Below are 72,089 nucleotides of genomic sequence, written 5' to 3' on the forward strand. Positions count from 1 at the left end.
TTGAAACTTCTATGTGTGCTGCTGAATGCAGCAGACATAGAAGTTGCAAAACGTCATGTATTTTTTTATGAATGTTTATGTGCAGGAAGGGACACCTTCCTGTACATAAACAAACAAAGGCCTTTTGCTGTTTCCATGTATGCTGCACAACACAGCACACATAGAAACAGCAAAAACTAAGAGAAATTAAACATTTATCCTCGTTTCGCCAGGATAAGCCAGGTTTTCCCTGGTCCTAATTTTGATGCTGCCCCATATTTATGCCACCCTGGTAAAATGGGGCAGCATCAAAATCAATGGGTGTTGTGGAGGAACTCCCACAGCAACAGCCATTGCCCTCTCCTTTCACGCTAAGTATAGCGTGAAAGGGAGCCTTATTTACAAGGCACCGTTAAGCCGATTAACGTGTCTTAATGCTGCCTAGTAAATAAGGCAAAGTACGTATCACCACCACAACATCTTTAAAAGTGTCGTTGCTGTGGCGATAGGAGCTTGTAAGAATGCCCCTCAATTTGGTATAACCTGATATCTCCACCTGGTATCTCCTGTGACATTTTGAGGTACACCTTAATGGAGAACTGTTGTGCAAAATGTATTTTAACTTTACAACAATCAGACATACTTAAATTTAAAAAAATGCACATGTCTGACACCTCAACATTACATTACTAAAACTCCTTTTTTGCGCTGGTTATGTTAGACAACAAAGGCCTTCTTTTTGAGAGTCCTGCATCACATTTGCACCACATAAAGTGGTAAATGCGTGATGCAGGACTCTCATAAAGATATATTAAGCCACGCGGAGCCACCCCTTCCTGCACAAAAACAACCCTGCCTGCAATGAAGGCTCTCTTGCACAATAGTGCAATGGTGCCTACATTGGTGCTAGGCTGCCGAAACGGCGGCAGCGCTGGTAAAAAATACAGCTATGCACTCTATTGCTTAAATACAGTGCATTCCTGCCTGTTCATTTTGGCGTAGGACAGCGCAGGTGCCTTGCTGTGCTGCCCTACGCTAAAATGCCATAAATGAGGCCTCAAGTCTGTTCCTTTTGTGTGTTAAACTTTGCACACACAGCCATCAGTATTGAAATAAATAAATGCCTGTGGAATGCGATTGTTAGTGTTTTTTCATTTTGGTTTCACACTTATACATTCTTGTTATAGCACTCTCCTTGACAACCATTCTCTATTTCCAAATACCCACCTTTCGCAATACAAGAGCTTCAGTGAATGTAAATAAGATTCTGTCATATTACCAAAATGTTTGTCTTAATTGCAGTTGTACTGCAGGGGAGCATGGTGCAGCAGTAATCATGTGAATGTGCCAGTGCCCATGTACTGCTAATTAAAACACAATTTTCTGTGAAGGATATTAACAGAAATGTGCTTTCGAAGCAGTTGTGAAACTGCAGACGTCATCAATGGCTACACAATTTGATAAAATGTTTAATGTTTTAAATAACAATCACCAAAACAATTTCCGTCTATACCTCAGACAACCTCTAACTTCAGGAGTGTTGGGGGTGTGGAATAAGAAGGAAAATATATAGTACCCCCAAGTCCCTCCTGACTCATTCCATTCATTACAAAGTGGAGATAACCATCTCCCAACAGAAAAAAGAGCAGAGGAATGCTGAGGACTCTAACCCTACCCTCCCACTGGGAGTACATAAGAAGTACTTACCCAGCATTCCACCTGTTCTTTTTTCTGTCTGTCAGCAGAAGTAGGATGAGGTGCTGGTGCTGCTCCTGCTGGGCTTGAGTGGCTTTCTTCCTTGCAACTACCCATCCAGATGCCTGGCTGTTTGGTTGGGTGTCTGCTCTCCTGCCACCCAGCCTCCCAGGCTTGCTGGGAGGCTGGCCTGTTCTCAGCCAGCTCTTGTGTGCCAGCCGGCCCTTTGCGGCTGGTGCGCTGGTGTCCAGGTCTCATCCGGGTAGAGGGACGCTTCTTCCTGGGTCCTGGCCGGGTGGAAGAAGTGCTGCAGTCGCTGGTTTCTCTCTGGATGTCAGCCCACTCCCTGGCGGGGCTCCTGGTGGTGCACCTTGGGCTGGATGGGGGGCCTTGTTCGTGTCTCCAGGCCCCTCTGGGTGAGTACCGCATAGCTTTGTGTATTGTCCCTTTCTTTGCAGGGGATCTCGCCTCCTCTATGTGGGGTTCCTCTTGTGAAACAGTGACTGAGCAGTGTGCTGACCCATTAGACGCTGCACATTATCACCTGCACGAGCTATGTGGCAACACATCTCCCTTGCAGCTCTTTTACCTTTGTCACGAAGGCTGGCCAGCCTTCTAGGTTTCGTGTGGGGTAGCTGGTGAAGCCCGGGATTGCCCTGGGGCCTAATGCCTGTGCGGCATGCACTCTGCTCTGGGCTGCTATATGTCGCCTTTCTTGCTTCGACTGGCTGGTTGGCGCAGTGCTCTGTTGCTTGTCACTTACCTGCTGTGTGCTGCAGTCTTTTGTTTCTTTCCCAGCTCGTGCTTCTAGCTGTTGTGCTGTGCTGCATTTTGTGTTTTCCGTTCCCTTTTCCCATTTCAATGAGGATGTGGCATTAAAGGTGGAGCGATGGGCCTTTCTTTGCCTGTCCTCCTGCTCCTGTCTTCCCTGCGTGCCCCTGGGTTTTTGCTTCCGGTGTGGGTATCTGTCCGTCGGCGTGTCCACGCCATCTCCTCCCCTCTTGTTGGCGTGCGGTCCCGTGGTGTTTTGTCTTGATGCTATGGGGGCCTGCCCGCATTGCTGCTGTTTGCCCAGAGTCTGGTGCTGGGGTTCGGGTGGGGTCTTGTGCCTCTGGCTCCTTTGCTCCCTCCGGTTCCCGATCTGTTGTCTCTCTCCCGGCAGCTCTTTTTTTCTTTGACTTTGGCCTCTGTCTTGTTGTCGTCCGGACTGCTGTGCGGTCCATTGGTTCTGTGCCATGATCTCTGTCGGACTTCATGCCTTTTGCTTTGGCCTGTGCTCTGCTTTGGCTTCCCCCGGGTACGGGTTGGGTCACCGGGTCCTCCTGCCTGGGTAGGTTGCTTGGCTTTGGCCCTGGCTTCTTGGTTGCTTTTTGTACTCTGTTACGCTGATTGTGGCTAGTTTCTTGCCTTCTGCCATGGGGTTTTTTCCCTCAGCTCCTGCCTGCCGTTGGTGCTTGCTGGGCCTTGGAGTTTGTGTGCCTGTGCGGTCTGTTTAGCTTCCGCCCTGGCTTTTATTGCCTCTCTGGCTTGGCTGGTTTGGGGGTTTATTTTCCCTCCCCTTGGGGTTGGGTGTTTCGGGGTAGTGGGCGATGGCCCTGTCCTGCCCCTTCCGCCCCTGTGCGGGTTTCGGGTGGTTAGTCCCCGGCCTGTCTGTTGTTGGTCTGGCTTTCTGCTGGTCTCTTTGGGGGAGTCTCTGGCTTGTTCTTCTGCTGTTTCTGTTTGCCGTGGTATTGGTAGCCTTGGGGGTTGGCCTCGCCTGCCCCTGTTGCTCTGGCGTTTCGTGTCGGGCCCTGGTTCTGTTGGTGGCCTTTTTCCGTGTGGGGCGTTGGGCCTCCTGGGGTTCTGGTCTCCGACTCTTCCCCTGTACTTTTCGGTTTGGTTGGGGTCTGGCTATTTGGTCCTCCTGGTTGGTCTTTCGGAGGCTGGTTCTGTTGGGTTCTTGGGCCTGCTCCCTTCTGGTTCTGTGAGCCTTGTGGGGCGGCCTTCCAGGTGTTGTGAACCTGTTTCCCTGGCTTTCTTCTGTGTGCCTTGGCCTTTACTGGTTTGTGGCCTGTTCCTGGGCTTTTGCCTTGGCTCCCCCTCCCGGTCCGGGTGCTTGGTGCTTCTTGTATGGCGCTCTGGTGGTTGGTGCTGGCCGTTCTTTCCTGGGGCCTGGTCCTCCTCTGTGGGGTTTTGGGGACTCTGCCCTCTGGTATCTCTGTGGGCCGGGTCATTCTGGTTGGGGGGGCTGGTGCCTGGCCGGTGCTTTTGGTTTCTGCCTGTGCCCTGTTTGCTGGCCCTGGCATCCTTTGCATTCTCGGGTGTGGCTTACTGGTGGTGCTGGTCTTGCCGGCCTTATGTCCGGTGGGAGCTCTTGGCCGTGTCCTTTTAGGGCTTCATTTTCCTTGGTCCGCTGCAGTCTGGGGTGTTGGTTGCTTTGGCGCCTATTTTCGTTCTGGGGCTGTGCCTTTGGGGTCTCTTTGGGGGGCCTCTTTTTGGCCTTTGGTGTGTTCTACTCCACCCAGTGGGTTGGGGTTTCCCTTTGGTTTACCTGGGTGCTTTATTTCCAGTTTCTCTGGTGGCCTGCCTCCTTGCTGTCGCCTTCTATTTTTCTTGGTCTCGGTTTCCGGTCCTTGGTTGTGTCCCTGCTGGCCTGTTCTGGCATACTGGCTGGTTGGGACTATGGGGGGTTCTCCTTTGTTTGGCCTCCTCTCTGTCCTTTGGTTGTGGGCCACCTCTGTTTTTTTTCTTCATTTTGCCTGTTCTCCCCCTTCCTCATGGGGGAGAGGATCCTGGTGTCTGCTGGTCACCCTCTGCTGGTTGTCCTCTTCTTCTTCTTGGTCATCTCCCGTTTGTGTTGGTGGGTGCGTCACTGCTTTGGTGGGGTGTTTTCCTGTCTTGTTGCTCTGCCTGTTATTTCTTGCGGCCCTCCATGTGCTTCCCTTGGGTTGCTGCCTTTGGGGTGGTTTTAGGGGGGTGCCTGTGGGTTTTGGAAGGCCGGGTTTCTGTTTTGGTATTCTCCACTTTGTAATGAATGTGTTGAGGACAGAAGGGACCTGGGGGTAGTGATCTAATACTTACCGGTAATCTTCATTACTCCTGGTCCAGTTGTCTTCGTCCCATTCATGTGCCCCGCCCCACCCTTCCGGACGGCTGACCTTCCTGTTTGGGGCTTGGCAGTTCAGGCGGAATGCTGGGTAAGTACTGCTTATGTCGCTGAAGATGGAGGGGGCAGGGTTAGGGTCCCCAGCATTCCTCTGCTCTTTTTTTCTGTCTGGAGGTGGTTATCTCCAATTTGTAATGAATGAAACGAGGACAACGGGACCCGGAGTAATGAAGATTACCGGTAAGTAATAGAGCATTCAACTCTTACCATCAAACAGTTTGCATGCAGTTTACGTGGAGTGCCTACCCTGATTTGGCTCTGGAATGAAATTTACAACACATCTTCTTGAAAAGAAAGAGACCGATTACTCCTTTGAGACCACAGTACTATGGCTCATACTACAGTATTTTCAGTGAACTTGCCATTGAGTTTTACTGGCACCATACTTCACCTGCCTCTCAATATAGAAGCTTATTTACAGTAGGTACACTGTACCCAAGGTTACGAGCAGCTGTATACTGTAGACCCACTTTTAGGCTCACTTTAACATGCTAAGGCAAAATGCCCGTCTTATTTTTCCATCAGAAGTGTAGCCATTTTTTAGTGGACTCAAGTGCAAGAAAGAAAACAATTCCTTTGGCTGCTGTTTTCATTATCAATTACCGCAATAATCGGGGCTCAGTGGGTCCCTCATGCCTCTGGAACTGGTTGTCACTGCACCAATACAAGGCACACCCCTGGTAGCCACACCTCATAATAGGTTATAGCATATTGATCTACTGTCATACTAATATCTTGTTCATCTTTTCCTTAAAGTATTCTTATATAGCCTTCCAGTTTCGAATTGAAGCATGGGCCATGCCCCTTTGGCCTTACGCCAACTTCTTCACATATCAGTCGTGCACAAAAACCTCCCCCAGCTCAGAGCAGGGCTTGAAACATACTTGCGGAGTTACGGTCCCATTGTTTTTCTGGTTTCCTTTTTAAGGAAGAGTCTCCTTCCCAGTACATCAGTTCAGTGGCTTTCTCAAGTTCAAGCTTGTTGCATGCCAAGCTGTCAAGAACCTCAAATACTGCCTCACCCCACATTTCCATAACATATGTGCCCAACTTCCTGACCCCTAGCTGTGTCAGGGATAGTGCTGTAGATGTTCGCAGGACTTTTTTTTTGTTTGCAAATAAAGTAAGAGAGGGATAATGTGTGCCTACCGAGCATGTGCGGAAATGGAGCATGTTCATTCAGCTGCGTATTTATGTACAAGTAAAGGACAGGAAAGTGCTGTATTTATTTATTTTTTTAAATCTCTTTATTGAGCGAAATAAGCAATCCATTTTTGCATATAGAAAACTCAAATAGGCCTCCAACAGGCCCCATATGTAGTATTGTACAATAAACCAACAAGCGCGCAAAGGGTAGGTGAGCATATCGTATTACATTTTTCATTACGGTTTTCAATGGCATCATAAGCATAGCAATATATGAAATGAAAATAACAAAAATAAACTAAACGCAAGAGACAAATCAGAACTGTGAGTACGTGAGGACACAGGAGCAGAACAATTAGCACAATAACTTTGTTAAGTTCAAGATAATAATCAAGAGTATGCAAGCAGCACTACAAGCAGCTGCAGTTTAGGCCACAGTAGGTAGTACTAAAGGAGGAAGGTGGTACCAGCTGAATAATAGGCACAAATCAGGTCGATACCTTCAGCACACAAGTTATTCCCAATCACACCATTATCCGCCTCTGGGCGTGCGCTCTTAAGGTAGCATCTTAAAAAAAGACAGCGGAGCGGATGGGCACAGCACCCCCCCATAGACCACCCCAGCCCACACCTTCAGGCACAATGGAGCCAATCATCCGGGTTTGCGCTTCCTGAGTAAGTTTCGCGACATATGAGCGATATGGCCCCCATACGTCCAATGGTCGGGAAGCAGACGGAAGCTGTTCGGAATATTCCACACTATTAATGTTGCAATAGGCCAGGCTGCGGAGCCAAGCCTGTACAGTGGGGGGACGTCTAGCACACCAGAGCAACGCTATCTTCCTTTTTGCTAATAGAAAGCAAATGGCAGCCAATTTACTGAGTGGACGCCTGAAATTGACCACATAGCCAAGCAGCGCAATTTCCGGAGTGGGTACCAACGTCAGGCCCAGGATGTCACCCAGAGTCTTGTGCACCCGGAGCCAATATTCCTGTAAAAGCGGGCACGTCCAGGACAGGTGGGCGAAATCAGCCTGTGGGGCTCTGCATTTGGGGCAGGAGTGCGGTTTGTTAGCATCTATCTTATGAGCTAGTGCCGGAGTGTGATAAACCTGCCTCAAAAATGTAAAGTGTATAAGCTTATGTCTGTTGTTAATGGACACTTCTCTAGTGGCAGTGCAGCATGACGCCCATTGGTCATCAGTAATCTGAGTGCCTAGGTCGCCTTCCCATGCGGTCCGCACCGCTGTATCCGAGGAAGGAAGCGAGGCCAGGCAGAGTTTGTAGATTTTCGAGACCACATGCGATTCCGTCTGATTCTGAATGATGAATGTGAGCATGTCAGCGTTTTCAGGGGGAAGTGGGAATGTGCGAAACTCAGCACGAAGCATGGATCTAATCCTAGTCAGTGTGAAAGAGTCCATAAATGTTCGGTCCGTAAATCGCGGGTCTTCTGTTAAGGAAAAAACATGGCCATCCGGGAAGAGATCCCCCGATTGTGGTCAGTTTGAATTTGGATAACGTGCGTTGTACCACCGGTTCACCAGTGATCAGGAACCAGTGAGATTTAGGCAACGGAAGGGCAGGAGAATATAGCTTGTCAATTCGCAGCAGCCGTCGCAGCTTCTCCCAGGCCCAGCACGTGGTGGAAACGGTTTGTATGTCTTGAGGGTCCCGTGGAAGCCCTCTGGGAAGGATTGAATTAAGCACCACAGGCAGCGCCAGATCGGCCTCAGGTCGCAAATAAAGAATTCTGGCGTCTGGGTGAAACCAAGAGTAGGCATATGAGCACTGCGCAACTAAATAGTAAAGGAAAAAATCGGGCACTCCGAAGCCGCCTCTCTCATGAGGAAGCGTCAATGGCCACTCGGGGGTTCTTACTGCCCCATACCAGACGTAACAAGACGGATCGAAGTTGCGAAAAAAAAATCTTGGTAAGGGGGATAGGGATATTGTTAAATAAATACAAAAACCGAGGGAGTACGATCATTTTAATATTGGCAATCTGGCCGTCCATAGACAAGGGAAGTCGAAGCCAACTTTCCGTATTGTCTTCCAAGAAGTCCAGGGCACGGCCATAATTTAAGCGGACGATGGACACCGTGTCCAAATGGACATGGATTCCCAGATATTTCACGGAGTCCGTGTTCCATTCAAGAGGGAAGGAGCTCGTCCATTGCGAGGTGGAGGGGGTGAGCGGAAAAATAACAGATTCGTGCCAATTTATGCGAAGGCCTGAGAATTCGCCAAATCGGGATATCTCCAGCAATAAGGGTTCCAAATTGGTCCGAGGCGTCCGAACATATAAAATTGTGTCGTCCGCATATAAAGAGACAAGTAGAGGTCCAGTGCGAAACTGAAACCCACGGTGGATATGTTTCTCCTGAAAATGATGCACCAGAGGGTCCATCGCAAGGATGAACAGCAGGGGGGATAAGGGGCATCCCTGACCGGTGCCCCGTGAAAGAGTGAAGTTCGCAGAGATGGTGCCATTTAAACGGATCCGGGCGGTGGGTGCAGTATACAGTAGTTCAACCGTCGCCACAAACAGCTTCGGCATACCCATACGCCTCATAACTGATAGACAAAAGGGCCACTCCAAAGTGTCGAATGCTTTTTCGGCATCCAAGAACACCGCAGCAGCGGGGGTAGAAGGGTCGATTCTCTGCAAAACCGAGAACAGCATCCGCAGATTGAGGGAGGTGGACCTGTGTGGAACAAAGCCGGATTGGTCCGGTGAAATAATGGATTCCATCAGCAGTGACAGACGGATCGCGAGAACTTTAGCCAAAATCTTGTAGTCCAAATTTAATAAGGACAGGGGCCTATAAGAGCTGCATAAGGAGGCGTTGCGGTCCGGTTTGGGAAGGAGAACAATTACCGCCTCCCAGAGTGTGGGAGGGAGAACGCCAGACTCAATAGCCTCCGCGTAGACCTCGACCAGTTTTGGTACAAGTTCCTCTTTATACTCCTTATAGAAATCAGCAGAGTAGCCGTCAAGGCCCAGGGCCGAGGAGCCTCTCAATGAATCAATGGCCTCAACAATGCTATCTGGAGTAATGGGCATGGCTAAAAATCCCTGCATGTGTTTCTCGAGTTATACCATGGCAATCACATTCAAAGTGCTGTATTTAACACAAAACAATGTAATACTGCCTTTCCCTAGTAATGGTGCACAATGTGCTGACTAGCGCCAATCCAGGTATACTTGTGCCATGGTGCAAGGGTGCCTGCATTGTAAGCAGGATTATTTTTGTGTAGGAAGGAGCACCTTCTTGGACAAAAATAATCCCCTGAGGCTTTTTCCTCTTTCTGTGTTTTATGCAGAATCTAGCATACATAGAAAGAGAACAAAATGAGGGGAAATAAAGATATTTCTCCTCGTTACACCTCCCCTGGGAAGGCATAGCATTTTGGGGCATTTCCAGCTCTACCAGTAATGGTAAATCTATCTGTGTTGCATGAAAACACCCACTCTTCACCCACAGAATGCCCTCCCACCATAGAGTGACGCAATGCATCAATTTGCAAAGCATTACTTTGGATTTAGAAAGCCACTCCGGGACACACAAGGTGGACTTGCTTGGCTTGCTAAATCACATTTTAGGGTTGCGTCGCACATGCACCCCTTTGCGTGGTGCAAAAGCATTCCTTTTTGGCAAACAGTAAACATATACACATAAAAAAGAGAGATGTGAATACTACCTATCGATTCACAACCTGCTTATAGCCGACATGTTTCATTGCCTTGGTCTTTATCAGGCAATTTCGTCAGGGCAAAATATTTAGCTGCCACTGCCAGAGACACTGTGCTTTGAGTGCTGTAAATAAAAATACATATAAGCGTATAAGAGATTGCCTGATAAAGACCAAGGCAATGAAACATGTCGGCTATAAGCAGGTTGTGAATCGATAGGTAGTATTCACATCTCTCTTTTTTATGTGTATATGTTTACTGTTTGCAAAAAAGGAATGCGAGTAAAAGTTTTTTGTCCTGTTTGCACAGTAACTTTTTCGTTATATGTTGAACGTTGTTAGTCCTCGTCACATATAAGTTTGTGTTCACTGCACCATTCACTGTCTCCTTTCTTTTTTTGGGGTCTCGGACACGTTTACGTTGAAGCTAGGTAGCACCGATGATGAGAACAGGGCCATCCTGGTGAGTACCAACCAGAGGTCCCATTGGTGGTGCGCCCGTGAGGTGCTACCTAGCCATTCACACATTTTTTGTCGTCCTTTTTTGGTGAATGTGAGTTCTGTGTTGACTGTATTGTTTTGATCAGAGTTTGGCTGCCTTTTATTATGGCAATAGACTGGGACATCGTAACAATCTCTAGAGATAGAGGTGTCGCTGGGGTGATCATTTGACTATCCAGTGGTGTTCACAGACTTATAATTAAATTGCCTTAAGAACTAGTATACTACGTATGGAGCCAAAACCAGGCAAGTTGCCCGATACAGAGCTGCAAAAACTCTAAAAGGTCTAGTAGAGTATTTGCCATTTGATGTCAAGAAAAAGATTGAAACAGTAGGAGTAGATCGAGATTTAGAGGAAGAATTAGTAATTTTTGTAAATGGAGTGCCTACCATGAACAAGAAGATATGGCTGGAGCTAGTGGATGTTACCAAAGTTAGAAAAGCAGCTTTATATCTGGTACAAAGCAACGTTTACTATAAAAATGTGGTTAGGCTGCAAGATATCACACGTATGGAGGATCAGACATTTCCATTAACAGGTCATTTGGAGGTGAATCAGTCAGAAGAAAGTTATGAACATTATAGCATCCACCCTTTGCATTGTAAAGAGTTTTTTTTTTTATTGAGCGTAAAAAGACAGCAGACATATTAACCAAGACACATGAAGCAGACAAATTTATAAACTCTCCAATCACATATTAGAAATAGACCATAGGTAGAACAAATTTCATACTTCATTTGTACACAATAAATATGATACACAAGATATACAGGAAATGCAAGATAAAACCTATTGACTATTGAATCTCATTTTTAAAAATGTACACCAATAAAAGACACAAATTCATATCCTATATTACATGATGTGCAATACCAGCATTCTACCTCGCAGGTCAGTGATAACATGTGACGCCTGCCTTGCTGACTTATGTGAATTCAGTCTTTTCTCTGGGAAGTGATACTTGATAATAATCAATTTGATTTTGCACCCTAAGCTCTCTCCCGGGAACTACCCACTTTTTAACTGGCGCAAAACCATACCAAGGTTAATAACCGCTGATGCTAAATTTATACAAAAAATCACATAAATAGATTACATAATGTCATCTGTATGCGTGGTTGCAGCATAGCCCTCCCATGTCCTCTCAAATCTCCGCAATGCCCCTATCCCCTTCTCGTAGGCCTCTTCAAATGTGTAGGTTCTTTTCAGCTTAGGCAGCCACTGAGCCAATGTAGGGATTTTCTGTGATCTCCAGTTCTGTTATATTAAAGATCAGGCTACTACTATGGCTAGGAAAACGAAAGCTTTCCTAAAAAATGAGAGTTGGCCACTACATAGGAAAAGCCAAATGAAACCAACGATGCACATGGAAGGATATCTATTGACTGCCATTTACTAATAAGCCTAAACACCTCCTCCAGAACGTATTGATGTATTGGGCAAGTCAAAAATATAAGTGTCCAATCTCCATCCTCTGGGAAATTACTTCTAAAATAGTCATTCGGTCTTGTAGGAAACCATTTATGGAGTCTGGAGAGAGTGTAATAGGCCATCCATCTAAAAAGAAAAAACATTCTTTGGAAATTCGTCGCTCTCATAGCCCTGTGACCAAGCTCACTGACTCATAGCCACACCTGGCTATTAAACCAACAATTTGTTTCCTGAGCAATTTTTGGAAGAATTGTTTCAATTAGGTTCTTATTCGTCTCCTGGCGTAATAACCTATACCAGTTGCCAATACCAGTTTGATTTACCTCAAAGGCTGCTTTTAATTTAATTAATCTTTCTCTCCCACTGATTCCTCTATAATTGAGCAGGAGAAAGCATGTAATCTGCCTGAAGCTTAGCCAAAGATCGCGACTCTGAGATTCAAATTGTTTTGCAAAAACATCCCACAACATCAGATTAGCATCGTTGTAAAAGTCTCCTTGCTTACAAAAACCTAGCATATATTGTCCAGGTTTGCTCCACGGAATCCGATTGATGCTTATAAGGGTCCACCTCCAAACGTCACAAACCCCCTTGTACAAACACACAGAGGATTTGAGCCATTAGGTGAGGGATAAAAAGAACAAGGAAGGGAAAGGGTAGGGTCAGCAGGGAAGGGAAATACCTGAAACGACAAAACACATACTTAGAATTACTCCTATGAAAACAGGCTACTCTCATATGGCCTCACTAAAATAAAACCCAAGTACCTTATGGTATGAAAACAAACGGCCCTGGCGATGTGTCTCCTCAATCACCTCCTGTCACTTTATAACACCTAGCGGAATACAAACACAGGTCAGGAACAAGCACACTCTCGTGAACGCATAGGTCACAGAAAACACACCCCTGTACTTGGCATACCATGACAAAAGGCAAGAGAGTCGAATCACCGGATTCTGTTTATATACACAGCACCTTGCTGGAATAGCCAACGAAAGAAAGGTTCTCTGGGATTGAGGTATTAACCACAGTTTCCTTATTATCAGAAACGGCAGTGCGTGGGAAGCAAGAACCACTACATTCCGCTTTGTATCTTCATAAGGGCAAAGAACTGATTACTGCTCAATCCTCAGAAACAATAAGTGACAATATAACATCCACGGTTAGATCCACCAAGCTAGAAAGCCTCCCCGCTCTTCTTTCAGCCAGAAAAGCGAAGATGAGTGATAGACAGTACACGGTAGCGTGTAGATTCGACCTCCACCACGCTCCGCGAACTGAAATGCCACAATACAAGTCTTTTTCTCCAGGAAGAAAACAAAGGGCGAAAATCCCTCAATAAGAGAGAACGGTAACGTGTGGCTGTTAACCACCGCGCTCCGCTCTTGCAAATGGGATCAAGGTAAGGCGTAGCCGTAATCGCCCGCCTGATCTGCGAGCCAACTCCCCGTGGCCCCAATCCTACCTGGGACTCGGGTCACAAAGGGAATCCAACTTGAGTTCTGTGCCAGACAGCCGACTGACCGGCTGGACGCGTCTCCAACCAACACTCCGGGGGAAAAGCCGGAACTAAACGAATTACACGCAACAGGAAGCGTGTTTGCGATGCTCTAGTAGTCTCCCTCACCGGGGAGTCTGGGAGTTGTAGTCTTTACTCCCGTTCCGGTCTTCGTGTCATTGTCCTTGCGCATTGTGCACATATGTCTTCCGTAATGCAGGCGCAACCTGGGTAATTCCTGACATATATAGGGCTGAACCACCTTTTGAGAGAGCCTAAGGCCCCATAACTTGCAGTCGTAAAGAGAGGTGCATGCATGGCATGATGAATTAATATAGTTTTTATTAAACTGCTGTATGTGGCTTCAGAATGTATTCACACACTTGTATCTTGTCTTTTTTGGTAACTTTGCAGAGCACAGGAATGCTGGTTACTTAATTGCACTCTCTGACATAAGATCAAGTAAAAAACTTAGAAATAGAGGTCAGGAGCTGGGTTGCTAAACTCAGTAATTGTTATCCTCCAAGTCCTCGGAATCAGCAGGTTGATGTGACAAGGCCACCTCCTGATCTAACCGAATCCAGAAGGCTATTATAGCCTGGGTCCAGGAAGGATCAAGTGAGGGCAGAAGGAAAAAATAATAAACAGGAAGGAAAGGAAGGGAACAGCAGGGAGGGAGAACTGTAACGACAAAAGAGAAAATAATGATCGTATCATTTCTTGAAGGATCTAGACACAACAATACTCTAAGAACCAATGTACCCTATACCTGTAACGAAACTAAGAGTAGGCCCAGAAGATACTTCTCTTCCCCTACTATCTGGTCCGAGGCAAGGTTATGAAGCGTATATAAACTCCATCTGCAATACACAAGCATATGATTGCTTAGCGCGGATATGACCTTCCTGTCACTTATTTAAGAATATTACTATGTACATACCAGGCATACACTGATGGTGGCTGAGAACGTTTCAACATCCCATTGCAAGGACTAAATGTTTCTACTGTACCATGAATCAAAAGTAAAGAAATAGAATGGGTTACGTCACCCTAATTAATAACAGCTACAGTACCTGATATATGAACCTCAGGTCTGGCCCAACAGGAACCCGGCGCACCCTGCACGAGCCGGTGCAAGAAGGCTCAGCCAACAGGGGCGCCAAATGGTTAGGACATTTCTGACGTTCCCCGCACGAGCCAGTGCAAGAAGGCTCAGCCAACGGGGACGCCAAAAGAGGAAACAAACGTAGGAACGTGGCGCACCCTGCACGAGCCGGTGCAAGAAGGCTCAGCCAACAGGGCGCCGAATGATGGAACACGATATGGGCGTTCCCTGCACCAGCCGGTGCAAGAAGGCTCAGCCAACGGGGACGCCGAACAGTAATCAACGGAAAACAGAATACCAACTAGAGTTACCTCACAAGCCGTGAAGGTAAGGTTCCGTACACTGCAACACGCCCAATAAATACACGCCGAATACTTAAGCGTGCTAGAACAACGGAATCACAAGAACCGTACAGCACTCGTCGTCCCCCACACGAGCCGGGGAAAGAAAGGCTCCTCCGCGGAAAGCAACAATGCTGAGTGATAGAACAGGAAAATGGGCACAAGGAAAATAGCAAAACAGGAACTCCAACAACACGCACCTCTCCACACCGGGTCCGGAACCAGAATATCCGACGCACAGCATCTTCAGACTTCCCCTTTTATCCTCCTCCCACGGTGCCAAGGATTCTGGAACATGTAGTTTTTGCGAACAAGTTTTGTCTTTGAAGGCACCTTCTGGCACTTGACAGTACATCCCCCTTCACCGAGAGCGCCTCAAAGGGCCAGGGCGCAAAGGGAACCGCCTATGGTAGGCCGCCACCAGGCGCGAAGCATGTACACTCGATGCCGGTTCCCAGGAGTGCTCCTCAGGTCCATACCCCTTTCAGGATACCAGATAACACAGACCTCTACCCCGTCTCTTGGAATCAAGAATACCATCCACTTCGTATTCCGGACCATCGGGAGTGGCAACAGGAGGAGGCGGCTGACGGCTGGGAGATGAGGAGGGTTTCAAAAGCGACACATGAAACACCGGATGCAACCGCACATGGCGTGGCAATTTGAGTTGCATGGCCACTGGGTTGATACGCTTCAGAATGGGAAAGGGGCCGATGTATCTTGGATTGAACACACTGTACTTGCGGAATCTGATATTCCGTGTAGACAACCACACCAGATCCCCCACTTGATACATCGGGCCCGGTCTTCTGCGTTTATCTGCTGCTTTCTTGTACGCCATTTTAGATGCCTGTAGATGAGCTTGGGCCTTTACCAACGTGTCCTTGATGTGCGATACCCTCCTGGCTGCTTCAGGCACTGTCTGTTCCCCATGAGGATGGAGAAAAGGGATGAAGCGTGGATGGCGCCCATAGGTACAATAAAAGGGGGATTCCCGAGTGGCGCTATGGGTGGTGTTGTTATAGGCCACCTCCGCAAGCCACAAATAGCTCACCCAGTTGTCTTTTCCCTGATCAACATAGCATCTCAAGAACTGTTTCAGCGTTTGATTGAGACGCTCAGTCTGCCCATCGGTTTGGGGGTGAAAGCTGGTGGATAAAGCTGTCTCAATATGTAAATATGAACACCATGCCTTCCAAAAACGTGCTGTGAATTGGGAACCCCTGTCAGAGACTATGACAGCCGGTAGTCCATGCAGACATACCACATGTTCCATCAGCAACCCAGCCAATCGACCAGCAGAAGGAACTTGCGAACACGCAATAAAATGGCCCATCTTGGTCAGATAGTCAATAACCACTAGCACTGCCGTGCATCCCTGATCCTTAGGCAGACCCACCACAAAATCCAAAGAAATGCGTTGCCATGAACTGATGGAGCGGGTAGCGGTTGTAGAAGACCAGCCGGGCGTCTATGATCTGTCTTTGCTGTTGCACACACCGCACACTGGGAAATCCATCCCTTGACGTCCTTTCTCAAGGAGGGCCACCAGCATCTCCTCAGGAGCTGATCGACAGTCTTGTCAACCCCCATATGACCCGCACTAGGGGACTCATGGCACCATTTGTACACTTGTTTACGAAGAGGCAACGTGGGTATCAACAACCGTCCATTGTTTACTGGATAACCATCCTTCATTAGCCAATCTGGATGCATGCGTATCCAGTCCCTCCAGTATATGGTCTTGATACCCAAACGGATTCCCTGCAGGAAAGCATCTGGTTGAATGGCACACATCATATTCGCTGGATCAATGATGGCCGTTTCCCCCACCTTCTCTGGGACCTTCAGAGATGACTGTCGTGTCAAGGCATCAGCCTTCCTATTCTCCACCCCAGGGCGGAAGGTGATAGTGAAATGGAACCCAGAAAAGAACAACATCCACCGGAGTTGCCTCGGTGTAAGGTGCCTAGCTGATGTCATATACTGCAAATTCCTGTGATCGGTATATACAGTTACCACATGCCTGGCTCCCATCAAAAAGTGTCTCCATTCTGTGAATGCCGTCTTTATCGCCAATAATTCTTTTTCAGCGATGCAATAATTGGTTTCGGCCCCATTCAGCTTCTTGGACATGTACGCAACAGGATGCATCTGCCCGGTGGACTCATGTCTTTGTGAAAGGATGGCCCCTACAGCAACATCGGAGGCATCTGCCTCTACGATGAAGGGTTTCTCCGGGTCTGGATGTGCCAACACCGGAGCCGACACAAACGCTGTCTTCAAGGTTTGGAAGGCCTCATCAGCAGCTTGCGTCCAGAAGAAAGGCTGCGTCTTCCTCAACAGATGGGTGATGGGAGCCACCACCTGGGAAAACTGCTTGATGAAGCGCCTGTAAAAATTGGCGAAGCCAAGAAAGCACTGAATGTCCCTGATGTTTTGCGGAATAGGCCACTCCTTGACGGCTCTGATCTTTCGCTCTGCCATCTCTTGCCCCTGAGGACTGAGCATTACCCCCAGAAATTCGACCGTGGTGACATGGAAGTCACATTTGCTCAACTTGCAAAAGAGACTGTGCTGTTGTAACCTTTGTAAAACCTCCTTGACATGATGGATATGTGAAACCTCTGACTCCGAATATACCAGAATGTCGTCTATATAGACGACAACGTATCGGTCCAGTATCTCTCGTAGCACATCATTCAAGAAATACTGGAACGCCGCCGAAGCGTTGCATAGCCCAAAAGGCATAACCAAATATTCGTAGAGGCTGTGTCTGGTCTTGAAGGCTGTCTTTCACTCATCCCCCTTCCTCATTCTTACGAGATGATAGGCTCCCTTTAAATCCAACTTGGTAAAAATAGTGGCTGTCTTTACCTGTTCCAATAACACATGGATGAGAGGAAGGGGGTAACGGTTCTTTATGGTGACTGCATTTAGGGCCCTAAAGTCAACACACGCCCTCAGTTCTCCATTTGCCTTAGGTATGAAGAAAAGAGGGGACGCAGCGGGCGACTTGGAAGGCCGGATGAACCCTAACTTAACCAGTTTGTCCAAATAAACCCTTAAATGAGTATTTTCAGGCTCGGTCAATGCATACAAACGCCCACTAGGCACGACTGCACCAGGGACTAGATCTATTTGACAATCGTATTGCCGATGAGGAGGGAGTACCTCAGCTCGAACTTCATCGAAAACACTGGAAAATTCCTTATATTCTTCTGGCAAAAACACTTCCTTTTCTGCTGCTGTGGCTACATGCACACTGCGGGCCAAAGAAAAAGACGGACTAGCCTTGTCTTCATAACAATGGTCCTGGCAATATGGGGAGTTCATAGTCACAATGCCTTTTTCCCAGTTAATGTCAGGGTTGTGTAATTTTAACCAAGGTATCCCTATAATTATGCCATAGTGAGGTGCATTGATGATGCTAAACGCGACCCTTTCTTTATGACTTCCGTATATCATATCTGTCTCCTTTGTCTGATAACTGATGGGGCCTATGTCTAATTTCCTCCCATCAACCGCATAGACCTCTTCAGGGATAGCCCTAGAAACGAGTGGAATACCAAGTCTTCTAGCCTCTGTCGAATCCATGAACAGTCCTGTGGCCCCTGAGTCAATCATGGCCTGCGCCTTAACCCAATCCGTTTGTACCTTTAACATGATCTGTATAAACAAATGTTTTTTTCCCACAAACTCATTCAACAGTGAAGGGATGACTGACTGACTCCAAGGAACTCCTTCATTACCCTCGGAGCCCTCTAGTTTTCCGAAGGTTTATCCACCACCGCAGATGCCCCTTTATTGAAGCGGAATCTAGACACCTTGGGCTTGACAGGGCATTCTCGGACGAAATGCCCTTTTTTACCACAATACAGACAGAGCCCGTTCTTTCTTCTCAGTTCTTTTTCGGTCGTTGTTAACGCGGCTCTCACCGCCCCTATGTCCATTGGTTCAGCCCCTGAAGCAGTAGCGTTATCAGTGGTCTTAGACGAAACAAAAGAAGGTATAGTTCTACTCTTCTCCTTATGGTCTCCCTTGCGTGCCCGCATCCGATGATCTAAACGCATTGCCAAATTTATCAAATCCTCACAAGTTGCAGGTTGAGGGTCGATTTGAGCAATGACGTCCTTCATTTCTTCACTCAATCCTTGATGAAACAAGGATGCCTGTTTGGCTTCCGGCCATTTGGTTTCTGTGACTAACCTCCGGAAGGAGTTTAAATACGTTAACAGGTCTTGGTTACCCTGTCTCAGTATCAACAACTCTCTGTCAGCTGTATACGTGTCTGCCCGTCTGTCAAACACCTTTACAAATTCATCCCTGAATGCTTCCCAATCGTGAATGATGGGGTCATTTCTTTGAATTAACGGAACTGCCCACTGCGCAGCATCACCGGCCAAATACGACACTAGAAAGGCCACCTTGGCCTGATTAGTGGGAAAGGATCTGGGTTTGCAGGAAAAGTGTAAAGTAACTTGGGTTAGGAACACCTGTATGGAACCAGCATCACCCTTGAATCGCTCGGGGTTAGCCAATGGTATGGTGGCCGGCATTTCTACCACCAATGAACTAGAAGGAGGTGTTCCCGAAGCACCTGCACTAAAGGGATTTCTTTGGATGTTATCCAACCTTGTACGTAACTCTGCTGTCTCTTGTTTAGAGGAATGTAGTTCTTCCTGAACTAACACCAGGGCTGCCAAAACATCATCCAATGTGGCCATTATCCCAAAAAAACCCTGATCGGGAGGACGTATAACCTTGGGTCGGATATTCTGTTATCCTCCAAGTCCTCGGAATCAGCAGGTTGATGTGACAAGGCCACCTCCTGATCTAACCGAACCCAGAAGGCTATTATAGCCTGGGTCCAGGAAGGATCAAGTGAGGGCAGAAGGAAAAAATAATAAACAGGAAGGAAAGGAAGGGAACAGCAGGGAGGGAGAACTGTAACGACAAAAGAGAAAATAATGATCGTATCGTTTCTTGAAGGATCTAGACACAACAATACTCTAAGAACCAATGTACCCTATACCTGTAACGAAACTAAGAGTAGGCCCAGAAGATACTTCTCTTCCCCTACTATCTAGTCCGAGGCAAGGTTATGAAGCGTATATAAACTCCATCTGCAATACACAAGCATATGATTGCTTAGCGCGGATATGACCTTCCTGTCACTTATTTAAGAATATTACTATGTACATAACAGGCATACACTGATGGTGGCTGAGAACGTTTCAACATCCCATTGCAAGGACTAAATGTTTCTACTGTACCATGAATCAAAAGTAAAGAAATAGAATGGGTTACGTCAGCCTAATTAATAACAGCTACAGTACCTGATATATGAACCTCAGGTCTGGCCCAACAGGAACCCGGCGCACCCTGCACGAGCCGGTGCAAGAAGGCTCAGCCAACAGGGGCGCCAAATGGTTAGGAAATTTCTGACGTTCCCCGCATCAGCCGGTGCAAGAAGGCTCAGCCAACGGGGACGCCAAAAGAGGAAACAAACATAGGAACGTGGCGCACCCTGCACGAGCCGGTACAAGAAGGCTCAGCCAACAGGGCGCCGAATGATGAAACACGATATGGGCGTTCCCCGCACGAGCCGGTGCAAGAAGGCTCAGCCAACGGGGACGCCGAACAGTAATCAACGGAAAACAGAATACCAACTAGAGTTACCTCACAAGCCGTGAAGGTAAGGTTCCGTACACTGCAACACGCCCAATAAATACACGCCGAATACTTAAGCGTGCTAGAACAACGGAATCACCAGAACCGTACAGCACTCGTCGTCCCCCACACGAGCCGGGGAAAGAAAGGCTCCTCCGCGGAAAGCAACGATGCTGAGTGATAGAACAGGAAAATGGGCACAAGGAAAATAGCAAAACAGGAACTCCAACAACACGCACCTCTCCACACCGGGTCCGGAACCAGAATATCCGACGCACAGCATCTTCAGACTTCCCCTTTTATCCTCCTCCCACGGTGCCAAGGATTCTGGGACATGTAGTTTTTGCGAACAAGTTTTGTCTTTGAAGGCACCTTCTGGCACTTGACAGTAATGCAGCTTGATAGTAAGTAGCAAAATGGGGTAATCCAAGACCCCCATGTGGTACATCCAAGTGTAGAATAGATAGCAAAATCCAGTGTTTTTTCTTAGCTCAGATGAACTCCCGATCACCTTGTCCACTTCATTAAAATATGAGATTGGAATCTTTTGGGGAATATTTAAAAATAAAAATATCAACAAGGGGAGGGTAGACCTCTTTATCAAGGAGACTCATCCTATTATCGACCAGGGTAAAAGAGCCTACCATAGTTCAAATGAAAAAGTTGAAGGAAGTCCACTGTCACATACAAGCCCAGATATCTAATAGGTTTAAGAGGCAGACATTTTAACCCTTCCGGCAGCTCTGCTCCTGGTGAAGCTCCATTTTAGACTGATGAAACCTGTAACACCCCAGTTCCGTAAATGCCTGAATTTTCTCCCAGCGCTCTCTGAATGTTTGATTTCTCTCGGTTCAGGTACATGATCAAATCATCAGCAAACAACTTGATTTTTGCCATTCCTGCTAGGGGAGCTTGTATTAATACATTAGAACACATTTTTATCGCTAGCAGCTTGATAAAAAGTGAAAATATAAGGGGAGAAAGAGGGTATCACTGCCTGGCCGCCTGCCTTATCGCCACATCTCCCGCCTCCTCTGAGTTCATAATTATTTTTGCAGTAGCACCCCTAACAAAATGGCCGCCTCATCCTTTCTGTGAGAAAAGTAGTCGATAGCCTGGATCAGATAAAAAGTATTTGCAGCCATAGATCTCCCAGGGAAAACCCCTGTTTGATCTGCGTGTACTAGATATTGCCCACAGCCCGTGATTTTATTTGTCCAGATTTTCATTAACAGCTTATAGTCTACATTAAGTAGACTTATTGGGCGATAAGAACTGGGTCTTTAGGGTTCTTATCCTTCTTTAAAATTGAGGTCACAATGTGTTCCTTACATCTATCTGAAGTCGCTGTTCTGTCCATAATTTGATTGAATAATGATACCAAGAACTGAGCGAGTTTGTCTAAAACTATTGACTAGCTTCAATAAGGATCCCATCATTACCACTAGCCTTCTCATTTGCCATTTTTTAAATAATTTCACTTAACTCTACGCTTGTGATCAGTTCACTCAAAAGCATACAGTCCTCCTCACAGATCGTTGGTAGCTGGATTGTCATGAAATAATCCACAAGAGCCCGAGGGCAAACTATCTGAACTTCCCCATATATCTTGCTGAAATGAGACACAAAAATGTCGTCAATTTCGTCGTTATCATTCACCAGACATCTAGAACTGGGATCTCTAATTTGTGGAATAGACTGCTTGCTCTGTCGCGTTTTTGTGGACCAGGCTAAGAATTTGCTGATGTGCTGCTTTCTTCATAAATCTTTTGTCAAGAAGCTTTACTTCTTTCTTTGTGAAAATTGGCCCTGTATGCCACCACCCATCCCCTAAACATTGCCTTGAAAGTTTCCCACACCATAAAACCATAAAGCCGTATTCACATTTTCCTTAACAAACCTCCTTATAAAATCACAGGTTTCGTTGATCCATTTTTGGTCCGAGAGCAATTTTTTATCAAAATGCCACCTGTTATTTTTTCTCTTTGGGGGCAGGGACATGAAGTATCAAGGAGACCAGAGAATGATCTGAGAATGGGTTAGAAACAATCAAGGATTCCCCCCTTGCAAGGTGATTGCTTAATAAAAACAATTCTAGGCGGGATGCTGTTTTAAATCTCGCTGAGTAGCACGTACCGCATGGATAGTATATCCTCTATGGGTCTAATAAGGCAAAATCCTCTTTTATAATTTTTAAAAGCCTATCTGTTTTAGGTTTTAATTGCTTTTCACCCTTGTTAGAGTTGTCCAGGGCCAAATCTTGTATTAAGTTAAAATCTCCTCCCACAATTATAGACCCATGTGCATTCACCAGCAGATCATATACCTGTTTCAGGGCTGCACAGTCATCCCCAATTGGTCCACAATAATTAAGGTTTCCCATTAACTACAACTTCGATCCAAATCCACCTAGCTCCCTCATCCCAAATCCCCTTGCCCACCTCCCAATCTAACTCTGCAGATAAAAAGAATACCCACTCCACACACTGCCGCATGGGCCGAAGCAACATATGCTTGTGCATATTTCTTGGGTAGAGTAAAATTAGGGAAGTTAGATTTAAGATGTGTCTCCTGCAAAAAAATCACTTGAAGGGGGTAAGATTATAGCCATTTTAACAGTGCTCCTCTTTTTTGACCATTCAAAAACACGTTCACATTACATGAAATTACCTCCAACAGTTGCGCCATTCTTCAAACCAGTTATACCACTTTAAAAAAAGTCTGCTTTATTCTCTCATATGTGTATTTTTCAAGTTGTATCATCTCTATTATTAAAAGTACATATAACCCCTTGATGACAGAGACACTGCCAACTTCAACTTGGCCTCCAAATGTAACCATGTTGCCAATCAGCCCCTTATCACAAGTTTGTCCACTGCATATTCGCTCATTTTTCTTTTAATGCTACACCCCCTTCAAAGGACACCCCTGCCCACCCCGGACAGCCTTTCTCCAACAACAAGGTACCGTGATTTGGCACCCGGGAGCAGGTCCTCCCCCCCTTCACCCCAATCAACGAAACCATTTAGGTAATTAAGCCCCAGTGTATCTATGGTGTAAAGCCCTCAAAGAAAACAGTACTTTTGCAGTAACTAGTGCATCGTTGGAAAGGCGCCAGTGCAATACATTCCTTCACTGCTACATAAAGTGCAATTTGTGCAATAGTGCAAATTTTAAACCTTGAGGAGAAATCACTAGTGGAAATTAATGCATCTTCTCCTCAATACTTTAAACTTCAACAAGAAAAAGGAGAACGTTTTTCCACAGAACTTTTTGTGAATATTTTTAACTAAGATAATATCACTCCCTCCTCACGAAAAAGGAGGGGGAAAGGTAAAGTTGAATGATGCAATAATTAAGATTTTCAGCTGTAAACATACTACTAAAAGTGCAACGTGCAGAGTTTGTTAGTGCAAAAATGCAAATTTTCAACCATTAAACACATTGCGAAAAAAAGGGTGACGTATAAAGTGGATTTTAATATTCACAAGACTAAAGAAAGCCATTAAAAGAATAATACTTATAGCAGCAAATAGACAGGAAGGTAATGGCTCAATCCAGTACAACGACCCCCCCCCCCTCCAAAGGAGAGTAAAGTGCAGTGGTAGAAGGTTCATACAGTCAAGGTGGACTTAATACTGAAATACTTAAAGTGCCTAATTGCAAATAAGGAAGAAAAAGAACAAAGAAAGAGCTTGCATTCTAATGATGAGCCAATTGTTATAAACAAAAAGTCTCTACTTCAGTCTCTTTTTTTACGCTCGCTTGAGCAATCTTTTGTGGTAGATCTTGGGCCTCTTCGAGAGTAGGACACAGATGGAACCTTCCTTTCCATAAAACTCTTAATTTAGACTGCCGGGCGATAGAGGCCAGTGCTCCGGCACTCTTAAATTGGCTCAAAATCCCTACAAACTCTTTCCGTCTTTGTGCTGCTGTTGCTGACACGTCAAAGAACACTCGTACTCGGCAACCGTTGGGTAGGACAATCTCTCTTTTTTGGATCGCCTTAGTTATCACAGCCTCTCAAATGCGATAGTCCGAAATTTTTTACAATCAATCTTCTAGAATACTTAGCCCCTGGGATTTTCTTGGCGGGAACTCTATGGGCCCACATTACAGTAAGATCTTTGGGCGCCTTCTCAAGCACATGGTCTCTGATTCAATGTACTCCACTGCATCAGACTGGCCGTCAATGCGTTCACTGTCTTCTGGAAACCCTGTGCAACGTAAATTCGAACGTTTGGCATAGTTTTCCATCTCATCCATCTTAATCTGGGTTGCCTGTAACTTCTTCTGGAGAGAGACAATATCAGAGTCACATACCACAGAAAGGGCCTCAATGTCCGATACCCATTGATTGCAAGGTCTTACAGTCCGTGATTTCCCCCAGAATAGTCTCAAAGAGCTGTTGCGTTTGGTCTATCGGGACAAATGAGGACAGGGCTATTGTAGTAGTAGTAGTAACCACTTTAGCGCTAGCATCTCTATTGCCAGTTCCCTGTTGAGGGACGCTTCTGGCCTAGTTTCCATCAAAAGACGCTGCTGTAGTGAAGGGGATAGAGACCCCAGGTCTCAAAAGACGCTGATGTAGTGAAGGGGATAGAGACCCCAGGTCCTCTAGTGTCTTGGAATCAGGCCTCACTATCTCCATCGCTACCCTTTGAACGGAGCACAACAGTTGCATAGATTGAACTTGATCCACTAAACCTTTTTCAAGGGGAGTTTCCCCTTTCTTGCCTGGAGGAGCCACAGTATCCGCAGTGGCGGCAGCACCTTTTTCCTGATTACCAGGGGCGATTTCTTCCGGAAACATCTTTTCTGCTGTGGGCTCAATGTTCGCATCTGGTCGGGTTTGCGGTTTTTGGAAAAACCAGGGTACTCCTTGAGAGGATTATCCGACTCCAGGCTCCTATTATCTGTCGCAGCGAATGGTGGCACTCCCATCATCTTAGTGTTAATGTCTAGACTCACAGCTTGCATAGTACTGGAATGCCTTGATGCTGCCTCCTCTAGCGCTTTATCCAGGCTCCCTCAGCTTCCATTAGACACCTAGCAGCTGCCACAGCCACTACCACCCTGCCTTTGCCCCGTCCCTTTTTTCTGGAGAGGACCCTAGTGAACTTGAAGAAGTTCCCGGGAATCTGATAACATGGGTGAAGACTTCTGAAACGGCAGAGCCACTTGTGAGCTCATACTACTTATTTTTCCCCTTGCTTTCTGTAAGATATTGAATTTCAGGAAAATAATTCAATACTCTTTTACGAGTATAAGCAAACCCTAAACTCACCCCTAAAACTCCTCTAGATTTAGAAAACAAAATAGCTCAGATTAACCCGTCTACACATTCATAGGAGCCTATCTCTCTGTGAGAATGCATTTTCAAACTAAAAGATATTTTCCCAACTCTTGCAAAATGGTTAGTGGAACTATGCAGTTGAAAGAGGACAGACACAATATGACACACATAGGGGTAATGGATTATTTGGTTTTGTAACACTTACAGGCACCATACCATCATGTAACATGTAATGGAGATTGACACCTATAATCTTAGGTGCAACACAATATATTCACAAAAACAAACCACATTTTCTGATACTGATAGTTTTAGCTTTCTCTGCAATGAAGAATATGGAATTCACTGCCCCCTGAAATCAAAATGAATAATTTGACTTTTTTTTAAAAGGTAAGTTAAAGAAATACCGATGAAGACATTTCTGGCCTAGATCCCCAGCCCCCCCAACCCCCCAGGCACTCTAGGAAACACTGTCTTATATTTGTTTATACTTGACTGTTATGATTGGATATTGACCTGTTGATTTTCTGTTACTACTTCCTGTACCTTTTGTGATTGCCAAATTTTAAAGCACTCTGACACCCCCAGGGGTCATGTTCGCACTATATAAAACTTTTAAAATACATAAATACAAAATATCAAAATTCGTACAGAACACATTGGCAACAGCTGAGTTGAGAACAAACATGACATTGAGGTTTAGTGTGACTTTGTAAAGTGTAACTTACCAGACTCCACTCGAGATTCCTGTCAGGTCTTTAGTATATAAGAACTGCAAGACTTCTCATTCCAGAGCATGAGTTGTAAGAAGATCTTGGGCGAACCACCACCAGTTCACTAGGCCATCATGCCATGCTTGGAGGCCAGGGAACTAACTCTCCCCCACAGGTCTTTCCACCTCTCCCTAATTTCCTCCTCGTGTGCAGGGAGTTAGCTACTGCATTCACTCTGTCGACTATTCTGGCCGACATTTCCTTTTCTGAGATGGGGTGCATTTCAGACTTGGGCTCCAAATAATTGTGCCTCTATTATGATTTCATCCACCATGGATGTACCCCAGATAGGTTGTAGACGCCTTCCAGCACTTCTATATGCCGGTGATTATGTTTTACTGTCCAGAACAGGGGTGGGGCTGCAGAGGCTTTCAACTAGTTTTATTGGTTTTATGAGTGATCTTGGACTGAAAACAAATGTTGCTAAATCCCATGTTATGCTGGTGGGCAAACCTTGCAGGAACACAAACAAATATTTTATTATTAACAAAAAATTACTTTGTATACCCACCATTTTTTTTAATCAAAAAAACACATGGTCCCACTTAGTGGAGGCAAGAATCAGAGGTTTTAATTGTAACGTTGAGGCTATGTTTAGGTTCACAAAAAAACTAGGCTTCCAGCCTATAAAATTAATCACAGATATATGTATAAGGCTCACACGTGCCCCATCACTTTGTACGGCGCTGGTGTCTGGGGGTTTTGTAACACTGCTGGTTTACAGAGAGTTGAAAATATGTTTCTGAAACGGTTGTTAACAGAGCCTAAAAGTACTGCTGTTCCTATTTGTTATAATGAATTAGGTGTAACCCCACTATCTTTGCGTCTCCAGTTATCATCACTTCTATTATGGCATAGTATTTGGGAGGAAGAAGAGACTGTCTTAAATAGTGCTATAGTCAGTGACTGTGCCAAGAAAATTCCCTGGATTATGTATATACACGAGTTACTGGGGAAGCTGGGACTCCCAGACTGTATTGACACTTCTGGTAATATAGTCAAAATTCCAAGAGTTAAACTGAAAAGAATGTTTTGACATATAGCTATGAAGTCAGAGATCGTTTAGAATATAGCAAGAAAAGAGTTGTCGAACACTCATTGCTGGTTTGTTCTTTAGGTACTGAACCCTATCTCTCTAACTATTTAAGTCACCCTAAGATGTTTTATCTCATAAGATTCAGGGTGGGTATTGCCCATTTACTGGTTTCCTACCCGTGTGATGCCCATTGTGACGCAAAACTGGATTTGCGTCCTTGTGACACAGAGCACTTTACATTTTATGTTTTTCTGTGGACTCTATACTCCTAGACACACTTTTTTTAAACTACTGTTAAGATTTTTAAATATAAGAAAGTGCAGGGCTGCGTTACAATGTTTGCTCTTCTTGAAAGATGAATTTATTTGTTTAATGATTTATAAATACATTTCTACAACGGTGCGGCTTCGGAACATGGTTGGTAACTGATTTTTTACTGCTTAAAACTATTTTTTTAACATACATATGATTTTTTTAATTGTATGAAATGTTTTATTATATAATCTTTTATGGTTGATTTGCAGCTGAATAAAGATTTATTGAAACTGATCATCAACCATGACTGACAATTCTCCCTCAGTAAAACATTGATATTTAGGACCTGGCATTTTGCAAAGAAATATGATGAAATAAACCACAAGGTAATAAATGAAAGGAGATAAAAAGACAAGAAACAAGGAAAAGGGACAGAATAACCTCACTTAACTGGCAAAATCTCTGCTAGAAAATGTTGTGGTGCAATGGAATGTCTAATGATCATGGTCTGAGATGGATTTTGTATTGTTGTTTGGTATGCTGGTGTTTCCATTTGCCAATGTACGTCAGGTGTGTTCTACTAGCATCCATCCAATGGCCTCAGTGATGGTGCATCATAGGGCATGTACCACGATGGACCATCAGGGAGACTGCCAGACAACTGTGAAATCTAAATCTGCTCAGCAAGAACCTGCTGGCCTAGCGGCGACCGAGTACTGCTCACCAGATTTGGAGTCTGCCATGTTGGCAGCGGTATGGCAGGAAACACTCTGTTGACACAGTCGCAGAATCAGCCTGCATACATCTAAATACGGCGAGTGAAAGACCATCAACTTGGCAGAGTACTGGAAACCTTTGCTGCGGCGGGACGGTGGTAAGACCATCAAGATCTCAATCAGGCCCTAAGTCAAAGAAAAAGTATTGCTTTTTGCCTCAAGAGAAGGTACATATAAAGCCTTGACATCATGCATTTCCAGATCACTCTGACCTTTACAAAAATAATTACCCACCCCTGTTCTACCCAAACCAATGTTTGTCTATGTAATGCATTTCACTTTCCCCACATACACCGAACTCCTTTTTCTGGAAACAATGACGTTTATAGCGTACTACACTTTTATCGGTACTCCAATTCAAAGGAGCAAACTCATTATCAGTTTTCGTACAGCTTTCTTGCTAACTTCTGTTTCAGCATAGTTATTTATTTCTTTTGCTTGCCAGGCTTAAAAAGGGAAAGCAACATGTGACATGAGTAACTCGACTCTCTCTTTAGGCTAAGGCACCCACAACCTGGCTTTTACTTAACAGCCATTAGACTGGACTGCCCTTTCCATTCAGAGCCAAAAAAGATGATTAAGTAGAAATACAAAGAAATACATGTCAGCCACAATGTTTAGAAACCACAGCCCACTCATTTTGTCAGTAATACCATCATTTTGCAAAGTTTTCATGGGCATTTTGGCTTTCAATTTTGATGAACAGAAATATGTGGGATAGTTGTGCAAAATGTTGAGCGTAGTGTCATCCACAGTCAATGGGTAAGAGTCGTGGGCAACTTTGTATACTGATTTTACCCTCGGGTTGTGTGTGCCTGCAGAAAGGAAATTGGCAAGTGCTTTGAAAAACAGTTAAAAAGAAGAAAACACAATAACCAGCTCACTCCAATTTACAAACCTAAAGTCAATTGTAGTGAACAAATTTGCATCACAATGATACAAATCTGATATAGGGAACACAAAGATATGATTTTTAAAAGTTTCATATGTTTCTAGCACTAAAAGGCACTAAGCGGCATGCATGGGTATCTGGTTGCACTATACTGGACCAAAGTCAATAGTTAAGGCTGACCGCAACAGAGTGCAGGTTGGATACAGGGACCAGGTTCATCCCAGTGGAAAGGTTACCCTTTCGACATAGTAATTTTACTGGAGAAAAATCCTTGTCAACTAGGGGGCAGATTTACAAGTAACTGATACATCTGCATAGATGCGTCAGTTTCCTTGCGTCACCTCCAAATGTCCTCGCCCCACCATGGATGCGCTGTATTTACAATACAGTGCACCATGGCGCAATGAATTACAGATGCGTCATAAATTCTGACCATCTGTTGGAGGAACTCTGACGCATTGTGGAAGTTTGTCACAAAAGTGACGCAACTCCAGCAATGCGCCAGCAAACATAGGTAGGCCCAATGCAGAATGCGTAGGGATTTTGACGCAGGCAAGGAGTAGAGTGACGCAGTGAAATCTTGTAAATTTCACTGCGCCAGTTCTACGTGGCTTTTTGCATGGGAACTCCTACCCTGCATACATTATACCTGGCGCAGGTATAATGTGACGCAGGGCTTTACAACGTGGCGCATCTCCCTAGATGTGTCACGTCGTAAATGGGCCGCAACTTTTACGCCACTGCTGTGTCACAAAAGTGATGCAACAGCGGCCAAAAGTGATGCAACAGTGGCGCACAAGTGAAGCAAGGGGCTAGTAAATCTGCCCCAATATCTTGTTGGAGGGTAGGTGTGCTAGATGGATTTGTGGAGGGACTCATCTACAGTAGCTGGCTGAAGTGCAAGACCTTGGTGGGAGCTTTGGCTCCAGCAAGATGGTCAACACTTTTAACATCAACGGCAGTGAAACTCTGAGCAGGCAAAGTCTAAAGTTCGAACCCAGGAAAATGTTATAGTGGGTGTGCTGCTTGGCGCTGGTCTTGGTGAAATTCTTTATGTTTAGACTTAGAATTTTTTCTGGAAGTCAGGATCCTTTCAGCCGGGGTACCAGCAAACTGAGTCCGACCGGCAGATCAACATCAGTGACTCGGCGATGGTCCAGTGGCAGCCCCTGGATCTTTTTTCAATGTTCTGTAAAAGTTTATAATTGCCCAGTCATGCATTTTTTGAGGGGGAGAGTACACTCTAACACCAGCCAAGGGTCCAGGACCTTTGCAGCACCAGAAACCATCAGCAGAGTCCAGAGGAAATCCAGTTGGAATGGGTCAGCTGGGCTCAGGAGAGATTTGGGATTCTTGCAGCTTTTCTGCTCCTGGAGCTGAAAAGGTGGTCAGCCAACTATCCCTTGGAGTTCACTCTTCTCTCCTGGGTAGAAGTGGGGAGAAGACCCACCCCTTGATGTCTCTCTTCACAGGTTCCACAGCCCCTGTAGTCCGTGTACTATCTTCCACAGATCCAGAGGTGCTCTAAATAGGATGCTGATGCTGCCACGTTTATGCCCAATTCTAGCCTGTAGGCAGGGAGATCCTGGCTGCTCCCTAAATAATCAGGTAAAAGTTCCCAGATGTGCCCCTACCCACTTTTGCAGCAATTCCTGGGTGTTTTACTGTAAGCCATTCCACTGTGCCCCTCTCTATCTAAAACCAATATGACAGAACCTTTATTCCCTTGTGCAGACCTCTGGGCACACCCCGAGGTGTGTCCTAGGGACTCCAGACACTCCCCTTGAAAACAAGTTCACAAACAGGTTTTCCTCCCACTTAAATATGCACCATTATAGCTACCTGGACAATGGCAAGTATAGGTCTAGTTGTGAGCTGCATCAGCCTGTGATAGGGGAAGCCCCTATGAAGCTTGTGCATTTGGTGGGCACAGCCCATCATGTCAGGAGAAGGTCACACCTCCTCCCAGCCAAGGCCCTTTTGTTCCCTTACCTCCAAAGCCCTTTGGTTGCATTTCCTTGTAGCCATCCACACCTCTGTCCAGGGGGCGAGTAGACTGCCAGGTGACAGTTGGAGATTAACTATGCAAATGGTTCCTAGAGGCTTTAGGCAGGAAAATGCCAACTTTCTGAAAGTTACATTTTCAATACAGTTATTCAAGATTCAACTTGAACTTCAGATTGGATTTGAAATTGCTAAGAATTTGAGAACTTAAATCATGGTTCTAACTATACACAAACTAAAGTGATGCATTAAAAGGTGTTATATATAACCCAAGGTTTTTCTTTGAGAGAGCCAGCCTTCCCATAGTGAAAAAAAGGGGGGGGTGAAGAATTCTGCTCCGCCAGTGGAGTTCGCTGACTTTCGCCCACTCCGAGCTCTGCGCAAAGTTCCGTAAAACTCAGTGGAGCAGAATTTTGTCTCTTGCGCAGCTCACTGACTATCATATACTAGGGTTTTATAGGTATGTTAAGGATGCCAATGAGGATTTTTTGCCATTTTGACATGTTTCTACGGGTCAGAGCACCTGCAATGGGGCCTGGTTGGCAGGGTCCTAATGTACAGATTCCAAGATCAATAGCATCAGTTTAAAAAATGGGGATGAACATGCAAAAAGAAGCTATTTCATATCATGCTAGCAATTGATTAATACATTATGCCAAGCGATCAACTGAAGCATAGAATTTTGCTAAATAACAAATCAAGTTATACCAAAATATAAAAAAAGGGTCAAGGCTATAAACCGGTGATAAGCTAAAGCAGATATCCTATGTTCTAGGCTCATGTTTAAAAAAGCTCCTCCCTCCAGGTTCCTGAATGCTGGTGGAGCTGGGAATGTAAGTGTGGCTAACTCAGCCCATACCTATTTGAGCTTATTCCTGTTTGAAGCACTGATGTGTGTTGAAGGAGAAGTCTGAGGTGCAGAGAGCTCTCACCCTAGTCATCCTACAGCCCTGACAAGCTGCACATGGTGACAGCTGTGAGGATTCTAGAGTGCAGAGGAAAGAACAGTCACCTGAGACCATGGAAAAGTTGGATGGAGGAGGGACACAGGACTGAAGTTGAAGATGAGTGGGAGAAATGCAATATGCTAAGGGCGGGAATGTCATTAATACATTGCTAACTGCATCATTGAGTAGGTGAGCATTGCTATTCCCGTTAGAAACTTTGACAAGGTGTTGTAAAGTGTGTGGCTGGTTCTTGAGACAGCGATTGGGGAACCACAATCTGTTGTTGATTTCCATACTTGTGACTGGAACATGTGCATGGTGGAAAGAAGGCACAGAGCTGGGTGGGAGGCGTTCAGAAATCACCCCGCAGACCTCACTCAGCTAGTTTTACTTTATTGGAGCTGATCCCTGCCACTAATCTGTAATGTGGGCTGCTATAAAATGTGACTGACACCTACAAATACCTATTTCTGAGAGTGGATGCTCTAGTGATTTAATGTCTGTTCAATAGCTAACACCGTCTCTTGTTTGTCCTAGAAATGTTTACTAAATTTGTTTAATATTAATGTGTGCCATATAATGCTGGTAGAACCCATACAGCAGTTATCAGAAATGAATTCTCATATCCCAGACAATATGAGGATGACAAAAATATCTCAGAATCCATAACTCTGTATTAGAAATGGGATTTCTTGTTGGCTGAGGTATGCACCCAGGCCAGGTAGGAACCTCCACGCTAGTCAGGGTAAGCTAGATACACAGTAAGATAACCAGTGCTCACCCTCTGGTAGCTTGGCACAAAGCAGTCAGGTCTATCTACAAAGGCAATGTGTAAAATATTTGTGCAACACAACACACACACACAGTAAACCAATGAAAACACTACAAAAAGCCTCTTTACAGGTTTAGAAAAATAGACAATATTTATCTGAGAAAAGTAGGACCAAACTAAAACAAATTCAATCACTAGAAGAAGAGATATGAATGTATAATGATTAATTGTAAAAATAGTGCTTAGAAGTCACTTGTGGGCAAATCCAAAGTTCAGCCCAACCGCAATTGACGGCAGACCGGCTACAGGACCCAAAGAGGGGCCACTGAAGGAATACATTGGAAGGAGCTTTTGTCGATGTCGGGAGTCTACTGCGTCGTCGTCGAGCTGCACATAGGGGGTCCGGCGTCGGTGTTGAGCTTTGTTGAAGTGAATGCAATGCATCATTGTCAAGCCGTGAAGATGTCTGTGAGCCACGCAGGTGGTGGAACCACTGTTGATGGGCAGCCTCTGCATCGAAGGGCGATGCAGTGGAATTTTTCACGCAGTCGAAGCAATGCGTTGATTTTTTATGAAAATAGCTGCAGAACCCTCTTCTGAGATACAGAGTTTGGAGGGGGCATCCCAGGCACGGGTAGGACTCACAGAAGGCAGAATCCAGCAGCACCAGGAGAATTGTAGGAAATCTTTTGTGTCCCTGAGACTTCACAAATCTGGGGCCAAGCCAGTAAGCCCTTGGAGATCACTTGTAGGGATGTCAGAGTCCTTCTAGCAGAATCAGGGAAGCAGCAGGCAGCAGGGCAATAAGCAGAAAAGCAATCCTTTCAGGAAAGCAGTCCAATTGGGTTATTTAAGCAACACAGCAGTCCTACTGATAGAAGCTCAGGTCAAGATCCTGAAGTGTCTGATTTTAGGAGGTCAGAGACCTATAAGAGCCTTTGATGTAGGGTGTAACTTCAAAGGAACTCTCTGAAGTGCACAATGATCCCTTTCCAATCAGTCCTGTCTCCCAGGTTAACCCCTGGGGGTAAATTACTGCTTTGTGTGCGGCCAGGACACTACCTATTGAAGTGTAAGTTTCCATCCCTCCCATTCCTCCCAACAAAGCTGGTGAGTGCTCAGAATGCAACTGAGCCTCACCTTCCTGTATTTCTGGCTGCCAAGAGGGAATGAGCAAAGCGTAGTTTCCTCCCAATCAGATGTGCATTGGAGACAGCCTGTCAGGGACAAAGAGCTGTAAGTACAGGGAAATATCCACTTTCTAAACGTGGCTTTTTAAAAAACAGTAATGTTAAATCTAACTTCACCAGTAAGGAGGATTTGTCGTTACAATTCCAAATATATGAAACATGAAAAAGCTACTCCACTCAGATCAGCAGTTACAGCTTAAAAGTGTATTAAGGAATTCTCAATGATGGCCTAAAAGAGGGGTAGCCCTCACAGTAGTAAAAAACAAAATAGGTTGTTTGTCACTACCAGGACATGCACAACATACAAATACAGGTCCTACCTTTCACCTACATGGCACCCGGCCCTTTGGGTTGCTTGGGGTCTACCTTAGGGGTGACCTACATGTAATAAAAGGGGAGTTTAATGCCTTGAAAGCAGATTTAAATAACAAGTTGAAATGGCAGTAAACTGCACACACAGGCTCTGCAGTAGCAGGCCTGAGACAGGTGTGAAAGCCTACTTCTGTAGGTGGTACAATCAGTTCTGCAGCCCACTAGTAGCATTTGCAGTACAGAAAAAACATCCTTTATGGCATACAGATATAGTTGATATATTTGACTATGAGATATGATGCTAACATATTTCACAACAGTTATGATAGTCCTTTAAACCCATAATCTGCACAAACTCTGTGACTGAAGGACTGGGAGCTCAACTATAGACGTGCCCTTTTCTCCTCTGCACTTAGAACATATTAGGTGCTATTGCCAATAACATTTTATTTGAAGGACTTGTGCAGCTGGGGAGATAAATGAATTTAATTATCAATGTAGTGTGAAAAGAATCATTATAGCAGGAGCCTGGAACACCACATATTCAAAATAAACAAAGACTATTAAAAAACCGTTTCAAGAAAGAAAGCCAGTTTTCCTCAATTTTGAAAATGTAAATACAAGAAAATATAGAGAAGAAAGTGTAAACAACTCTACTCAATGAAAACATTTCAATGTAAGAAAATGGTAAATGACTGGCTGGCTCATTTAACTTTAAATCTATGCTCTGTGTGAGAAGGTCGTTTAGCTGCTATTCATAGAAAATGAGAAATCTAATGCATTTTAAAAGTTTCAGCTTCACAAGGTAGAATTGTCATTAAAAATAGAGATAATGTCTTTTTACACAGAGAAGCCTATTTTGTCATGCAATATGGCATTTATCTGCAGTGAAGGAGAAAAATAATTTTACACATTTCTATGATTAATATTGTAAAAACAATAGACAGAAAATGCCAACAAGGATGACATGGTGCCACTGCATATCTACAAAGACCATATTCAGTTACCTGTTTTTCGTACGTCAATTTTATGTCTAGATGCTCGACATTAGGCCCACACTTGTACGGCACAAACTGCGTCACGGAAATATGCGAGTGTAGTTTCCGAGGACACACATCCAAATTTACTATCAAAACCTACAGGCAAGTAAGAAGACAGGCTTGGGTGTTTTTAATGTATTTTTTTGCATAAGTAAAATCCTGTTATTTACCTATTAATGGGTTTTTCCAGTTTATGCACAATTTGTGACTTTTTGTATAGCTGTGCTTTTGGTCTGGTTTTTGCACCTGGTAAAATGGTTCGAGTAGAAAATGTCTTGTTGAAACGGTGACACAGAATGAGTGTTATGGCCCTAGGTACAGCGCTAGCAACGTTTTCCACGCGACTTTAGAAGCTCTATGGAAAGTACATTGAATAAGCATATCGCAACTTTGATAAGAGAGGGTATGTTTTGAGTAATATTTTTCACGCAGATGACTGCCCAAAGTATCGAGCAGGTAGATATCTTGGGCCTTATTTATAAGGCCTTGTGACAGTTTTGCGCTTCCGTTGCGTCACTTTTTGTGACGGATCGGTGACGTAAAACATGCCTCCTGTTGCACCCTATTTACAAAGTGACGCATCTAAGCTGATGCGTCACTTTGTAAACCCCTGCTCTACATTATACCTGCGTCAGGTATAATGTATGCAGGGTGGGCGTTCCCAAGTAAGTATGCCTTGTAGAAGTGACGCAGTGAAATCTACGAGATTTCACTGCGCCATTTCTAGGGTGCAAATATGTCAATATCTTATGCCTACCTCACAGCAGACGCAAGACTGACGCAAGCCCTTTCAGATGGGGCTTGCCCCATGTGAAAGGACACATTGTTGGAGTTGTGTCACTTTTCTGACACGCTACAGCAATGCGTCACTTTGTCACCATAGAGATGCGTCAGAAATACTGACGTATCTGTAAATCCTTGCGACATGATGCGTCATACTGTAAATATGAAGCATCAATCATGTTGCAAGGAGGGCGCACTGAGAAGTGACGCATTGCTGCTTTTACACAGTGATGCGTCACTTCTCATAAATGAGGCCCCTTGCATGTCTGCAAGCGCATTCCTTGAGTACATTTCTCACGCAGGTGACCTCCCGATATTTTCAGAAGGTATCTCGTATGGCTTCTGTGCACAAGGGCTTACCTACCAGGCAACCTTTATGCACATGACTGTCCAAGTAGACTGTACATGATTTTCATTAAACCGATGCTTTATTACTCTTGTGGAAAAAAATACCCAGCAGCCAATGCAGCTTTCAGACAAGAAGTTTAAACTGTCCCTCGATGCATCACATAGCAATAGGTGCACAGTGGTGCTATATTATACAGACGCGGCCAGCACAGTTAACAGCGATGGGGCAGGCGGGTGAGGGTGGACGTGGACAGACGACGGGTCACAGTGCTTAATTTGTCCAAAAAAAACAAAGTGCCAGGGCTCTCATTAGGAGGCCACTGAAGCTTGCACCGCACATTGCACCTCATATGTTGCCAATGATCGTCACAAACACAACTACTAACCATCACGCTCTTACAAGCATGACAATTTGAAATATTTCAGGTCCCTAAAGCTATAAGTATGGCTTGGGTGACATGTAATTGTCATTTCTAATGTAGATTTCATTATTAATTGATTCTTGTTGTGGTCATCTCTATATTAGTCAGACAGGGCCACCTTGTGGCAGACTGTCAACTGCTGGTGTTGACAATTAAGTTCCAGTGCGGAGCACCAGAAACCACTCTCTCAAATTAAGCATTTACGGGTTATGGAAAGTAAAAGAAAAAAATAACACTCACCACATCGCAGAGTCGGCATTATGGCGAGCGCAAATATATATATTTTTTTTAATTTATTTTCCCTATCCTGTCATCTGTCCACTTTCTCTACCCGCCCCACCACTGTTACAAGTGCAGGCTGCACCTGATACTATTTGAAGTTAGCAGGCTCTGTCTCCACACCAGTGCCACCCATAAATAGGACCATAAATGTCACAGTTTAGATTTTCATTTTCACCTCTAAGTTAGGGGTGAATGGTAATTTTCTTCCCCACACATACACATTATAGGTAATGGTATGGATTTGCAGTGAACCGAGGGCACATTTCTGTTTTCAGCTGTCATGGTGACTTGCCCTGTGGTAGGTATGCACCTTTTAGGCAATGGTGTTGCAAAGGTGTGCTAAATACAGGTTTTAGTGAATCCCTAGGGGAATGAGGGATTTGCAGGAATCTGAACCACTCCTACCAACTGCATTTCGTCAATTGTACATGTCGCAGGAGAGCCAAGTGCACGCTTTTGTACCTAATCTGCTCAAAGGAAAAGTGGCAAAAATGATTTGCAAATCAAACCTTTTGTGCCTGCTGCACAAAGATATTTTTTGTGAGTAAGTGTACCTCTTGACATACTCCAGACTTTCTTAGCAATTCATTGAGTAAATCACACCTATTGATAGAAAGCTTTGGCAATATGTTACCATAGGTCACTATAAGGCTTATTTATGAGAGTACTGAGTGCCTTTGAGTTGCCTTATAAATCATGAATAAGGTGACGCAGTGCAAATCACTGCTTTGCCTTACTCTGCACCCAGGAGGAGTTCCATTGGTGTTGTGGTGGGTTTTCTCCCAGCATCCATGGCATAACAAGGAGAAGCATTTTCATTTCTGCTTATGTTTTCCTCTTTCCATGTGTGCTGCTGCATTTTGTAGCATATATAGGAAGAGGAAAATAACTAGTAGGATTGTTTTTGCGCAGAAAGGTGCCCCTTCATGCACAAAAATAATCCTGCTTGCAGCGGAGGTAGTGTGTGGGTGCTTACCTTGGCACTAGGCTGCCAAATGGCAGCAGCACAGGCAGAAAGGACAGCTTAAATACGGTGCATTCCTGCCCTTTCATTTGGCATAGGGCAACGCAGCAAGGTGGCTTACACCAAAATGCCATAAATGAAGCTCTATTTTCATATATTGAGACATGCTGTGTTCTCTTTATTTGGTGTTCCTTCGTTTTTTGACTGTTCAAGGGATCTTCTATTCTAGTTTTGTCTCTGTAGACGCACTAACACTGTAACTTAACAACACTTTATTATAAAAAGATATCCACACCATTTGCTGTCTTTCTGCTCCATTATTCTTTGTGTTTGTGCGAATACTAGTGATTGGCAACAAAGGGCCAGATGTACGACCATTTCATTTTGCAAGTCTCTAATTGTGATTTTTTGGAACTCGCAATTACAGACTCGCAAATTGAAATTTACTAACGTGTCTCAGACACATTAGCGATTCCCAATGGGGTCACAATTGACCTGCCTCAGCAATATTCATAAGGCAGGTAGCAATTTGCGACCCATTGGAAATGGGCACAGGGATGGTGGCCAGCTGGAGACAGCAGACCACCATGTCTGTGCTTGCTTTTAAATTAAATAACATTTCAAATTTGAAATGCAGCCCATTTTCCTTAAATGAAAACCAGATGTGTTTCAAAAAGAAAAATGAAACATTTCTTTTTCATTTTTAAAGGGTAGGCAGTTGTACGTGAGTCCACTGCTTGCTCTTAAGAAACGTTTTTGCTATCATTCACAAAGAGGAAAGGGTCATCTTGGGTCCCTCTTACCATTTGCAAATGGGTTACCACCTATTTGAAGTAGGTGGCAAACTGATTGTTTTGCCACTGCAATCTGATCACAACCAATCATACATCCCTCTGCAACTCGCTATTAGAAAGGAACGCCCCTGGCACGCATCTTTTAAAATAAAAATTAGTTTCATACAGCGCAAACTTGACCCGAAGGTATCAGAGCGCTTGACATGAGCACCAGTTGCGTTACAAAAGGACACATTCATTTTTTTGTAGGCACGGGGAGATTAAGTGATTTGCCCAGAATCACAGGTTGTTGAGCGCCATTCCTCAGATTAGAGATCGACCACCCTAGCCACTAGGCTACATCCTCTCCCTTCCTAATAGCAACTCGCAAACCCCCTATTTTGCGAGTCAGTAATAGTTTAATGACTCTCAAAATAGGGTTAGTACATGTGAAAAGGCTACTAAGTGGTCGCAAACGGGCTGATTTCCTTTGTGCAACCTCTAAGAGCCGCCGTGCATCTAGTCTCGTAGTAACTGAAAAATACCAAAGTCCGTTTTCTTTTTTCTTTTTTCTTTTTTAGTTTAGGTACCCGGATGATTTCTTCTTGCCATTTATGGAGGTAACTGGGCAACCCTAGCTGGGCCTGGGAGGCAGGTGTAGAACCTGGGCAAAGTACTTAGTAGAGGCTGAATGTTTGCATGGCTTGTCAGCTGTTGTTGATGCGGATACATTCAAACGTTCATGCATGACTCTACATAGCATGAGCACCTGTTTCTATGGAAAACCAAAATAACTATGCATGGAAAAAGAAAACATGGCAGTTACAGCATTTGGTGCCATTGAGTAACATAGACATATACCTGCATGGTTTTATAGCATTTTGTTTTTTACTTCTAGGTCAGTATTTCTTCATATTTATTTTTAATTTCTGAATCTGTACTTATTCTCGTTTATATTTTTGGGTGAGAAAAGTAGAAGTTGCAGTTAGTAATTTTCCATATTCATATTTATTAAAGAAGTTCCCATCTTGCCATAAGTGGTTTATTTTTTTGATGTTGTACTTGAAGACTTGGGCAGGGTTGTTTAAAAATACATAAATGTTCAAGCTTAAGCACAGGGCCCTACAGAGACTTGGGAATATGGCCCCCTCTGTCCACCCCACTCCCTCCGTTTTCTGATAGTTCTTCTAACAGACCAATCAGAAAAATGTAATGCAGGTTACATATTATTATAATGCAGTAGACATAACCCACTTTTAGCCGTTCAGTGTAAGACGCAAGTGAACACTAAAATAATGCACCAAAAGTAACTAAACAGCAGAAATATAATTCAGCGATATTTACATACAAAATGTTATCCTGGGAGTAATAAGAATTCTAAGAAACACGCTATGGCTGTAAGAAAATAAACTTTAGAGTAAGGAAGGGGTACAATTGTATACAAGAAATTCAAGATTTAAATGACAGCCCAAAATAGCCGTTGGTTCAATGCTAGCAGTAAAGTCGTCTGAACAGTTCATTCACTACAAACGAGGGCACGAGGGTTAAAACGAAGACAACACAACATGAAATTCTGACAGAATTTCTCTACATGAGGCATTATTAAAAATGTGGGCAAACCAGCATAGTCCGTGTGGAGAGTAAATAATGCACATCAGTTCAGGGCGGGATGAGTCCAAAAGCGGCAAACTGAGACAAACGGCGCACTGAAATTCTGTCTGTTAAATTTGTGCAACGCAGCATTCTTTTACCACAGGGGACCCGTTGCGCAGCTTCTGGGAAGTCGTTATGTATCACCTCGGAATTTAATATTCACAGGTGTTTATGACATTGTTTGTCTGAGTTCGCATAGAGAGGGAAATATTTAATTGGAAGTACTTACCTCCAAGGAACGTAGTGGAGAATATTCAGACGCAAACCTTTGATGTAGACGTAACGATTCTCGGAATTATTGAACATTAAAACTGATTAATGGCTGCCTTTTTTGGCTTCAAATTAATTGTGCTAGTCAAAATCTAATTCATGAGACAAGTGAAAGCATCGTGGGAATACCTATTATTATAAAGTCTTCATTTCTTAAACTGGTATACCAAAAACAGAATACATACCAATCAATTTTGGTACAAGATTTAAAACTAGGATAGATTTCAAATTTCTCGATTCCACTCGTGAAAAGTTCACCCAGCTCTGTTTTTTCTCGTTAGATTTTTATTTTATTTATGTACTTGTTTAGCTCATTTGAAAATAAGCATTGGCACAGCTAACATGCCTGGTGTTGACCACCAGTCTTTTGGCTTTATCAGTGTTTGTTTTGGTATTTTTTTTGCAAAACGTTATTGTTGGGGAAGCTGCTAGGCCCTTATCAACCCAAAAAAGGTGTCTAAAAATGAAAAGCATATTTTTGGTCTCAAAAACCCACATTGCCATAGTTGTCCCTTGCACTAAGGGAATTACTTTGTGCGTGAATGGGCTTCTTGTGAAAGGTGTAAGGACCCAGAGTCACAGTTAGCATTCTAGTGTTCTGTATGTAATTACACTGAACACCCACCCACCACTGATGTCACTGGTCAGGTGACACAGCTATAATAAAAGTGGCCGAGCGCACGTTGCTCATGGCCATTGGCACCCAGTATCCAGTGTGTCCTGTGTCTGCAGTTGTTATCAGCATGAGGGCCTAAGTCCCGACCCTACAATGGCGACGAGGCTTAGCTGTGCCCACGCGTGCCAGCTGAAAGAAAACTTGAAGAAAAGGGGGAGAGAGAGCTGACAGCAGCGAAGGCACACCCCCTAGGAAAAGGAGCCGGCCGCCGAGAGGCCCGCGGGGCGTGCGACAAGCCCCGGGCCTGGAGGCGAATGAGAAGGTGACCGGGAGCCCACCCGCATCGCCCGCAACAGGGACGCAAATGAATGCCCCCTGCGTGTGTTAGTACCCCGGGTGAAGTGGAAGAAGCCGAGCAGAGCCCACCCACATTGGCAGCAACAGAGGACCCCGCAAAATAGAGACCCACGCGGTGCCCACCCGCGTGGGAGTAAAAGCCTGCCAGCCGGAGGTGAGGCCCGCGGGAAACCACCCGGGGGCAAAACAAACACTGACCGGTGAGGGGTCCGGAGGTGCAGCAGCGGTTTTCACCCCACCCACGCAGCGTCGAAACTGGTTAATGCTGCCGCGGGTGGGAGAGGGAGCAGCCCGAAGAGGGTGTACGTCCCGTCGGCCGAGAAGACCAGTGCAGCGCCAACACTTCTGCCGAGACCCCTGCTGAGTTCCAACATGCCCTCTTGCGGGCTCTAACACTGCCCAAAGGGGAACCAGCCTGTTCCAGTAACAGCGTTTAAACCTTCCCCCCCCCCCCCCGCACGCAGCGTGATAACTGTGAGGCTGCTGCGGGCGGGGACAGACGGGAAACAAGCACGAGACAGCGGGCAGCCGTGAAACAGTCAGCTCGGCCAACGTGGAATGGAGCCAGGTCTCCCCATCATAGCAAGCAGAGACTCACCGCAACGGAGAGGGAAGGCTTGCAGTACCATCTGGCCGCATGCGTGTCTCTGGCGGCAACCAACGGAAAGGAACTCTGCCCATAAGTGCCGGCGTCTCTGCCCCAGTGAAGCCCATGAATGTTGAGCCAATCTGCAGCACAACGGAACAGGACTCAAATTGAAAGCTCCCCTGCCATCTAGTGGACACCAACGGGAACTGCAGAGATTTAACAGAAACGAGCCTACGACAAGCCAAATAAACACACAGCCCTGCCAAGAGCGCATGGCCCCCACAAGTGATGCTCAGAGACTGATAGAGAACCACCTGCTGGCAGGTGGCTATTCCCAAGGAGAAGAGAACCAAAGAAAGGCAACACTACCACAGCACGTGACAGAAGGATGACTACCACCAGGGGAGAGGAAGGAAGGACAACGGTGAACCCGTGAAGAGTGTGTGCAAAGAACACTGCCACACCGGAACGCCACCAAACCATCACACAGCCTGAGAAAATAAAAGACATCTACCTACGAGCCATCCATTCACATGGCGATCGCAGAAGAGAGCAAGTTAGACTGTTGGCGACATCTACCTCTGGGGTTGAGCGGAAGATGGGATGGCGAGACTGCTCAGGCCTCCGGAAGCTGAAGAACTGACCACCTCACACCAGCCCGTGGCAACCCAGAAAACAGAGGCCTCAAGGGACTCTGGTGGCAGCAAGTCCTGCACGGGAGACAGGTCTACAGATGTGCGTCTGCAGGACCCACGGGGATGAAAGCCTCGTGAGCAAGGAAAAGAGTCAACAACTCAACCTTCAGGTGGAACTCGGACACAACGGTGAGGCTCGTGGAGCGCCCTGCTCACTGCCCGAAGGCTATGGTGGAGCAACACGACCGAAAACACCAGTCCAGTGGAAACCTGGCAAAGAGGTCCTCCCGGACATCTGGTGAGAGAAGGCGAGAGGGGCATCCTAGTGAGAGGGATGTTTGCACCTACTCTCTTCACCTGCCAAGAGACAACATTGAAGCCTGCCCGGAAACATCACGAAAGCCAGAATGGAGAAAAGAAGCCAGAAGACAGTCAACACCTACATCATCCATCTCTCTCCAACTACTCATCATCACCAATTGAGCGAAGCAAAGGCAGGGCAAATAACAACGTCCAGACGTCACAGATAAAGATTGAACCCGCCGAACAACTATGAGCCGTAACACAGAGAACTGTTAGTCCTGGATGCAGAAACTACACTGCCTGCTGTTTGCAAGCAGCAAAAGAGACTCGTTGAAATCATAAATCCAACGTTACATTTTCGTGTCTTTTCTTTTCCCCACAGGGTGTTGGACTTTTCCTGTTTGGTTTGATTTTCACCAATTTTGGGAGGGATGTAAGGACCCAGAGTCACAGTTAGCATTCTAGTGTTCTGTATGTAATTACACTGAACACTCACCCACCACTGATGTCACTGGTCAGGTGAAACAGCTATAATAAAAGTGGCCGAGCGCACGTGCTCGTGGCCAGTTGCACCCAGTATCCAGTGTGTCCTGTGTCTGCAGTTATTATCAGCATGAGGGCCTAAGGCCCGATCCTACAAAAGGTATGTATGCTGTCATTCACATTACATTTATTTCATTGCTAAAGTGGGCAAACCCACTGCCCGATACCGTAGGCTGTAGTGGGTGAAAGAAAAATCTGAATGAGACAATGCAGGATGATCATAGATTAAGAGAGCTGGCTTCAAGCCCATATATTTATCTTAAACAAATAATGTTAGTAAAGTAAAAAGGCCTGGACTAACACCACTCTTAACCAGGTCCGAGAATGTAAAGAAAAATGTTGGATGACATGAGCTATCTATAATATCAGCCCTTATGGAATTCAGAATGTAGTCTCGTTTTCAAAAATGAGTGGCTTTCCGGCTTTCACCTGTTTCCATCACAATCTGCAAGTAGATTGAAGCCATTTACAAAAATAGAAAAATTGACTAGGTCTTAAAAAAATGTGTGGCAAAAAAACCCTTGGGGGATACGTACAATGAAGTGGAGGAGCGTGTCATTAGCCTCTTGGGCTTAACGACACGCTCCGCCACTTCGGAAACACAAGGCTGCATCATTTTTACAAGAAAGTGGTGCAGCCTTGCATTTCCCCCTCCGATGGCGCTAAGTTTAACAACTGAGCACCAATGCAGGCACCCTTTCACCAGAGTGCAAGTCTGTGTGCAGGGGAGGATTGGTTATGTGTAGGAAGGTGTTCTTTCCTGCACATAAACCATCCTAAAATGCCATTTTGTAACTTTCATTTGTGCTGCTTCATGCAGCACACATGAAAGTTACAAAGTAGAATTTTTTTAAAAGGTTTATTTATGTACAGTAAGGGACACCTTCTTGTACTTAAACAAACCATTGCATTTTGCTTTTTCCATGTGTGCATTTTGCTTTTTCCATATGTGCTGCAGGCAGCACACATGGAAAAAGCAAAAACGAGGAGGAATAATGTATTTCTCCTCGTTTCGCCAACTTAAGACCAGGATTTTCTTGAATTTTGGAGCAGCCTCCTATGTATGCCACCCTTTTACATAGAGGGCAGTGTCAAATACAATGGGTTTTGCAGTGGAACGCGCACCACAACACTCAGTTCACGCCCCTTTAAACGCTAAACATAGCGCAACAGGGTGCCTTATGTACAAGGCGGTACAAAAGGGGGTGGTGATGGACGGAGCATCTGAATCAATCAAACACTCACACCCAGTCAAAAGATCTCGGTTTAATCCATCAACATTCTTTAGCCCACTCTGCCACCCCAGTTCAGACATGGCTATATGCAAATCAGTCTGCCCTGTGCCTCATGGGAACAGTCCAGCCCGAACTGCCAAGCCATGTCTTCCCTGAACCGGAAACAAGCTTCCGAGGACCAGTTTCTGGCATCCCAGCCGTCTTCAGCCCGGCCCGCTCGAATCCAGTGGCAAAGTGAGCAAGGGACTCACGTCTGAGCATACCCTGCCACACTTATGGCGTCCAAAAAGCGGTACAAAAGGGGGTGGTGATGGACGGAGCATCTGAATCAATCAAACACTCACACCCAGTCAAAAGATCTGGGTTTAATCCATCACCGTTCTTTAGCCCACTCTGCCACCCCAGTTCAGACATGGCTATATGCAAATCAGTCTGACCCTGTGCCTCATGGGAACAGTCCAGCCCGAACTGCCAAGCTTGTCTTCCCTGAACCGGAAACAAGCTTCCGAGGACCGGTTTCAGCCATCCCAGCCATCTTCAACCCGGCCCGCTCGAATCCAGTGGCAAAGTGAGCAAGGGACTCACGTCTGAGCATACCCTGCCACACTTATGGCGGCCAAAAGCGGTACAAAAGGGGGTGGTGATGGACGGAGCATCTGAATCAATCAAACACTCACACCCAGTCAAAAGATCTGGGTTTAATCCATCACTGTTCTTTAGCACACTCTGCCACCCCAGTTCAGACATGGCTATATGCAAATCAGTCTGCCCTGTGCCTCATGGGAACAGTCCAGCCCGAACTGCCAAGCCATGTCTTCCCTGAACCGGAAACAAGCTTCCGAGGACCGGTTTCTGGCATCCCAGCCGTCTTCAGCCCGGCACGCTCGAATCCAGTGGCAAAGTGAGCAAGGGACTCACATCTGAGCATACCCTGCCACACTTATGGCGGCCAAAAGCTGTACAAAAGGGGGTGGTGATGGACGGAGCATCTGAATCAATCAAACAATCACACCCAGTCAAAAGATCTGGGATTAATCCATCACCGTTCTTTAGCCCACTCTGCCACCCCAGTTCAGACATGGCTATATGCAAATCAATCTGACCCTGTGCCTCATGGGAACAGTCCAGCCCGAACTGCCAAGCCATGTCTTCCCTGAACCGGAAACAAGCTTCCGAGGACCGGTTTCTGGGATCCCAGCTGTTTTCAGCCCGGCCCGCTCGAATCCAATGGCAAAGTGAGCAAGGGACTCACGTCTGAGCATACCCTGCCACACTTATGGCGGCCAAAAGCGGTACAAAAGGGGGTGGTGATGGACGGAGCATCTGAATCAATCAAACATTCACACCCAGTCAAAAGATCTGGGTTTAATCCATCACCGTTCTTTAGCCCACTCTGCCACCCCAGTTCAGACATGGCTATATGCAAATCAGTCTGACCCTGTGCCTCATGGGAACAGTCCAGCCTGAACTGCCAAGCCATGTCTTCCCTGAACCGGAAACAAGTTTCCGAGGACCGGTTTCTGGCATCCCAGCCGTCTTCAGGCCGGCCCGCTCCAATCCAGTGGCAAAGTGAGCAAAGGACCCACGTCTGAGCATACCCTGCCACACTTATGGCGGCCAAAAGCGGTACAAAAGGGGGTGGTGATGGACGGAGCATCTGAATCAATCAAACACTCACACCCAGTCAAAAGATCTGGGTTTAATCCATCACGTTCTTTAGCCCACTCTGCCACCCCAGTTCAGACATGGCTATATGCAAATCAGTCTGACCCTGTGCCTCATGGGAACAGTCCAGCCCGAACTGCCAAGCCATGTCTTCCCTGAACCGAAAACAAGCTTCCGAGGACAGGTTTCTGGCATCCCAGCCGTCTTCAGCCCGGCCCGCTAGAATCCAGTGGCAAAGTGAGCAAGGGACTCACGTCTGAGCATACCCTGCCACACTTATGGCGGCCAAAAGCGGTACAAAAGGGGGTGGTGATGGACGGAGCATCTGAATCAATCAAACACTCACACCCAGTCAAAAGATCTGCGTTTAATCCATCACCGTTCTTTAGCCCACCCTGCCACCCCAGTTCAGACATGGCTATATGCAAATCAGTCTGACCCTGTGCCTCATGGGAACAGTCCAGCCCGAACTGCCAAGCCATTTCTTCCCTGAACTGGAAACAAGCTTCCGAGGACCGGTTTCTGGCATCCCAGCCGTATTCAGCCCGGCCCGCTCGAATCCAGTGGCAAAGTGAGCAAGGGACTCACGTCTGAGCATACCCTGCCACACTTATGGCGGCCAAAAGGGGGTGGTGATGGACGGAGCATCTGAGTCAATCAAACACTCACACCCAGTCAAAAGATCTGGGTTTAATCATCCATCACCGTTCTTTAGCACACTCTGCCACCCCAGTTCAGACATGGCTATATGCAAATCAGTCTGCCCTGTGCCTCATGGGAACAGTCCAGCCCGAACTGCCAAGCCATGTCTTCCCTGAACTGGAAACAAGCTTCCGAGGACCGGTTTCTGGCATCCCAGCCATCTTCAGCCCGGCCCGCTCGAATCCAGTGGCAAAGTGAGCAAGGGACTCACGTCTGAGCATACCCTGCCACACTTATGGCGGCCAAAAGCGGTACAAAAGGGGGTGGTGATGGACGGAGCATCTGAATCAATCAAACACTCACACCCAGTCAAAAGATCTGGGTTTAATCCATCACGTTCTTTAGCCCACTCTGCCACCCCAGTTCAGACATGGCTATATGCAAATCAGTCTGACCCTGTGCCTCATGGGAACAGTCCAGCCCGAACTGCCAAGCCATGTCTTCCCTGAACCGAAAACAAGCTTCCGAGGACAGGTTTCTGGCATCCCAGCCGTCTTCAGCCCGGCCCGCTAGAATCCAGTGGCAAAGTGAGCAAGGGACTCACGTCTGAGCATACCCTGCCACACTTATGGTGGCCAAAAGCGGTACAAAAGGGGGTGGTGATGGACGGAGCATCTGAATCAATCAAACATTCACACCCAGTCAAAAGATCTGGGTTTAATCCATCACCGTTCTTTAGCCCACTCTGCCACCCCAGTTCAGACATGGCTATATGCAAATCAGTCTGACCCTGTGCCTCATGGGAACAGTCCAGCCCGAACTGCCAAGCCATGTCTTCCCTGAACCGGAAACAAGTTTCCGAGGACCGGTTTCTGGCATCCCAGCCGTCTTCAGGCCGGCCCGCTCCAATCCAGTGGCAAAGTGAGCAAAGGACCCACGTCTGAGCATACCCTGCCACACTTATGGCGGCCAAAAGCGGTACAAAAGGGGGTGGTGATGGACGGAGCATCTGAATCAATCAAACACTCACACCCAGTCAAAAGATCTGGGTTTAATCCATCACGTTCTTTAGCCCACTCTGCCACCCCAGTTCAGACATGGCTATATGCAAATCAGTCTGACCCTGTGCCTCATGGGAACAGTCCAGCCCGAACTGCCAAGCCATGTCTTCCCTGAACCGAAAACAAGCTCCTGAGGACAGGTTTCTGGCATCCCAGCCGTCTTCAGCCCGGCCCGCTAGAATCCAGTGGCAAAGTGAGCAAGGGACTCACGTCTGAGCATACCCTGCCACACTTATGGCGGCCAAAAGCGGTACAAAAGGGGGTGGTGATGGACGGAGCATCTGAATCAATCAAACACTCACACCCAGTCAAAAGATCTGCGTTTAATCCATCACCGTTCTTTAGCCCACTCTGCCACCCCAGTTCAGACATGGCTATATGCAAATCAGTCTGACCCTGTGCCTCATGGGAACAGTCCAGCCCGAACTGCCAAGCCATTTCTTCCCTGAACTGGAAACAAGCTTCCGAGGACCGGTTTCTGGCATCCCAGCCGTATTCAGCCCGGCCCGCTCAAATCCAGTGGCAAAGTGAGCAAGGGACTCACGTCTGAGCATACCCTGCCACACTTATGGCGGCCAAAAGGGGGTGGTGATGGACGGAGCATCTGAGTCAATCAAACACTCACACCCAGTCAAAAGATCTGCGTTTAATCCATCACCGTTCTTTAGCACACTCTGCCACCCCAGTTCAGACATGGCTATATGCAAATCAGTCTGCCCTGTGCCTCATGGGAACAGTCCAGCCCGAACTGCCAAGCCATGTCTTCCCTGAACTGGAAACAAGCTTCCGAGGACCGGTTTCTGGCATCCCAGCCGTCTTCAGCCCGGCCCGCTCGAATCCAGTGGCAAAGTGAGCAAGGGACTCACGTCTGAGCATACCCTGCCACACTTATGGCGGCCAAAAGCGGTACAAAAGGGGGTGGTGATGGACGGAGCATCTGAATCAATCAAACACTCACACCCAGTCAAAAGATCTGGGTTTAATCCATCACCGTTCTTTAGCCCACTCTGCCACCCCAGTTCAGACATGGCTATATGCAAATCAGTCTGACCCTGTGCCTCATGGGAACAGTCCAGCCCGAACTGCCAAGCCATGTCTTCCCTGAACCGGAAACAAGCTTCCGAGGACCGGTTTCTGGCATCCCAGCCGTCTTCAGCCTGGCCCGCTCGAATCCAGTGGCAAAGTTAGCAAAGGACCCACGTCTGAGCATACCCTGCCACACTTATGGCGGCCAAAAGCGGTACAAAAGGGGGTGGTGATGGACGGACCATCTGAATCAATCAAACACTCACACCCAGTCAAAAGATCTGGGTTTAATCCATCACGTTCTGTAGCCCACTCTGCCACCCCAGTTCAGACATGGCTATATGCAAATCAGTCTGACCCTGTGCCTCATGGGAACAGTCCAGCCCGAACTGCCAAGCCATGTCTTCCCTGAACCGGAAACAAGCTTCCGAGGACAGGTTTCTGGCATCCCAGCCGTCTTCAGCCCGGCCGGCTCGAATCCAGTGGCAAAGTGAGCAAGGGACTCACGTCTGAGCATACCCTGCCACACTTATGGCGGCCAAAAGCGGACAAAAGGGGGTGGTGATGGACGGAGCATCTGAATCAATCAAACACTCACACCCAGTCAAAAGATCTGCGTTTAATCCATCACCGTTCTTTAGCCCACTCTGCCATCCCAGTTCAGACATGGCTATATGCAAATCAGTCTGACCCTGTGCCTCATGGGAACAGTCCAGCCCGAACTGCCAAGCCATGTCTTCCCTGAACCGGAAACAAGCTTCCGAGGACCGGTTTCTGGGATCCCAGCCGTCTTCAGCCCAGCCCGCTCGAATCTAGTGGCAAAGTGAGCAAGGGACTCACGTCTGAGCATACCCTGCCACACATATGACGGCCAAAAGCGGTACAAAAGGGGGTGGTGATGGACGGAGCATCTGAATCAATCAAACACTCACACCCAGTCAAAAGATCTGGGTTTAATCCATCACCGTTCTTTAGCCCACTCTGCCACCCCAGATCAGACATGGCTATATGCAAATCAGTCTGACCCTGTGCCTCATGGGAACAGTCCAGCCCGAACTGCCAAGCCATGTCTTCCCTGAACTGGAAACAAGCTTCCGAGGACCGGTTTCTGGCATCCCAGCCGTTTTCAGCCCGGCCCGCTCGAATCAAGTGGCAAAGTGAGCAAGGGACTCACGTCTGAGCATACCCTGCCACACTTATGGCGGCCAAAAGCGGTACAAAAGGGGGTGGTGATGGACGGAGCATCTGAATCAATCAAACACTCACACCCAGTCAAAAGATCTGGGTTTAATCATCCATCACCGTTCTTTAGCACACTCTGCCACCCCAGTTCAGACATGGCTATATGCAAATCAGTCTGCCCTGTGCCTCATGGGAACAGTCCAGCCCGAACTGCCAAACCATGTCTTCCCTGAACCGGAAACAAGCTTCCGAGGACCGGTTTCTGGCATCCCAGCCGTCTTCAGCCCGGCCCGCTCGAATCCAGTGGCAAAGTGAGCAAGGGACTCACCTCTGAGCATACCCTGCCACACTTATGGCGGCCAAAAGCGGTACAAAAGGGGGTGGTGATGGACGGAGCATCTGAATCAATCAAACACTCACACCCAGTCAAAAGATCTGGGTTTAATCCATCACCGTTCTTTAGCCCACTCTGCCACCCCAGTTCAGACATGGCTATATGCAAATCAGTCTGACCCTGTGCCTCATGGGAACAGTCCAGCCCGAACTGCCAAGCCATGTCTTCCCTGAACCGGAAACAAGCTTCCGAGGACCGGTTTCTGGCATCCCAGCCGTCTTCAGCCCGGCCCGCTCGAATCCAGTGGCAAAGTGAGCAAAGGACCCATGTCTGAGTATACCCTGCCACACTTATGGCGGCCAAAAGCGGTACAAAAGGGGGTGGTGATGGACGGAGCATCTGAATCAATCAAACACTCACACCCAGTCAAAAGATCTGGGTTTAATCCATCACGTTCTTTAGCCCACACTGCCACCCCAGTTCAGACATGGCTATATGCAAATCAGTGTGACCCTGTGCCTCATGGGAACAGTCCAGCCCGAACTGCCAAGCCATGTCTTCCCTGAACCGGAAACAAGCTTCCGAGGACAGGTTTCTGGCATCCCAGCCGGCTTCAGCCCGGCCCGCTCGAATCCAGTTGCAAAGTGAGCAAAGGATCCACGTCTAAGCATACCCTGCCACACTTATGGCGGCCAAAAGCGGTACAAAAGGGGGTGGGGATGGACGGAGCATCTGAATCAATCAAACACTCACACCCAGTCAAAAGATCTGGGTTTAATCCATCACGTTCTTTAGCCCACTCTGCCACCCCAGTTCAGACATGGCTATATGCAAATCAGTCTGACCCTGTGCCTCATGGGAACAGTCCAGCCCGAACTGCCAAGCCATTTCTTCCCTGAACCGGAAACAAGCTTCCGAGGACAGGTTTCTGGCATCCCAGCCGTCTTCAGCCCGGCCCGCTCGAATCCAGTGGCAAAGTGAGCAAGGGACTCACGTCTGAGCATACCCTGCCACACTTATGGCGGCCAAAAGCGGTACAAAAGGGGGTGGTGATGGATGGAGCATCTGAATCAATCAAGCACTCACACCCAGTCAAAAGATCTGCGTTTAATCCATCACCGTTCTTTAGCCCACTCTGCCACCCCAGTTCAGACATGGCTATATGCAAATCAGTCTGACCCTGTGCCTCATGGGAACAGTCCAGCCCGAACTGCCAAGCCGTGTCTTCCCTGAACCGGAAACAAGCTTCCGAGGACCGGTTTCTGGCATCCCAGCCGTCTTCAGCCCGGCCCGCTCTAATCCAGTGGCAAAGTGAGCAAGGGACTCACGTCTGAGCATACCGTGCCACACTTATGGCGGCCAAAAGCGGTACAAAAGGGGGTGGTGATGGACGGAGCATCTGAATCAATCAAACACTCACACCCAGTCAAAAGATCTGGGTTTAATCCATCACCGTTCTTTAGCCCACTCTGCCACCCCAGTTCAGACATGGCTATATGCAAATCAGTCTGACCCTGTGCCTCATGGGAACAGTCCAGCCCGAACTGCCAAGCCATGTCTTCCCTGAACCGGAAACAAGCTTCCGAGGACCGGTGTCTGGAATCCCAGCCGTCTTCAGCCCGGCCCGCTCGAATCTAGTGGCAAAGTGAGCAAGGGACTCACGTCTGAGCATACTCTGCCACACTTATGGCGGCCAAAAGAGGTACAAAAGGGGGTGGTGATGGACGGAGCATCTGAATCAATCAAACACTCCCACCCAGTCAAAAGATCTGGGTTTAATCCATCACCGTTTTTTAGCCCAGTCTGCCACCCCAGTTCAGGCATGTACAAGGCAGCGTTAAGCCACGTTAAGTGGTTTAACGCTGCCTTGTACTTAAGGCATTCCCCTATCGCTCATGGGAACGTCACAAAAAGTGATGTTCCTGTGGCTATAGGGGCTTGTACATATGCCCCCTTGTTTTTTTATATTTCTGCTTGCTCCAGAAAGCTGGAAAGTTGCTGACGCTAGTACAGTACTAGTTTTGTTGAAGTAATTTTTTAAAAAAGAAACCATCCCCTTTCTTGGACAGCACCCATTTCCCATTTTCCCCAAAACCTAAAATGTAGCTATATTTTGGCTATTTTTTCGGTGCCCTCCAGGGGAATCGTCAAACTCTAGGGCCCAGATGTATCTTTATGTCACACAACACAATGCAGCAAGGTAGGTTGCTGCAGTGTGTTGCAGGACAGGGAGAGAGCAGGAATGTACCATATTTATCAAGATATGATGCCTTTCTATCCTTTCCTTACGCTGGAGCACACAGCACAGTGCAGTCTCGCACCAATGTATCAGATGTTTCTATTTGTTGCACCTCTATCGTGAAGACATACAATTCAGATACATTCCCAGGTCTACCAGTGTTGGTAAATTTGAGAATACATCAAATATGTAGGTGGAGGTCTGGGAATACTTATGGTTCACCCGTGTAACACCTTCTCCCCACAGTGTAATGCAAGGCAGCGACTTGAGCTGCCTTGCATTACACCAGATTGCTGCTGCATGGCATGGTAAATCTCATTTTAGGTTTTATGTCACTCACCCTGGTAGTGCAAGGGCAATGCAAAACATTTAAAAATCATTGATCATTGTACATTTTTGCCATCAGTACTCTTTCACTCAGATTCAATCAGTTAATGTACAAAGGAGTCTTTGCAATACATTCTGATACTTTGTCTGTCCATATGAATACATACTTTCCTCTTATGATTTCATCACAGTTTGGCAGGGCACCTGACAGATTCAAGGATGTGCATGGTAAGAAGGACATTCCTCATGTGTTGAAATATTGTCCTGGTCATTGCCACTTGGACAGTCAAAGGAAAATCATGGCCTATGGCCTCGTAATGCATGCCCATTTGCGCCACAGATTCTTCAAAGATGATTTCTTCTGTTTTCGGAGTTTGCAAGATGAAAAGCACCATAAAACTTTTCACCAATGCCCTGGTATTTTCCTTTTCACTTCTGATACTCTGCAAAATCTGCATAACATAAGCATCTATTCTGACCCCTCTGGAATAGGAACTCAGGGCCAGATGTACAATGGGATGTTGCATGCGCAAACGGGTTTGCAACCCGTTTGCACATGCTAAAATCCGGTGGGCCATTTACTAACAATATTTTGCGATTTGCAATTGAATTGTGACTCGCAAAATAGTATTTAGCGACTTGCTATTAGGAAGGGGCATTCCCTTCCTAATAGCGACCCCACCAGCCATGTACGAATGCTTTGCGACCACAATTGCTGTCACAAAACACTCGCAATTTACCGCCCTCTTCACGAGGGTGGTAATGCAATCACAAAAGGGAAGGGGTCCCCAGTGGACTCCTTACCCTTTGCAAATGCAGGGCAAAATATGTTTTAAGGGTAGGTAATGCTCCCAGGGACCACTACCTGCCCTTAAAAAATCAAACGAAAACGTTTAATGTTTTTTTTTAATTCATCCCATTTTCCTTTAAGGAAACCGGGCTGCATTTACAAAAACTGCTTATTTAAAAGCAGTCCCAAACATGGAGGTCTGCTGAGCCCAACAGGCCACCATACTCGGGAGGGCCATCCATTCTCAATGGTGTCACAAATTGTGAGTGCCTCTTGAATATTGATGATGAATGCAATTTGCGACCCCATTGTGAATCACAAACAGTGTCTCTGACACTGTTGTACATATAATTTTGTGAGTCGCAGATTGCGACTCGCAATTGAGCGCAATTTGCAACTCGCAAAATAGCATGGTCCTACATCTGGACCTCAGAGATTTAAGTTTCCATAAACCCTTGACTGTCTTTATGCCCCATAGAATGTAGGCATTTTCAGAATACAATAGTTTCTTGTTCTGTGGTGGTTATTTAGGGGCTTTCCTCTGGCTTCCAACTGTAGGTTCAAGTTTGCCAGGGATTGATGAAATTTACTTCATGATTGCTGTGCTGGTATAAGAGGAGGAATTTCCAAAAGAGTTCTGTGCCTGTTATTTCATCCATCTGTGCCAAATCTAATTTTCTGCAGTTGATGTTTCATGTGCAAAGTATGCATTTATCACAAGACCAGAGGCTCCTATTATGCTTCTCTAATCGTGCATTTATTTAAATAACAGCAGTCAAGAACCTGAGAAAAACTACAAATCTCATGAGGCTTAAGGATATCCAGCCAATAGGATACAAAACGCACTACTAATATAAACCAATAGAAACATAGCATCACATCTGATACCATATCTTGACTGCGAACAGTCCTCTTTTCTTGCTGATCACAGTCAAGATAAGTAGTGCATAGTATTTATCTTTACATGTTATTGAGTTATTAAGCTTTATTTGGAACTGTTTGTCATTATACACTTGTGCAACGTTACCTTTTCTTGCAGAGTCCTTGGCAGCTTGTTGCCGCTGTATCCACGAATATTCACATGCTCTTAACACACCTCTAACCAGGTTCTCCATTTTGGTTATGCAGTTCGGGAAACGGCTTATGCTGAATTACACTCGCCTTAATTTACTTTATTTTTTATTTATTTATTTTCTTGGCCTCCTGTGTGGTATCAGCTGCCTTGTGAGCTCTGGTTGGTGTCTACTTCTGATGCAGAGTCTTTGTGCTTCCCAGGGGCGCGGCTTGTCTTCCCACCAATTGTTCTTTCCCTCAGGCTTCTCATGGCGTTTACATGTCCATAAGTAGGGGTCTGTGTTTCTTCTCATCCCCACTCAAGTGTAACCCCTTTTTCACCAGTTATTTTTTGTAGTAAAAAGATTGAAGTAATGGAGATAGATAGTCCTCCAATTTTACAGAATAATGATGAGGATGGATATACCATTAAAGAAAATGTTAATGAATGTATCCAATCCTCAGTGGAACAGGCTGTAGCAGACTCTATGGATAAAGTTACCAAGAATATAGAAAATTCTGTCATTATGTGATGTCAAAGATAGTTGTGGCCTATTCTGCAAGGGAAAGCAGAAAGAGGAAAGCCATGGGGTTTCCAGTTTCGGCAAAAATTTACATTCAAAGCCAAACCAAATATTGCTCTGGTGACTAGAGAGGTTGCCTCATACTTGACTGAGGACATAATTCCTCCCAGGCCTCCTTCCAAGGAGGGAGTTATTGTGGTAGCTACAAAATGCAAAGCAAAGCCATAGAATATTACTATCAAATTATCTGCTTTTATAATTTCTTATATTCCTGACACAGATAATGGCGAGGGTGATCCGGATACGGATGATGACAGAGACGGTTTGGGCGAGGCAAACCCTTTTTATGCTCCTTCTACCAAAAAAGTTACGATTGTCTCACCTTTGCATGATCCTTTTCAGGACAAAATCATTATTAGATACAGAGGATATGCTTATGTTTGCCTCCAAATGTATACACCATGCCAATTGAATTGAATGGTTCCCTGCTGATCACATCGATGAGTGTATTGCTTCCAGACTCCGCTTACCTCCTGACAAGCGGACTAGAGCCAAATTGATATTGGAGTGCCCTAAAACTTCACAACCCTCTAATATCTCAGGCACCCCGTAAATTGATTATTCCATGCTCACTTTTTTCTCTAAATTTGGCAAAAATCCCCGCAAAGGGTTAGTTAGGGCTTGGTCTTTCTGCTAGGACACGCTTTTTGATATTCTAGGTTCACTGGCTTGTATTTTTTAATTAGCAGAATCTGCCAGACTTGAGAACTTTGCTGTTGATACCAAAGATCTTTCCATTTGGGACCAAAGAGACCTCTGTTTGCTGGGCAATGCTAAGTATGCCATTACACATGAACGTAGGAAAGGTTTGTTGTTCAAGCTGGGCGCTAAGTTAGCAAACCTAGCTACTATGGATCCTGGAATCAACGCAGAAGGTCTTTCATTTGTGGATGTCTTTATAAAAGAACTTTGCAAATATGTTTCTACATTTGCTTCCCTTGAAAAGGTTCAGCAGTCGCTCAGAAAAGTGGTTTCCTAACATGCTTTGGCTGGGGCTAATAGAGGCAGGAGTCACTTTACCGGCCATAACTACTGCAATCAGGGATTCAGGGGCTCTTACACCTTTAATAACAAGGACTACAAGCCTCAATTCTACCCCCAGAGAGGTAGCGGGTTTTGTGGACAAAATAACTACAGATACAACACCTTGAAAGGTGAGGCTCCATTCTGGCCATCATCCTGTAGAGGCTGACTCCAATTGTTTCTCACAAAGTGGCAATCCTTAACTTCAGATCCCTGGGTTTTAAACACTGTCCAAGGTTATGCTTTAGAGATGTATTCCATAACTTTTCAAACCATGTTTCCTTCCCCTCCAAGATTTCCTTCCAAAACTGCCAAGCTAAAATCTCTAGTAATAGAGGCCCCTATTACGATGGTGGTCGGTCGGACTGCCGACTGCCATCTCTTCGGGCAGGAGATTGTCCGACAATGTGCCGGCAGTCCTACCTGCCCGATTGGGATAGGACTGCCAAGTATGCAGTCGTCCCATATATGCAGTCGTAAAATGCTTTTTTCTACTGCGGCTTGTACTGCGGTACAGGAAATGGGCTGCAGCACCAGCCGCTGTAGAAAAAGGCACTTTCTGCACATCCATGCACCTTATGCCAGGCACTATGTTGTGTCTGGTACAGGGTGCATGGATGTGTAATAGGGCACTACATGTGCCCCCCAGGCCACCTTGCAGTGGCCCACTGGTGATGGTGCCTTACTTAAAGCCCCGAGAGTCCATCTCCATCTACCAGTTCATGGCGGTGGTACCGCCATGAACAGGCAGTCAGAACGGCATATACCAAACCCAAAGGCAGTGCCTGCGCAGGCACTGCCCCCATTGAAGGGTTAGGAATCCGACTGTCATCCCAACAGAATCTTTGGTACCATTGGAGGCGGCAGTCCTACCACCAGACCTCTGCTGTCTGATTGGCTGCATCCTAATGCAGTGGTCAGACCGATGCCCTGGATGGTGGGCAGACTGCCACTGATGGTCTGTCGGTGGTGGTCCGCCTGACATCATAATAAAGACCAGTGTCTCTTTTATAAAAACAGGCAATTTAAGTTTCTCCTCCCGATCCGTGAAGATTCTTCAGTTAGTCTCCTTTTCTTAGTACAAAAGAAAAACAAAAAGATGAGACCGGTCATCAATCTCAGACATTTCAACCAGTTTGTAGTTTACTGCCATTTCACGAAAGAGGCTATCATCCATCTCAGGGATTCTTTGCTCCAACACGATTGGATGGTTTGGGTGCATCTGCCTAATGCTTATCTTACCATTCCCATCAATCCTGATCACAGGAATGCTTTTCTGTTTCAATGGCAGGGACAACCCTATCGTTTTTCCTCTCTTCCCTTTTGGCTTTCTTCTGCACGCTAGTGCTTTACAAAGCTAATGAAGCCTGTCGTCACTTATCTCAGAGCTCAAGAAATCAGACTTCTCATTTAATTAGACAATATTCTTCTAATGTTCTAGTATCTATATACCCTTCAATCACAAGTTTGCCTTACTTTTTTTCTCCTTTCAGATTTAGGTTTTCTCATCAACAAAGAGAAATCATTTTTGTTTCCTTAAAATTAAATGGAATTTTGAGCTTTTCCAATACATTTTTCCACCATGAATCAAGAGATTCAACAAACACTTTGGAGCTCTTTTATCTCTCTCAGATCTCTGCCGAGGATTGTTGGTCTCCTCACTTCCTCCAAACAGGCCATTTTTTCCCAGCCCCCTCCATTGTCTGGCCCTTCAAAGAATGAAGATTCACCATTTGTGTAAGGGTCTCGTTTACTATGACTCCATGAGTATAGGTCCAGAATCTCAGCTAGAGATTCAATGATGGATAGACCATTTAGATTCCTGGAATGGCAAAACCATTTTCGCATCATCCCCTGATCTTGTGTTAGACTCCAATGCACATCAGACGGGTTGGGGTGCACGAAGTGGACAAATCTTGACTGGAAGTACATGGTCTGTTGAGGAGTCCAAATTGCATATAAACTGTATAGAGATGCTGGCAGGTTCCTTTGAAAGCAAAAGCCTGGCAAAAAATAAGGTGTGCTGCTCCAATCTTCTTCGCATGGAAAACATCTACACACTTCGTTCATTCATCTCAGTGGCACAAAATCAAAGCCATTAACAGAACTGGCAAAGAGCTTTTGGGAATTTTGCCTTCTAAATAAAATTTCAATCAGCACAGAATATTTGCAACAAAATGTAAACACCGTAGCTGACTGGCATTCCCGTTACCTTCACAATTCTGTAACTCAAGTGACTGGAAACTTCATCCAAAAGTATACAGGTCTACTTCTCCAACAATGATCTCTCCAAATAGCTCTTTTTCCCAGCAAATTAATTCCCAGCTTCCCCAATTCGTCCGCTGGTGCACAGATCTTCTAGTGTTAACCTCAGATGCTTTCTTACAAGACTGGTCCCTCTAAGTAAACTATGCTCCCCCCACCTTTATAATGATCAACAGGGATTTGACTCAGGTCAGACGACAAGGAGCAATCCTGGTCCTAGTGGTCCCAGCTGGCAATCACACGTGTGGTTCCCTCCTCTCCTGAAACTAGCAATCGACTTCTTCCTGTTTTTCCCAACCTTCTTCTGGACCCATTGGGTCTTCCTCACAACCTGGTGTTAGATAATTCTCTCATTCTGTCCAATTGAAAAATATCAGGATCTCCCAGTCTTTTCCCTTCATTTCGTCAGAAGCTTCATAGTACATTGATAAATCCTGGGTGCCAGGTACCACCTAGGCTTACAAATCAGCCTGGTCTTTATTGTCAAGCCGGTGTGTGGGAAAATCTATCAAGTCCTTTTCAGAGGATATAATCTACATAGGTAATTTCCTGGCAGCCAAAGCTAGTGGTGGAAAGAACTCTCTGACCATAATCATATGCAGATCTGCCATTTCAACGAATCATCCCTACATCAATGGAAAACCGGTAGGAGAACATCCACTCATCTGCCAACATTTGAAGGGAGTACATTAATGCAATCCCCTATTCCAAAGTACAGTAAATTGTGGGATCTGAATGTTGTGCTGAAATGTTTTATTGCCTTTCCTGATAATGCTGATCTTTCTCTAAAACTGTTGTCCGCACAGCTATTATGTCTCAATTGTATCAAATGTCTTTCCAATGTTAAAGCATTAGATATTTCTTCCCACCAGTTTACTCCCACAGGTGTGCTATTCAAAGTTTGCAGATTTACAAAAACAATTTTAACTATTGTGTTTTACCCTTTTTTTCCTGATCATACTAAATTGTGTGTTGGAAGATGTCTTAAACTGTATGAACAAAACACAATTGATCTCAGAATGTCCTGATACACAGCTCCTCATTTCCTTCAGAAAACCCCATAAACCTGTGTCTTACCCTACTCTTGCCCACTGTGTTAAGTGAGTGATGCCCCTGGCAGGTATTGATATCACCATATTTGATGCACATTTGTCCAGAGCACCCATGACCTTCAAAGGCTTCTGAACCAGTTCCCACATAGAGGACATTCTGAGATCAGCTGATTGGTCTAATAATAATGTTTTTCACACTTTATATTGTAAGCCTGTGCATACTGCAAACTCTGTTGTAATTAACATACTTTATGCAAGCATAATAGGACCCTCCAGTCTTACAATAAGTGTAGATTTTACTTCGTGATTTATGAAGGGAATTTGTAAATGTATTAAAGACACAGAGGCGAGTACTATCCCACCTCAACCCAGTATCAACCTATTGTTTTCTCCCACCCTGACAGTTGCTTCAGCTCCACCGCCTTCATCCTCTTGAGGACTCGTTGGCACATCTTGGTCCTTCACCTGGGAGTGCTTCAAATGTAGATGTTCCAGGCTTTTTCTACGCTATGCAGTTTTTGGTTCTCAATTTGGGGCTCAGATTTATGGAGACTTTGGTCAAAAACTGTTTACTTTAATGTTTAACAACGTGTTGTCTATCTTTCTTTTGTTTTCTAATTACCATTAAATACTTGCTCAGGAAGAGAGGACTGTTCGCAGTCAAGATAGGTGTTATAGGTGATGCTCTGTTCCTATTGGCTAGTTAGTATAATTTTTTGTGTGCCATTGACTTACTATCCCTAAGCCTCATGGTATTTGTAATCAATCAATGAATCACATTTTATTGATACAGACCTCGTCGGAGACCCTGAATGAAAAAAATAACTTATATTCATAAAATATTGTTAGTCATAGTTTAAACATTTCTAAAACAGCAGTGAAAAAGTTTTAAAAAATGTAAATGCTTTATAGCATACAAATTCATCCGGGTAGCTCTAATTAACTCAAACAGATCTATTTTTCCTAGAGATACTATACAGATAGGTTGTATAAAACACCTGCAAGCCTCAACCAGATTTTTGTTGGGACAAAAATATAATACGTGTGCAAAGTCTTGGATTGTTCTGCTACAAAGATCACAAAGGCCAGATTTATCAAATGTGCCACCCCAGTTTTTAGTGAGGGTTTTTAGTGGTAGTGGTCTCAGTCTTAACATCAAAATGCAGCTCCTGACATTATGATCTAATAAAAAACTCAAATGTTTAGGACTGGCTTTTTATTCCACTGCTGCTAAAAAGGCTTATAATGAGATAGCTTTAGTCAATGAAGATTATCTGCATCAAAGCTCAATCTCTGGCTGGATTTTTCCAGGAAGAACTTCAAAAGTGCTGGAGACCAGGGATTTGTAGTTTTCTCAAGTTCTTAACTGCTGCTGTTCAACTTAATGCAAGATTAGAGAAGCATACTAGTCGCCTCTGTGTCTTTAATAAAACAAAGACTTTCCATCATAAAATATTAGTAAAATCTACATTGTATGCACCTCAGAAATTCACTAGGATTGATGCATTGCTTAAAAAACACAAAAATACACATTGAAATAAAAGAACTAGTACCAAAAAAACAAGCACATTAAGGAGGGAAATCTCTTTAGAAACACAAGGGTCAGATATACGACCAAGGAATTTGCGACTCGCAAATTGCATCGCAATAGCTACTCGCAATTTGCGAGTCACAAATTGGTATGTACAACAATGTCTGCGACACTGACTGCGACACTGACTGCGAGTCCCAATGGGGTCGCAAATTGCATGCCTCATTCATAATCATGAGGCACTCGCAATTTGGGACCCTGTTGGGAATGGCTGGCCCTCCCAGATATGGTGGCCTGCTGGGCTCAGCAGATCTCCATATCTGGGACTGCTTTTCAATGAAGCCGTTTTTCTTTTTTTTAATGCAGCCCGTTTTATTCAAAGGAAAACAGGATGCATTAAAAATGGGAAAAATTCAACGTTTTTGTTTCATTTTTTAAGGGCAGGTAGTGGTCCCTGGGACCACTGCCTGCCATTAAAAAATATTTTTAGAGCCAGTCACAAAGGGGAAGGGGTCCCCTGGGGACCCCCTCCCATTTGCAAATGGCTTACCACCCTTCTGTGAAGGGTGGTAAACTGTGACTGTTTTGTGACCGCAATTGCAGTCGCAAAACAGTCATACATTGCATTTGGGGTCACTATTAGGAAGGGAACGCCCTTTCCTAATAGCAAGTCTCAAAACACTATTTTGTGAGTCGCAAATGTTTGCGACTCACAAAATAGGGTTTGTACATGGCCTAAAGGATTTTTGCATTTGCAATGCAAATACCCGTCATACATCTGGCCCCAAATCCTAATTCATGTCCAATGCAGTTGGAAGCAAGGCACACAATGGATTGGGGAAGTAACTATTATATTTTTACATCGCCACTTCGGCTTTCACCTACCCTTTCCATTTTGCCATACTACTTCCCCAATGGTAGGGAGAGGTGTTGTTGAGCCATGTATCACTGCTTTAAGGTGCCCATGTTCTGTGTTTCCAACCCTGCCTAACAATGTTCAACTGGAAAAGCATTGGTTATACTAGAGGTCACGGATTCCCCAACGCTCCAAGCAATCTACTTGTTTGTGAGAGGCCTACACTAGGTTGTCCTTACGAGCCATAAAGGGGGCACAAGAGCAAAAAGTGAAAGGCTGTTCCAATCAATTCTCCATTGTAGAGACAGGCTTGCTGTTCCCAAAGCTGGCATGCCCAGCTCAACCCTCTGCCTCTATGGGAAGAAGCCCAAACCTGATCTTCATGTGCAACATTGTTTCAGGGGTCATAGTTTGAGCCAGGTAGTCTGAACAGCCCAAGAATCTCTTGTATCAGGAGTTAGTCTTTGAAATTCAGGGACCATGATTAGGTTTCTACTGCAGCATGGTCCAAAGGATCAACTATCTTAATCGAGGCTGATCAAAATTGCCAGCATTTTCTGGTTTTGTCTTGATAGCTACTACAGGTGCACTTTTCTAATCTCTCAATAGACTTTTCAGTTAATTATTTTTGTCTTCCATTATCAACTGCTCACTTCCAAGAATCCATTGCAGTGCCCCAAAAAGGATTGCTTCCACTGCCTTACTATGTGGAATATGCATTTTTGTTTAGGACAGACCATCTAAGTTTCCAAAACATTCCCACAATAGTAATCTGCAACTTGTTCCAGCAATGTATTACTCTCTCATAAATGACCATCCACTCGCTCCTTGATGAAAGCTAGAAATATATATTGGGACATTATTATCTGTGAGCATAAGTCAGGATGAGCTTGCTACCCAAATCAAAAAAGGGGGGCTTGTCCCTATTGATCACTAGGCAATTGGACATGTTGAAAATCTTCAGGTCCTCAAAAGCCAAGCAACCGCCACTCTGCCATGGCCATAAGAACAGTGTCTACATGTCCCTCTGGTGAGGTAAAAGCATGACATAAATTAAAAAAAACATCTTGCACTTTTGTAGTTATGGCCAATGCCCCTACTGATGTTTTATAGGCTTCACACTTAATTGCAGACAGGCAAGTTCTCAGTGTAAAATGAGATAGCATGGATGTACTGAACTTACTAATGGTGTGCAAAAATTATGTCATCTTGGCTTGTGAAAAAATGTACCTGCACATTTACCACACATTCAGTGCTTGGTTTGATAATAGATTTGGGGCCATATGTAGGTAATTGCCAAATACCGAATTCCTAATACCGAATTTTACCAATTCGGTATTAAGAATTCGGTATTTCCGATATAGGTAAAATTTCTGTAATATTTACCGAATCAGTAAAAATCGGAAAAAAATTACTGATTCCTCAATACCGATCGGTATTACCGAATCTGTATTACCGAATCGGTAAATAACGAATCAGTAAATACCTAATCGGTAAATACCGAATCGGAAATTCAAAACACCAGCAATTGAGGAATCAGCCAATCCTGTGAATCCGCCCCACCTCCCAACGAGGAAGTGGCTACACCCATGCAGGTGCACTCAAACAGAACTTTCTGGGTAGGTTGGGAGTGCAGAGGAGAACAACTGAGCCACTGGGTAAACTTTTCCTGCAAAACCTGCACAATGGCTAGCCAGGACACAGAAAGAGAAGGAGGTGAAAGGAAGAGGAAGCTGAAATTAAGCGAAAGGGAGCTGCAGTTCCTGGTTGAGGAGGTGGTAAAAAAACATACCAAGTTGTTTGGAAGCAGTCCTTGCAAGTGGCTGAATCAGAAAAAAAGAAGATCTGGCTGGGAATTCAGGCACAAGTGAATGCTATAGGAGTGACCCCCCGGGACATTGAAGTACTGAAAAAAAGGTGGTATGACATCAGGAGCATTACCAAAACGAAGATGGCGGAGATCAAAAAACAAGCCAGCCATACAGGAGGAGGAAGGAACAGGGCACCTGCCCTTATTTCACTTGAGCAGCTTGTGGAATCCGCCATAGAGCCAGAAAGTGTCTGTGGAATCGAGGATGCAGACAGCTCAGTCAGAACTGCCACCAAACAAGGTAAGAAGCATGCACAGCAATCTGCACCCCACCTTCCCTATCCCCATTCCCCAATTAGGCTGTGTGAATCCCACTCCAATACATGTTTTAGTAAACACCAGCAATGCATTATGGGAGATGTAGTCAGTGAAACACCTATCATGACAGTCATCACACTGAACAACAAAGCATGTGACGCACATCAGTGATAAGCAAGAAGAGGACATTGAGATAGTGTGCCAGAAATGAAAATGAATTATTGGTATGCAGGGCTGCCGGACTACTGAGCTAATGTACAATTTTTGTCCACAGACGAGACATCGCACAGGTCTGCTCAAGACAAGGCGGGAAGGGCACCCAGGAAGGAAAGATCAGAGGAGGCCAGTGCAAGTGCAGTGCACATCACACCACCACCACCGGCATCATCACCACTGCCAGCGTCACCACTACTGCTAGCCTCACCACCACTACCAGCATCACCACCACTGCCAGCGTCACCACTACTGCTAGCATCACCAGCAGCAACACCACGTGCAGTGGTAAGACCCAGGAGGCATGCTGATGCCACATTCCAGGAGATAGAGTCGTCCTTAGAAGACACCAGGGGGGGAAATATCTACTGTGCCAGTGGATGGCAGTAATGCTGGGTCGCAGTCCACCGCAGAGAGAGCACGCACAGGTGCCAGACGCCGCAGGGCTCGGGAAACAAGTCCACCTTTGCAGGGTGAGGATCATGGTGTCTTCGCAGGGCTGAAGGCAAACATGGTCAGGGTGCAGCGCCTGCAAGGGAAGGCAATTCAGTCGGTACAGCGGCAAATGAAACACCTCATTAACAACATGGTGAACATTGAGAAGGGCATCCGCGCTTTGACCTCCACACTGGCTGAGGGCATGAAGGAGATGGCTGATGCCATGAGGGACATGTCCCAGTCAGTGATGCTGCTGTGCAGCAAACTTGATGAAGACAGGATGGCATGGCACAGGGAGAGGCAGAAAATGGAAAACCATACTAAGGCGGTGAACTGCCTCTCAACAGCCACTTCTCTGCTCTGCAGGCGCACCGTGGCCATGCAGGAAGGGAAGGCGCACTGCAGTCGTGTTGTCTCAAGGGGCCTTGTGAAGGTAACAACTGCACTTGAAGTGCTGCTGACAAATCAGGCAGCCTATACTGGTGCTGTGGATGTGGGGGACAGCGAGGAGATGACCAGTCGCAGCAGCATCATGCCCCCTGTAACTGAGACGCAGAGGAGCAGCAGATGGCTTGGGGCTGGCACTGGATCCACAGCCAGTGAAGACAGTGTGCTGATGGCATCCAGCAGTGTTGTGCGTGGCCACTGACGCTAATGCAGCACACAATTCCTGAACTGAATTGGGTGAAGTAACCCATGACTTCCTCTTAGGGTTGTCACAATTTTGACTGGCACGGTGTGCCATTTGTGTAGTGGCGTAGTGCCCAAATATTAAAACAACATCATTTAAATACAACAACTGGCTGTGTCTCCTTACTTACTCAGAAAATGTTGCGTGTGACCTCTGCCCGTCTTTGTCTCCCATCTTCTGCTGGCGCCATTCCTGCTGCGTTGGGCTCTGGCTCAGCAAATTCATCATCATTGTCCTCAGAGTCAGTTAATTCAACTTCTGTACCTTTCTTAGTGGCAAGGTTGTGCAGCATAGCACAAGTTGCAATAATTTTGTAGCAGATGATGGGTGCGTACTGACGTGCGCCTCCGCTTTTGTGGAGGCAGCGGAACCTACTTTTCAAAAGTCCAAACGTGCGCTCCACAACGTTGCGAGTTGATTTGTGTGCCATTGTATCGTCTTTCACTCGGGGTTGATGGGTTTAGGTAGGGAGTGAGGATAAATGACCGCACAGCAAAGGCGCTATCACCTAGGTGAGAAAGAGAGTGTCATTATTTACTTACACCAACACTTTCATCATCAGTATCCATCAGGGTGTGTCACAGTGATTTACCTAGCAGGTATTCTTCTCCAAATTCTCCCACAGCCAGGCGTGTGTAGATCCCACTGTTCTGGAATATGTATGAGTCGTGGGTGCTCCCTGGAAATTTGGCCACAATGATCAGTGATTATGTTGGCAGCATCGCAGATAACCTGCACATTTATGGAGTTGGTGGATTTTCTGTTTCTGTAGATATACTCAGTGGGTGCAGGTGGGCAGATTGGAATGTCTGTCCCATTAATGCACCCTATGACATGCAGGAACTGTGCCATTTGGTAAAAGTCAGTCTTGGTTTTCAGCAGTTCTACTTGTGTGTTTGGTAAGCTTATGTAAGGATGCATTCACTGCATCATGGCATCCAGGAACTTCTTAGAGAAACAGGACAGGGAACTCTGTGACACCTCACCTACCGCAGCTATCACCCCCTGGTAACTGCCAGACGCAAGTAGGTGTAGGCTACAAAGCACCTGCACATGTGGTGGTATGGTGTGCACCCTTGGTATTGGATGCTCCAGGAGTGGGTGCAGGTCCCTTATCAGGTCCAGGATGGTGTGGGGGTGTAACCTGTACCTTTCATGGATCTCAACCTCAGTCAGTTGGAAGAGTGTGATTCGCTGTCTGTAAATGCGCTCCTCCCATCTCCAGATCCTCACTCCTGCTGCCTGTTGCCGTAGCCGCCTTGCAATTACATAGAAGGCCGCCATAGTGATCAGAATGTTGCATTTTGGGACTGTTTAAATGCATTGCACATGATTATCACCTGCTTTCAGTCAGTGTTAATTACCGACTCCTAAATACCGAATTTCATGCAATTCGGTATTACCGATTTTTCCTACATCTCTTTTCTCGTTTTTACGTTTCTTATTTACTGATTCGGTATTTGGGTGTTCGGTAATTCCGAATCGGTAAATTAGAAATCGGTAATAAGGAATCGGCATTTACCGATTCCTTATTACCGATTCCTTCCCTACATCGCGTATGCCTATTTACCGGTTAATAACGGTGAAATTTACATAATTTCATCGTTACCGACCGGTATTGGGCCACCTATATATGGCTCTAGGTTCCTTTTTACTCCATGGCCTCCTCAATGTAAAAATGGTCCCCCTTCCCCCGAATTTCCTATACCCTCATTCACTCTTTAGGTTTCTCTTCTACTAAGGACCCATGAACGTCAGTTTTTGGTTACTTGCTTTGGCCATAGGCCTTCAATGGATCATTTGCTAGAGAAGACGCTAAGCCTCATTCTGGGAGACAGGTGAGTCAAAGGTGTCCTCCATCATAGGGTGTTAAAAGCTGTAAAAATTGTACAGTACCTGAGTAGGCTGAACAATTGAGCCACTTCTTCACTTACCATAAAGTACTTCCATTGAGGGACTGTGCGTCCTCATTCATGCAACCCCTTCCACCTAACGCACACTGTACTATGTGTGCTAACACAGAAATTGATGCTTGTCTCAGCATTAAATTGTGAGCAGGCTTAAATAATTAACTGGTGTGTGCATCCCATACATACTACAAAATACTGTAACCAATTAGCCTCACACTCTGCTTCCATATACACCCCCACTCGAATCCTGCTCTTTTTCACAGGATGACTTTAAGTAAAGCATCATGTGAAATTCTGCTGTCTTTTCTCTTTTAGAATCTACAACCTTGATTTGAAAACGTTTTCTACCTGTTTAATCAAGATTTGTTTTAATGTATGGTCTAATTCTATGATTGAAGTGTATGAGTCAAATGCAAAAAATAGTCAATAGTGTTTCATTGATTAATGATCAATGTGAATACTTTAATTGATTAGGCTATATTGAATTTCACAGGAACGTTTAATAAGTCACTTTTAAAACTCAAACTGGTACATCGATAGCATTCGGTCCAAGGTCGACACCGGCCAGACCACCTTACTGGTGTTATTAGACCTCACGGCGGCCTTCGACACCTTGTCCCCTACCATTCTGGCTAGCCGACTCAGCGAGCTGGGAGTCGAGGGTCCTGCACACAGCCTCTTAACATCCTTCCTTGACCAACGGTAGCAAAGGGTCAAGCTAGGCGATTATATGTCACCCATCAAGCCTGTGAAGTGTGGGGTCCCTCAGGGCTCTTCTTTGAGCCCGACGCTTTTTAACGTCTATGTCGCCCCACTCGCCAGGCTCATAAGATCTTTTGGGCTAGAAGTTCTTTCCTACGCCGACGACACACAGATTATGGTCTCCATATCTAAATCTGTGAGCATAACTGCTCATAACTTTAAAAACTTTATGGAGGCGGTCGCTGGATGGATGGTTAAGAACTTCCTCAAGTTGAATGGGGAGAAAACTGAGGTCCTCATTTTTGGAGGCAAAAATGAGATCTGGTCTATGGACTGGTGGCCTCCTGTCCTTGGCGCCTGCCCCCTGCCGTCCCTCTTTGCCCGCAATCTTGGAGTCATTCTGGACACTACTCTCTCGCTTGACAAACAAGTCAGCAGGACTGTGTCCACCTGTTGTAATGCTCTGAGGATCCTAAGGAAAATTGTTCATTATCTTTCCCCTGATGCACGCAAAGAGGTTGCAGTTGCACTGATAGCATCCAGGTTGGACTATTGCAATGCGCTGTATTTGGGCATTGGCAATGGTCTGGTCCAGCGCCTTCAGACTGTGCAGAATGCGGCTGCCCGGTTTGTTGTGGATGCCCCTAAACGCTCCTCGGGCACGGCTATCATAAAAAACCTGCACTGGCTCCCCATGCAGGCGAGGATCAATTTTAAGGCTCTCTGCCTTACGCATCGTGCCCTTAATGGGACTGGGCCTGAAGCCATCCGTGCTCTTGTATCCTACTATACCCCCGGTAGAGCACTTCGCTCTTCCAGCAAAAACCTGCTGGCTGTCCCCCGAATATCTAAGGTCAGATGGGGTGGAAGGGCCTTCCGCTTCCTTGCGCCTAGACTCTGGAACACGCTCCCCTACGACCTCAGGGGGATCTCTTCCCATGCCCTGTTCCGCAAAGCACTCAAGACCTGGTTATTTCAAGAAGCATATCTGTAACTCATCCCTTGGCGACTTTTGAGCTTCTGTCAGCATCCTTCAGCGCCTTGACGCCTACGGGTTTAGTTGCGCTTTATAAATTTCAATTAATAATAATAATAATAATAACATCTAATATATCTGGAGTTTGTTGTCTGGCTAGTGTTAGGTATAAAACTGAAGCACTGGCTGAAGAAAAAAGTATGTCTAGGGAATCATAGTAAAATTCATAGAGCACCAGGGGGCATAGTTATCATTCACTTGTGTCACACTTGCAGCATGCAATGGGGTGCAAGGACTTTGTAAATACTAAGTCAGGCTTATCAAGCTACGTAAGGCCGCATTGCATGACCCTGCATGGCTTGATAAATCTAGAGTAACGCGACACAGAACAAATTGGTGCATTATTCTGCTGTAGAGAGGCGTTCCATTGGTGGAGTGTGGGTGTTCCCAAGCATTCACCCATGGGTTTTGGTGCATTCCCAGAATTACCATTAAAGGTAGACCTGGGAATCTGTAAAACTGCTACACCTCCCCAGGTGACGAGTAACAAGGAGAAATATTTTTATTTATCTTCATTTTTTCTCTCTTTCTATGTATGTTGCATTCCGCAGTACACGTAGAAGGAGAAAAATGCCTTCGATGATTGTTTTCATGCAGGAAGGCGCCCCTTCCGGCACAAAAACAATCCAGTCCACAACGCAGGCATCCTTGCACCACAGCGCAAGAGTCCCTGCGTTGACACTAGGCAGCAGTTTGTGCCCCTGTGCAAGCGGTTAGTGGATGATAATGTTAAATATGATGCACTCCTGTCCTTTCCTCTTCACGCATATCAGCATTGTGGCCTGATATCATGCATAAAAGTTTGATAAACATGCATCCAATTCTTTTAAAATTCTGGGGCCCTTTATGGATTACATTTGTTCAGAAATGGGTGGGTCTGATTTCACGTATTTGATTAATCTGTACTCTGCAAAATGTTTACTTCAGCGGTTAAGAAATTGTCCTCATTAATATTTCGAGCATTCTTTAGACTAGAGGGTAATCTGCAGAAAAAGTGTATGAGTTCAATGTAAGAGATGATTAAATCACTCCCTAATTTATTGTTATTTTTAATAATTATTTCACACAAGTCATTGTCCAGCACACTTTACAATATGAATGTTTAGTTATTTCCTTTGAAAACATGAGTGGACAAGCAGCTAATCAGGCCAAAAACAGACATGAAAGAGTTTTACACACACGCTCCAAACGGATCTCCATTCTAATGTTATTAGGAAAAGAAGCAACATACCATCAGAAAACGCTACACAAACAATGAATGGAAGACTTTTTTAAACCCCATTGCGCATATGGAGAAGGAATAGGATCATTTTGATAAATGAGCTTTTAAATAAAAAGAAGAAGGCATATGAATTATTCCTTTTCCCAAGATTCAAATATGGTGAAAAACAAGGGGAAGTCATTAATGGAAAAAAGACAAACAAAAAATGAGAAGCATTTAATTAAAATTCTCCATAAATGTAGGATTATGATGCCATCAAAAAATAGTACAGGTAAAACTGAATACGCACACTTTTCTTCTTATTTAAGAGAATATTGATACATACTAGACCCACTAGCAAATATCAGAATGAACCATCCTTAAATTCCGAATCTAGTGGGAATCCAGTGGGATTAATGTATCTTTCTGGACTTCTCTGTATATACTACCAACCATACACAATTGCACTATGTTGCTTAGCAGTAGACTCTGATGAAGGGGACTGGGATAGGCATGAACTCAACCCCTTGTGGCTATAACAGAGAACACAGGGTTAAAGTAAGGAGAATGTGTAAAACATGTAGAAGTACTATTAGACCTGATGTCCTTGCTGTGGTATTTCCCCAGACTTTGTGCCTTCATCCATCCTACTTTGAAGAATTGGTTTCTGTTGGCTTTAGGACTCTGTTCACTTTCACTACTGCTAATCAGTGCTAAATTACTCTCTCCTTCAAACATGGTAAAATTGGACTACACCTATTTGACACATTTAAATAACTTATAGGTCACTAGTAGGTGGTACTACATGTATCAAGGGTCTGTCAATTGAATGCTACTAGGGGGTCTGCTGCACTCATTGTGCC

Source organism: Lissotriton helveticus, chromosome 12 (genome assembly GCF_964261635.1).
Source record: "Lissotriton helveticus chromosome 12, aLisHel1.1, whole genome shotgun sequence".
Lineage (NCBI taxonomy): Eukaryota > Metazoa > Chordata > Amphibia > Caudata > Salamandridae > Lissotriton > Lissotriton helveticus.